This window comes from Malaya genurostris, chromosome 2, assembly GCF_030247185.1.
Source record: "Malaya genurostris strain Urasoe2022 chromosome 2, Malgen_1.1, whole genome shotgun sequence".
Lineage (NCBI taxonomy): Eukaryota > Metazoa > Arthropoda > Insecta > Diptera > Culicidae > Malaya > Malaya genurostris.
This window is the reverse complement of record NC_080571.1, coordinates 268,657,605-268,718,552: the sequence shown is the minus strand read 5'-3', so window position 1 is coordinate 268,718,552 and position 60,948 is coordinate 268,657,605. Positions and strand designations below refer to the sequence as shown.

At 37.4% G+C, this 60,948-nt stretch overlaps 2 protein-coding genes across 7 annotated transcripts; both read right to left on the bottom strand.

Annotated features, from left to right (window-relative positions):
* Positions 1–394: 394 nt before the first annotated feature.
* LOC131429939 (uncharacterized) lies at positions 395–32,822 on the bottom strand. Of its 4 annotated transcripts, XM_058594475.1 has the most exons (5): positions 32,122–32,822; positions 32,030–32,068; positions 14,680–15,048; positions 2,897–3,751; positions 395–2,830 (listed from the first exon to the last, which is right to left on the bottom strand). In XM_058594475.1, the coding sequence occupies exons 3-5, from the start codon at positions 14,745–14,747 to the stop codon at positions 1,249–1,251; spliced, it is 2,505 nt and encodes an 834-aa protein (XP_058450458.1). In that variant the 5' UTR covers positions 14,748–15,048; positions 32,030–32,068; positions 32,122–32,822; the 3' UTR covers positions 395–1,248. The 4 variants fall into 4 exon arrangements, with proteins under 4 accessions (XP_058450458.1, XP_058450459.1, XP_058450461.1 ...); XM_058594476.1 differs by lacking the exon at positions 32,030–32,068; XM_058594478.1 differs by lacking the exons at positions 32,030–32,068; positions 32,122–32,822 and adding an exon at positions 15,441–15,889.
* Positions 32,823–38,508: 5,686 nt separating this feature from the next.
* On the bottom strand, positions 38,509–47,044 carry LOC131429938 (class E basic helix-loop-helix protein 23). 3 transcript variants are annotated; one of them, XM_058594474.1, is made up of 5 exons: positions 46,717–47,044; positions 45,951–46,643; positions 39,374–39,595; positions 39,047–39,301; positions 38,509–38,987 (listed from the first exon to the last, which is right to left on the bottom strand). In XM_058594474.1, exons 3-5 carry the CDS (start codon positions 39,586–39,588, stop codon positions 38,753–38,755), a joined length of 705 nt encoding a protein of 234 aa, XP_058450457.1. In that variant the 5' UTR covers positions 39,589–39,595; positions 45,951–46,643; positions 46,717–47,044; the 3' UTR covers positions 38,509–38,752. The 3 variants fall into 3 exon arrangements, with proteins under 3 accessions (XP_058450457.1, XP_058450456.1, XP_058450455.1); XM_058594473.1 differs by having other exon boundaries at positions 39,047–39,310; positions 46,717–47,042; XM_058594472.1 differs by having other exon boundaries at positions 39,047–39,313; positions 46,717–47,035.
* Between the last annotated feature and the right edge of the window lie 13,904 nt (positions 47,045–60,948).

Here is a 60,948-nt window from a genome sequence, read left to right as displayed (position 1 = left end):
CTGTGAGCACCAATAGCCTTCCACCCCGAAGTAATACCTAGCGGTGGTGCCGGGGAGGTAGGGTTGGAGATCCAAGGTGTTTTAGTGGGTAGTTCCAATCAACAGTTGGGTAGTCCTGTGTAGAGTCCCACACTCCGTGCGTAAATGCATTTCACCTTGTAAAAAAAAAAAAAGCAGTTGATGATAAGATTACAACACAATTTACGTTTGCAATGAGATATGAGCTAATGAAAAACAATAGCATTGCTGACGAGTCGCTACTTGAACAAAATGGCGACAAGGAACGCGGATGAAGTGAGCTCACCACCAAAGCATCAGTGTGTTCATAATCAATATAAGTAAACACATAATGGACTGTGATATACCGTTCCGGCAACCCAATAAATCAATAGTGTTACGCGACTATATATGTTTTAATTATTATTTTCGTAAATGATACTATGATCTTGTCTCACATTTTACATATTCTTTGCTTGTGTTTAATTTAGTTTTATGATTTTCGTATTAGGATTGAATTCAATGAAACTTATATACAGAACACAGACAGCGTTAGAAACGCCTATCTTCATTCACAATTACAATTGCCTACATTATTTAATGGTTAATCCTAATTATTCTTAGCAGTTAAGGGTTTTCTTTTATATTCGCCTTGTCACGAATGTAGTTCCCACAAAAGTTTTCTAAAGGGGCATGAATATAAACTTTTTATTCAACCGGTTGCTTCCATGTCCATGTTGCTTCATTTTGTTCACACAAAACGACAGTACAATTCTATTTTTTTACTTTTTTTTACTGAATCTATCCCGTTATTTTTATCTCTACACAGTAGTGCCCAAAACAACATGTTCAGTTCCGCCGTGTCCCAATGAGCACAAGTGTTCGGTAATGATACTCGCAAATTGCAATTCATAATTCGGTTTAACTACTATTTTTAAGTTAATGAAATTACAATAATTACAACTTTTACATAGTTTTTTGATTTTAACTTTCGTGTGTCTATTGTTTCGAAAACGTAGTGTTTCTACTGAGATGTCGGGCTGATAGCACTAGTCAACGTAGGTCAAAGTAAATAACTAGAGAAACTAGACGACAGGGAATGAAACAGGGAATAAATTATGGAAAACATAACCTAAGAAAAAAAACAGTATTAAAACGCAGAAAGAAAAAAATAGAGCTAACCCCGATGAAAGAAACGAATGCATCGAAACAAAACTAGAGTATATATTTCAACGTAGATATTGTGGCTACTTAATTCGACGCGGTCTCAACAATACTATTCTTGATAATTTCACATAGGTTTTCGCTTGGTTCGATGGCCGAACAGACAGATTCGGATCTTTGTTCCAGTTGTAGCTGATCTGGCCCATCACTCTTTGTCCGCTCCGCTTGGTTCACATCCGGCTGAGCATCGGCGTTCTCCGCACTGTATGATTCGTTCCGACGCACCACACAAGTGCTAGGAAGTGGATCGACGGGAGGATCCCGGAAATCACTCAACTCGTCATCCTCCTCGGCAATGATAGACTGCTTGACGATACTGACGGTGTGTCGACTGCTTGCAAGCAGATCGTTTATGGCTTCCAAGCGTTCGCTGCCCGGTGCCAATGGGGTATTAAGGTCGATAAAATCTCCACTGGGATGATTCTGATGGTCAGCGGATTCGGTGCATTCCGAAGAATTATCCACTAGTTGGGGTAATTCACTGTCATGGCTAAGGCTTTCCGGTGCCTCGCTGACGGGGGGACAAGCTGCCTGATCGATTAGGTGCGAGTCGGAGATGGGCTGTGAGGCACTGGATTGGATAGGATCGACCAAAGTCGAATGTTCGTCGCAGCTGAAGTTGGGATTGATTGGAGTGTTCAATGTTACTTCTTCGTCTATCATTACCGCACTCGTGGCGGTAGATTCCATTTGACTGTGGTACGGGGAATGTTGGTCCGGTGATCTTTGGTCCATAACCAAATTGGTGTGGTGAGGCTGATGGTATTGGTCCATACTGGTCGGGTAGTTGGTATAATAGGAAGTCATAAGAGAATTCGGTATCGCCAGTTGATCATTGGTCGTCTGCTGGTGCGGTCCGTAGTAATCTCGGAAAGCGTAATGCAGATCCAATGATTCGTTGCTTGGTGGAAGTCCACCAGAAACCGGATGGGTGCTTAAAAAGCTGTGAGTTGCACCGTACTGATGTTGCTGGTGATGCAGATGATGATACCCATCTACGGTATCAGCACCATTAACACCTACGATACCGTATAAACCCGGTAATCGTACTGGACCGCTAGACCAATCCTTTCCATTGCTGTAACTAGTGGTCGAGTGCATACCCAGCCCGTTGTGTTCATCGGTACTTGCCTTATGATCTAAGTTCAACCTCATAATAGTGTGGATGAAGTGGGTGCGAACCCGCGCCGGATTGAATTCAACTCGACCGACCACATTCGCGCACCCGTCCTGTGTGCATCCACAGGGAAAACTAGGTCTGTCGACCTGGCATTTTATACCGGCCTGACTGCAAGCACAGGTATCCGGATCACAGTATCCCCGACAGGTGCATCCACACACCTCTCGGGAAGTCCTTATTACTCTACATTCGTCCTTCTCTGTTGAGTCTATCTTTCTTACACCAGCCGCCTTGAGCAATGCTCGCCTCTGTCTGGTGGTCACCGGTTGTAGGAAGCCGTACGATTCGCTCTCGGCTTCGGAACCGCTTTCACTCGGTTCATCGTCACTGTCCGTCTCCTCACTGGAACTGGTGCGAGGATTCAGTTCCTGCAACTGTGCCCGATGCATTTTGCGCTGCTCAGCGGCATGCTCTGCCAGTGTGAAGCGTCTGTAGTAAGAAAAAACAAAAGTAATGTCAATCCGATAGCACTATTAATATCAAAATACAACTTACTTTGAATGCATATGTTGGAACTCCATACCGAGTGTGCAACCGCCCTGGGACGGGACACACCCGAATCCTTGCATTCGAGTGAAGTAGAACACCGTGACCCCATCGAATGTAATGCCCTTCTTTGGTCGCTTTTCACTGCTCGCTTCGGTCGTTTCCTCAGCCGAGCGTCTTTTGAGATTACTTTTCACAAGTGGAAGCTCAGCAATGTCCTTCTCCAGTGTAGATAAATTTCTCGATGGTTCCGAACCTAGCCCGGAATCGGATCCATCGCTAGCTTCCTCCTCTTCGTGTGCCTGTCCATTAACGGTAGCCGCCGTTTCGGCTATGGCATCAACCGTCCCGTCTGTTTGCTCGACATCAACATCTTCCACGTCCGTAGTGCAAACGGTCGCATTCGGAGTTTCTCCACAGCAAGCCGTCACAAAACTGTCTTCACCCAGATTGGTAGATTTGGTCTCCTCCCCACACTCACTTTCTTCTCCCAGCAACGATTTACTATCATTGTGTCCATTAACACTAATACTAACGGGATCGATTCCGTTTACCACTTCTTCACTAATGTCAATATTATTTTCATGGTCAGCCCCGGCCGCGGGACTGTTCTTCAGGCTCGTAACGTCCACCAGCACTATCTGTCCGGCGTTGGAGCTATCCAAATCACTGCTAACCGTACCCGTGGTCGAAACGGTGCTGGCATTGCTTACATTAAGTGCATCCACCGCGTCACCGTCTCCGTCCAGTGCGAGCGGATCGTACAGCGGATCGTCGCAGCCCAGTTGCTCCGATGCCATTGTGTCCTCGTTTGCTATCAACGCTGCCGCCGGTTCCTCGATTGGACCCATGCCGTTAGATACTCTAGAAGTGGAAGAATGAATCGAAATTGTTAGTATCAAAGTTACAAGAAATTCGGAAATTTAAGATTCAAAAGTATAGAAGACACACCCTTGAAACTCACTCTTCAAGTTTTGAAGGGCTTCGTGGTCAATCATTGGTCTCTGATGGTTAGTAACCAACAGGAAGAGTTACCTAAGTAAAACTTAATGTTATAAATTGCTTGATTCTCAGTACAGATCTACACGAAGTCCGTAAGAACGTCGATAGACAAAAAAAACTAGAACTGTTCACCAGTTCCTATGTCATGCCTCACCGTACTTGTAATATTGCACCTTTTTTTTTTTTAAATAACTATTTATTGGAATATGAGTTAAAATTAAATTATTAAGATTTAAATTGGGTGTTCAGCCACAAGTGGTGACTTTTCAGCCCTGTTATATATATATATATATATATATATGATTTGGTTATTACCATGAAGACATCATTTGCTTCCGCAATTCTGAGATTTTTGTGTAGGGAAAATTCTAAACCTACTTGTATTGTGTAATGGGGAAAAGGAACTTATATACTAACTTACTAACTAATACAGAGAGCGAATCGATTCAATTGAAGATTGCATCGATTTTTGTCGGAATTTGCTTATAATATTATGTGACATTACATCTAATGGTTCTATATTTGTGAGTCTGTGTAACTCATTTGTACTAAACCAGGGAGGACGCTTCAGAATCATTTTCAGAATTTTATTCTGAATCCTTTGAAGCGTTTTCTTCCTGGTGGAACAACAGCTTGACCAAATTGGTACCGCATAAAGCATGGCTGGTCTGAAAATTTGTTTATAAATTAACAATTTGTTTTTTAGACAGAGCTTAGAATTTCTGTTTATAAGAGGATATAAACATTTAATATATTTATTACACTTTGCCTGGATTCCTTCAATGTGATCCTTGAAAGTGAGTTTTTTGTCATACGTTAAACCTAAGTATTTAGCTTGATCAGACCATGTCAATTCCAAGCCATTCAATTTGAGAATGTGATTATTGTTTGGTTTAAGAAAAGAAGCTCTTGGCTTGTGAGGAAAGATAATTAATTGCGTTTTTGCTGCATTTGGTTTAATTTTCCATTTTGACAGATAATCACTGAAAATATTTAAACTTCTTTGTAGGCGACTGCAGATCACTCTTAGATTTCTACCTGTGGCTAACAGACTTGTGTCGTCACAGAATAGCGATTTCTGACAACCAACGGGTAGATTTGGAAGATCAGAAGTGAAAATATTATACAAGATTGGAGCTACACTCGAACCCTGCGGAACACCGGCTCGTACGGGTAGCAATTCAGATTTACAATTCTGATAGCTAACCTGAAGAGTACGATCAGTTAAATAATTTTGAATCATTTTGATCAAATAAATAGGAAACTGGAAATCAGACATTTTTGCTATTAAACCTTTGTGCCAAACACTGTCGAATGCTTTTTCTATGTCTAGAAGAGCAACTCCAGTGGATAACCCAGAAGATTTATTTGATTTTATCATGTTCGTTACTCTGACAAGTTGATGAGTAGTTGAATGTTCATGACGAAATCCAAACTGCTCTGGTAAAAAAATTGAATTCTCATTTATATGAGTCATCATTCTTAACAAGATAATTTTTTCAAAAAGTTTACTGATAGAAGAAAGTAAGCTAATTGGGCGATAACTTGATGTTTCTGCTGGGTTTTTATCAGGTTTTAGGATAGGAATTACTTTAGCGTTTTTCCATCTTTTTGGGAAGTAAGCTAATGAAAAACACTTGTTGAAAATTTTAACCAGGAGTCTCAAGGCAACATCGGGAAGATTTTTAATAAGAATATTAAAAATCCCATCATTACCAGGAGCCTTCATGTTTTTAAGTTTTCTAATAATTGATTTAATTTCATCAAAATTCGTCTCAATAATGTCATCGTGTGATAACACTTGGGTTGAAATATGATCATATTTCAGTGAGACTTCATTTTCAATAGGACTCACAACGTTCAAATTAAAATTGTGGACACTCTCGAACTGCTGAGCAAGTTTTTGAGCTTTTTCGCCATTTGTAAGAAGTATTTGATTTCCTTCCTTGAGAGCAGGAATAGGTTTCTGAGGTTTCTTAAGAACCTTAGAAAGTTTCCAGAAAGGTTTAGAATATGGTTTAATTTGTTCAACTTCTTTAGCGAAATTTTCATTTCGCAAAAGAGTAAATCTATGTTTAATTTCTTTTTGTAAATCCTTAACTATGTTTTTCATAGCAGGATCACGAGAACGTTGATATTGTCGTCGACGAACATTCTTCAACCGAATGAGCAGTTGAAGATTGTCATCGATGATAGGAGAATTTAATTTAGTTTGAGCTTTGGGAACTGAAAGATTTCTAGCTTCGATAATATAATGATTCAAATTATCAATTGCTGTGTCGATATCCGCAGAATTTTCTAAAATAGTTTCATGATCCACATGATTTTCAATGTGAGATCTGTAATCCAACCAATTTGCTCTATGATAGTTGAAAATAGAACTAATTGGATTAATTATAGCTTCGTTGGAAAGTCTGAATGTTACAGGAAGATGATCTGAGTCAAAATCAGCATGAGTAATCGGTTCACTACAAATGTGACTTTGATCTGTTAGAACCAGATCAATTGTAGACGGGTTTTTCACGGAAGAGAAACAAGTAGGATTACTGGGATGAAGAACTGTAAAGTAACCAGCTGAGAGTTGATTATGAAGTATTTTACCATTACTGTTATTTTGCCTACAATTCCACTGGACATGCTTAGCATTTAAGTCCCCTATTACGAAAAATTTCGATCGATATCTTGTAAGTTTTTGCAAATCGCCTTTAAAGAAATTTAATTGTTCGCCGGTGCATTGGAATGGCAAATATGCTCCAGCGATGAAATAAATTCCATGAATGGTTTCAACTTCGATTCCCAAGCTTTCAATAACTTTAGTATTGAAAGAAGGTAAAATTCGATGTTTAATTTGCCGTTGGACAAAAATGGCAACTCCACCACCAATTCCAGTAAACCTGTCAAATCGATGAACCACATAATGTGGATTACTTTTCAATTTTACATTTGGTTTAAGAAAAGTTTCTGTCACAATGGCAATATGAATTTTGTGAACTTTGAGAAAATTATAAAATTCATCTTCACTCGATTTCAAAGATCGAGCATTCCAATTTAAAATATTCAAATAATTATTTAACATCACTGTTAAATTTTAAATTCATTATAATATTATTTGCAAATTTCCATCCGATTTGAAATGCTTCAAAAAGTGATGAAGTCGAATTCATTTGGATGATCATTTGAAAAAGTTGATCTTGTAGGTAGATCATTTTATTTTCAGTTATATCGCCTAAATCGACTTCATTTAAAGAAGCGAATGGCATTGAAGGAATATTTGTAGGTAGACTGCCATTAGAAGAAGATGATTTGGTCGGTCTACCTATTAATAAATTGTTTTCGTTAGAAGAAGAACTGCAAGGCGGTCCTGTGTTTTGATTATTTACATTAGAAGAAATAGGAGATAGATTTCTACCTAATATACCAGCATAACTGACATTAGAAGAAGATGATGACGAGGTCGATCTACCTGTCAATAAATTGTTTTCGTTAGAAGACGAATTGGCAGGTGCCTTAGAAGAATTTTCAGGTATGTTCTGTAAATTTAAGGTCGTTGATTTGACTTGTTGTCTAAGCGAACGAGCGTTTAAAATTTTTTCCCTGACAGGACATTTCAAATAATTGGATTTATGATTTCCATTGCAATTTGAACATGAAAATTTATCAGAGGTTTCATTCATTGGACAAGCGTCTTTCGAATGCGATTTACCACAATTCAAACACCGTATATCCATATGACAATTTTTGGTTCCATGACCGAAGCCTTGGCAACGACGACATTGCGTTAAGTTTGCAATACGATTATGCCGTTCATAATGTTCCCAATGAATTTTAATGTGGGAAATGAAACGTACTTTTTCTAAAGTTTTCAAATTGTTTACATCACTTCGATTGAAGTGTATTAGGTAAAGTTCATGGGAAATTCCAGAGCGTGGTTTAGAAGTACCATTCGCTCTTTTTTTCATAAGTATTACTTGGGAAGGGGCAAAACCAAGCAATTCTTTTAGTTCATTTTTAATTTCATCAATACTTTGATCATTTGATAATCCTTTCAAGACAGCCTTGAAAGGTCTGTCTGATTTTATATCATATGAATAAAATTTATGAAGTTTTTCGGACAAATATCGAATAAGACTTTCGTAATCTTCCAATCCATCCACCAAGACTCGACATTCTCCTCTTCGTCCGATTTGAAATGAGACTTTTACTTCCGGGAGAAAAGTAGAAAGCTCAGTACGGAATGCTTTGAAGTCGGAAATCATCACCGTCACTGGTGGCATAGATTGATGTTTCTTCCCAGAACGACAAGCGTCCATTTTGGGAATTTTTGAAGAATTTTCTTCTATGTCGCTACAATCGGATTCAGGAAGAATCTCGTAAATATTGTTAGACGGCATAGGATCAACGGAAGGGAAATCCGTCCGTTGTCTTTTATTTTTACATTCAGATTCTATAAGATCATGAATGTTATTAGAAAAATGTTGAATAACGGATTGTGATTTATTCCGTATTGAATTATTTTTAGCCTTAGGCTTGTTGCCTTTCCGGTTGGACGCAGGCATTTTTGAAATGAATGAAATTTTAAATTAAATTAACTAGGCTAAATTAGTCTTCGATTAGACTCCTAGCTAGCCTTAAAAAAGGCTGATTAATTTCTTAGTCACTCTAATATCACTCTTTGTATCACTTAGTCACTCTAATATCACTCTTTGTATCACTTAGTCACTTAGTGATTCAGGTAGCCTTGAAAAAGACTGAAGCCTTGAATCAATGAAACTCTAGGTAGCCAGAAAAAAAATTCCAGGAGCCAAGAGCTATACGCGTGCGGTGCGAACGACTGTTCAACACCGACTGAGATGTAATATTGCACCTAATTTTTATAAATAGAATGACACCGATTGAGTGCGTCGGTTGAAGAAAAAAAAAATTATTTTAATCCAGCTGATGGTGTAATGATATCTTTGAAAAGTTTAGAAACTTAAGAAATCTACAATTTGAGTAGTTGAACACATCTAAGACAATCAAGAAACTCGAGACATTATTGATTTATTTACATTTATTACTCGTAATAGTGAATCGTTTTAAGTTCTCACGGTCGGCTTCAATTCAGGGGATTCATTCTTGAAGCCATTGAAGACTCATGAGTTTCGAAAAAATTCGAGCAAACCAAAGCCATTTCATAACAACTTAAGATGTATAAATATATTCATGCCGTTATCTAACAGATGGCGTGACTTGATTTCTATTCCAGCGATTTATCCTTACAAAACTGCGTTGGAAAGCTACTGTCATACAGTTTCATAATCAGTTTGTGTCATTCAACTGAAGCGTTGAAAACAATACAATTATTTTACTATGAAAACATCGAATTTTGTGGTGAATAAAGTGTTTTTGCGAAGATTACTTCATCACAACTTCAATATGAAGAAAACTGCCGCCGATAGTCATCGTGTTTTGGCGAAAGTGTACGATAGGTATGCTCTAGCTGTCTTAGAAGTGGCAATTTGGATTTGGAAGATAAAGAGCCGGAGCGTCACCAAAGTTTGAAGATAAAGAATTGGAGTCGCAAGCGCAAGAAGACTTTGTAAAATCGCTCGTAGCTTCTCAGCCTGCCATTTGCCAATGTTTAAAAGCAATGGAAATGATCTGAAAGATAAGCAACCGGGTGCCATATGAATTAAAACCAAGGGACGTCGAACGCCGTTTCTTCGTGTGCGAACAACTGCTCCAACGGTACAAAAGAAAAGATTTATTTTTCCTTCGATTCTGAAAATGCTTTATATATTGAATTACTAACCCTTTTTTGTCAATAAAACTCCAAATTTCGTTTAAAAAACTACAAGGATTAGCCTTATCAGGTTTTTCGAGTTAATGATGCGGAAATAATAAAAATTTCAAATGATCTGTATTTTCAATCAAACAGTTCAATCTAGCATAAATTTGGGGGTAAAAACGTTTTATTTCAAGGTTACCCTAACTTTGAAAAAATTGGTTACGCCATCTCTGAGAAAAGTGAGAAAGCAATTTGAAATTAAAAGTTATATACTAATCGCCCTGTAACTCCGGAACCGGATCTATATGAAATTCAGAAATTTTCCATGGCTTCTTAGGAGCTTCCATTTGAATCTAAGGTTGTGCAAATCGGTTCAGTCATCTTCGAGAAAAGTGAGTGCACAAAAATGTTACATACAAACAAAGACGTTTTGAGTGCTCCAAGAACTGAGTCCAATGGTATGACAATCGGTCCTCCGAGCCTCGATTCAGAAGTCGGTTTTCACTATGATAGCATAAGCTTTCTTGATGAGAAAGCCAACAAATATTTTAAAGTATTACAAAATGCCATGAGATTCAATCAAAATAAGATTTCATAAAAATAAGAATCAAATGCTAATTTGAAATCTGTTTTAATCCACCTTGTGGTGGTGTAAAGATGCCTTTCTCATATTATTAATTCTCATTCTCTCTCGCTACCATTTCGCCATTCTGAATCTTATTATAAAAACGCCAGTCAGACATGGTAGACCGTACATCGAACATGGTCTACATCCTGGCCGTCACCCGACCGATACCATACATCCAAACATCTTCTCTGTCCATCAAACACTAGTCTTCTCGTTTTATACCTATTTTTCGCTCAAGCACTGAGTAGGAGAGTGTATTTATAATCGCTTGTCACTTTCTTTAATGGTGCCAGTCGCTGGCTGGACACCGGCTCGAGTCCTGTCTCTGAGCGTATCTTTTTCCAATAAATCATCTTTTCTGTTAGTTTTTCATTCATTTGGCTTCTCCAATATATGTTTCCGCTCAGTCATTGCAAAAATAATATATCATATGTGAGAAAGTGAAGTGAGCTCCATTTTATCACATTTGATTTCTATTGTACTTCCGGAATCGAAAGCTGGATATCGGCATAGTGACAATGACGGTTCGTTCAATCATAAACTTATACGACCTACAACATTTTTTATGATTATTTATGACTATGATCTGCAAAGTAGAGAAACTTAAAGCATTGGTAACTTATGAAGAAAGTATTCTTGAAACTGACATTTTTACACTAAGCACTCTACCTACGGAACCAGAGGTTCGATCCGAACGAAAATTGGGATATTCTTATGGCGTCCTTTCACCTTTGGCCCATCTCACAAACATTATGCATTCAATCGATGTTAAGTAACCCATGTTGCATCAATTTGAAGCTAACCACATTAAATTACCTATTGCGATCGAATATATTACAACATTTGATGGATATTTCTACAAAGTAGGCTAAAATAAAATCAATCCTAAAGTGGGCCAAAATACCTCTGTTACCCTAAAATGTAGCTCACTTCACTTTCTCACATATGATTGAATAGATTTTCACTAACTTAAATTCAAATGTAGTACAACAATTTAGCAGTATTTTGAAACAGAAATCTTCCAAATTCAATTTAGCAGAATTTTACAACAGAAATCTTCAAAACTATTTTCTAGACTTTTTTAAATTGTAGTATTTCGGGGAATTTCTGCTGTAATATACAGGAGAAAATGAGAAAGGAAACATTACACCACTAGGTGGATTAAAACAGGTTTTTATATTCAGTTTTCGGTGTGGCGATCAGAGCCATCTGCGATTTTTCCACATCCATCATCTCTCGGGTGCTGAAACGCGTTCCACGGAGCGGTTTCTTGAGTCGACTGAATAGAAAAAAGTTTGAGGGAGCCAAATTAGGTGGATTCGGTGGTTGCTGAATGGTATTCGTTTTGTTTTTTTAGCCAAAAGTTCACGGATAACGATGTCATTGTGTAACGGTGCGTTATCGTGGTGCAAGATGCACGAGTTGTTTGACCACGACTCTGATCTTTTTCGGTCAATTGCTTCACAAAAACGTCTCACAATGCCCAAATAATACTCCTAATAGTCGATTTGCGGTACGTTCATCCATTCATTGAATTTATTGATGTTTTCATTGGTTTTCGATGTCGATGGCCTACCACTTCTCTAATCATCATTCACAGACTCACAGCCACTTCTGAAACGTTCGTGCCACTGATAAACGACGGGTTTCTTCAGAGTATCGTTACCTAAACACGCTTCTAACATTTGCAATGTCGTCGCATCATTGAAACCGTTTTTAACGCAAGATTTAATGTAAACTCGTTGTTGTAAATTCAATTCCATTTTTTAAACTGTACAAAATCGAGGACACGCACAATCGCAGATGTACTCAATACAGCAATACAAATATCCAGATATCAAGCTGAAAATTTGATAGAATAAACGGTGGTGATTCCGGGAACTTTTTGATCATGGTAGCATTCAAGGGATTCAAAGCGTAAAATCAAATAAAAAATTAAGAAATTTCAAGCAATCGATGAAAATTACAATGCTTACTTGACGAGTTCAAGACATTAAAACCATTAAGAAAATTCACGAGATTCAAGGAAAAAAGCGCTTAGCGGTTTAAGTTGGACTGCTAGGAAAAAATAGCTACTAGAAATTCCTTACATATAAACCAACAAGGTACTTATAGAAATAAAGAGCAGCTTAAGAAATGCGACTTCAAAAAATTTTTAAGCAATTCAAAATATTAAAAAACCTGACTGATCGGTTTAGTCAGCAATTGAGTTACCTGTCTATCCTATGGTGGGTAATGACATGCGAGATTTGTCTATTTTACTACTTGAATGTAACACAATTGTTTTCGTCTACATGATGAACACAAATGATGTGTGACAAGATGGATACCTGCGTCTCAGATAATCGAAAAACAATTGTCGGCTTTTTACTACTTTCTTGTGGTATTCCGTTTCGGTTGTGGAATCTTTCTTCTATCTATGAAACTTCTCCTCCTATTGAGTCTTCATCTCAGAAGCATCCCAGTTTAACAAAGTGCCGTTCTATTTTCAGCCTGGTTGCTTTATATTATAAGTGATAGTATTATAAGTGATAGTGAAGTCACTAAATTATCCTTGTTTCAAATAGTTATAAGAAATGTCCTTCGCATCCCAGCTTTCGATCCACTCTCTTTTCAGTTCGATCTTCCAAATTACGCATTTGAACAGCTTAGTAGAATCTAGCTTATCTCATCTATTACGCTACTGGAGTCGAATTTTTCAACTCCGAACGAAAAGTTTTCTATATGTGCAAACCAAAGCCTTGGTATTACATTCCTTTTGTGAAAGTTGACCTTTCTGTTCAAACAGACTTCGCAGCCGATTCATAGCGTACATAATATCATTGCATGGCTGGTGCTACGATCCTACTGACCCTAAGAATCCTTCCAGGTCGAAATTTGAAAATACGACAACTGGTTTGTAAGACCAGTGCCCTATGCATTGAACCGCAAACCCGGTTGTGGTGTGGTTTCTATATGTGCACTTCAAGGATGGCACAATTAGTAGAGCAGTTCCACGATTAAGGACAAGGTGGCAGGTTACTGTCTATTCATCTTCCTTGCGTTGTGGTTTGATCTCTATTGACTTCGAAGAGAATGGAACAAAATCTGTCCAATGATTTTGAAATACACCCTCACTTTTGTTTCCGACCGTATGCGATACGTGCGAAAGTATGTCAAATTCGTATTACCGTTTACGTTCGAGTTAATCACACTTACAAACATCGTCCATGCATAAGAACAACGCCAATCCAACTTTCAATCATCAGTTCTGGTACAGACTTAAGTTGTAATGAAAAATATTTTATATCATTTGTTATATGACTTGTTTTTTCGCTGATTTTGTATCATCATGCTTGCTTACGTCCGTTTCAACTATTCGACAAACACATACTTTCAAACTAATGCGAACAAGCCATTCTTGTTTTCACTCGAATGTGTACGAACGCGATTCCTGTGCAAAAGAAGGATCGGCAGCAAAGGTAGTTTTTTCAGGAAGATTCCAAGCATCAAGGAAGTGACGAATGCTACATTATAAATAAATATCGTACTCAGGACCAATTTTATTCAAGACGGTAAATGAAATTTTTAAATAAAACTTCGTGCAAAGTAAAAAAAACCATTGAAAACAGTAGTCCAATCAGTAGTATCTGCGACAAATATGTTGCATTTTTCTTGAAATTTTGGCATGTTTTTGATAGTCTACATATTTATTATATTGGTAAAATCATGAATGTAATATAAAATAAAGCATGTTTTTTCATGGCTTATTTTCCATAAAGTACCTAATAAATATGATTGAATTTGATCCGTAAAAACTTGGAACTGCGCATATATTTGAAGGCTCGCCAGAAAAAAACAAGCATTTTATTATAACTGCTATGTCTTCTAAATGTTTCATTAAAATAAATTTATCATTTGATTGCAAATCACCTTTACATTCGATAAGAAATTTGTTGGAAATCGGTTAAACTGCTGTTTCCAATGTATTCGAACGGTTGATTCGCATCATTGAACTGACGAATCCAAACCACGGCATTTCGTCTATTCGTTTGTAAACTTGGGGAATGGGACTTTTCGTTTGTTCTAATGATGTTCAAACACACGCATCGTTCGAAACAAAACTGGCATACATTCTAGCGTTTCGCATATGGCTAATCACAAGAATTGGAGTAATTTCATCATGGGTTAACATTGATTTGAAGAAGTTTACTGATATTTCAATATCATACAACTTTTGGCAAACGAGTCGCGTTCGAATTCATTCCAGATGAAAACAAGAATGGTTTATTCGTATTCGTTCGGAAGTATCCGTTCGTCGTATGATCGATACGGACATAAACAAGAATGAGGGTGATAATCCTGACGAAAATTCTTCCTCTAATCAAACATTACTAATTTCACTCATTTACTTACCCGAAAATCGGCGAACTATTGGCATTCCTCTGCAAATAGGTTAGCAAGTTTTTCAACGGTTTCAACATAGTTCGGATGGTGAACTGGTCGCAATCTTTGATTAGCACTGGGTTTACCAGATACACAAATTGATTTTTGTCCTATCGCGCACTCTTCTTTCTTCCGAAGCACTGCGGTTTCTGTCGATGATGACGAATGTCGGTGGACATGCAAGCTTTTCCAAACAGAGAGATGGTTCCTGCAGTGGCGTAGTGACATTTTTCTACGCTGTTGGCCCAGGGCCACGGTCAGTCACGAGGACCTTTCAGGTACTTCTGCTGTCCATCGTTCTGCCCGAGCACAGAGCCCGGCTGCAACGGTAGTAGAAACCTTCGGAAAGAAACAAACAAATTATATCGTTAGATCTACCAACTAAGTTTTAATGATTTCCGAATAACCGGTGAAAAATATGAAAAAATAGTGAATCCATACAAGCTGAAAATGTTTTTTGTTTGGCTTATGCTGTGCTTATCACCTTACCGAGTCGTCGGTAAAAATTTTTTTCGCCTCTACTCAGCGAACACCGATTTACGTGTGATGTGTCGAGCTACCAGACATATTCCAAAACATAGCAAGCGGAGAGTCGGGCGGTCAAACCGGAGATTATCGCGAAAGACTGTTATCAGAGTCTCCTGCGATTGACGCCGTACAGTGCGAAACGAACCTTCAGCGACGCGCGCGAGTTTTTTTTTCGGCTGAGGCTGAGATTGCAGGAGTCCTACCTTGCTTGCTGGTTATGATGGCTGTATTATGTGACGAAAGTGTATTTTTTTCGACTGACTATCGAATAACAACTACAATACTGCAGAGATCAAAGTTTTTTCCTTTGCTTTTGAATTTTTCAGGCAACTTGAGTAAGTATTGTACTCTCGAACGAAGCATCTCACGTCACAATAACACCCCGACTGAAATCCCACCATTCCATCTTTCAAAAAGCGCTCTCCGATGGTGAGTGTGAGTTAAGCAAGAACTCAAAAAAAAACGGTCTCCATCGAAATGCTCCAACAGTTTTCTTCGCCAGTATTTCTCCGACTGCAACAGCAGCAGTATCTACAACTCTACACTGTTGTCAACCTAGTTGAATTCACCGATGGTCTGCGTTTCGGGTCTACGAAATAAATATATGGTGGCGCTGCAGCAGTGTAACAGCACCACCTTGTCTACACTCTACAGCTGCACTCGGGGAGCCACGGAATCTGCCTTGTAACACCCCCCCTCCCACCCACCTTGAAAACGATATTTTCATTCTTTCTCACTGTCACTCTCTCGTTGGACAAGGCAGCGAAGTGGGGAGCTCGATTTTATAGGTTACAATTATTCTCTCGCTCTTTTAGGCGTAGGTTTTCTCTCCGGGAGCTCTCGATACTGTGCGGGAAAATGACACAGGGACGAAGTTAGGAAGGTTTTTGGAAAACAGAGAAAAATTAAACCTCCAGCCCGACAATGTCATCAAGCTCTGTTTGTTCAGTGTTTTTACCTTTCTCTATAGAGCAGTGGCTCCCGAACTTTTTTTGTTGGAATCTCCATTTTAAATATATTGATATTTTCTGCATAAAATGTTCAAAACGACGAATGTTACAATGACAGATTCTCTTTGTTTACTTTCTATTTCGATTATTACGGTACTCTTAGCAATCCTTCTCTCCAATTATTTACCGATAATAATAACTAAGGCTATCATCTTTTAATCTGTACTGAAGAAATTACCGAAAAAAGCGGGAATATTTCGCAATAATCGAAAGAGAAAGTAAACAAAGAGAGTCTCTCATTGTTACATTCGTCGTTTTGAACATTTCATACAGATTTTTTCTACTACCCACCAAATTGAAGAGTTTTAAATTTTGAACTTATGGAATGACATTTGGCTGTTTTGCATCTAACCTGACTTTCGAATGTAAAATAGAGAAAAATGATATAAAAACTGTTTTTTTTTTTTAAAAGAAAAATTTCTAACCCTATGTGCGGGGTTGGGAATCGAACCCAGGTGGGCTGCGTGAAAGGCATCGACTAACCCATCACGCTATACCCGTCCCAAACAAATTCTCTTTGTTCATTTTCTCTTTCGACTATATCTGCGTTATTATCTTCGTTACATATCCGATACTGTTACAAGGCTAGAAATATTTTCTTTTATTCTACATGAATATTTTGTAGGTAAACATGAGAATTAAGGAGTTATCAACAGAAAAGAAAGTAAACAAAGAGAATCTCTCAGTTCGCTTTCACACTTCATCCAAGTCAGTCGATAAAACAAAACCGCTTACGTTCGGGACAGAAAAAAAAACAAGTACAGTATTGTGTAGTGAACAATACAACGACCTCGAAAATGAGTGAACCAAACGAACAAAAGCTACCGCCGACACGAAAGAATACATTTATTGTTGACTTCAAGCAGTGCAAAATTCGACATTCGATACGAGAACTTGAAGGTTTGCTTAAGGAGCAAATGCATCTTGACATTAAACGTGTGCATTTACTCCAATAAGACAAATAATGTTGTTTACATCCAGTTTTATAAAGAGTTGGATGCAATTTAATTCGCAAAAGACAATAACAATGTGCACTATGTGGAGCACGAAAACATTAAGTACAACATTCCAGTATATAACAGATCGGCTGAAAAGTTCGTATTGTTTCTATGAGAGGGCGCCACTAGAATTAAATCCATACCATTTTCAGTTAGTACCAACCTTCAAAAGATACGTGTATAAATTTGACAGCTGTCTGATTATTAGTTTGTGAGATATTGCATTTTGAGTGAAGCTACTTTTGTTATTGTGAAAAAAATGGAAAAAAAGGAATTTCGTGTGTTGATGAAATACTACTTTTTGATGAAAAAAGTGCCGCCGATACCAAAAAAAGGCTTGATGAGTGTTATCCAGACTCTGCACCGGGCGAAGCAACAATTCGTAAGTGGTTTGCAAAATTTCGTACTGGTCATATGAGCACCGAAGACGATGAACGCAGTGGACGTCCAAAAGAGGCTGTTGCTGATGAAAACGTGAAAAAATCCTCAAAATGATTTTCAATGACCGTAAAGTGAAGTTGATCGAGATAGCTGACACCCTAAAGATATCAAAGGAACGTGTTGGACATATTATTCACGAATATTTGGATATGAGAAAGCTTTGTGCAAAATGGGTGCCGCGTGAGCTCACAATCGATCAAAAACAACAACGAATTGATGATTCTGAGCAGTGTTTGGAGCTGTTATATCGCAATAAAACCGATTTTTTTCGTCGATATATAACAATGGACGAAACATGGCTCCATCACTTCACTCCGGAGTCCAATCGACAGTCAGCTGAGTGGACTGCACGCGATGAACCGAACCCAAAGCGTGGAAAGACTCAACAATTGGCCGGTAAGGTTATGGCGTCTGTATTTTGGGATTCGCATGGTATAATTTTCATCGACTACCTTGAGAAGGGAAAAACCATCAACAGTGACTATTATATAGCGTTATTAGAGCGTTTGAAGGACGAAATTTCAAAAAGACGGCCTCATTTGAAGTTTTGTTTCATTAAGACAATGCACCGTGTCACAAGTCGATAAAACCATGCTGAAATTGAACGAATTGGGCTTCGAATTGCTCCCTCATCCACCGTATTCTCCAGATTTGGCCCCCAGTGACTTTTTCCTGTTCTCAGACCTCAAGAGAATGCTCGCTGGTAAAAAATTTAGAAGCAATGAAGAGGTAATCGCTGAAACTGAGGCCTATTTTGAGGCAAAGGGCAAATCGTACTACAAAAATGGTATCGAAAAGTTGGAAGATCGCTATAATCGCTGTATCGCCTCTGATGGCAATTATGTTGAATAATAAAAACGAATTTTGGCAAAAAAATGTGTGTTTCTATGAAACGATACGAACTTTTCAGCCGAACTGTTATGGATGATAGTGCTATAGAAGTGCGTGTGCATGATCTTCCCTCAAGCGTCACCAATTCATATATTCGCAAAACTATGTCCCAATCCGGAGAGATTCTCTCTATCGAAAAAAAAAATGGAAGAATTTTTTCCCCGGCGTACATTTGTTACGCATACGCTTGAAGAGGCCTATACCTTCTTATGTGTCTTTCGGTCAAGATACAAGAATTCCGTGCAAATCACTTGTTACCTATGACAATCAGATGGCCACATGTCAATATTGACATGTGATAAACTTGACATAGAAACAACCACACCAAAGGACAACGGTGCTTCCTTCACACCAACCCCAAGCAACCCCAGTACACCTGTGACAGCCACCAACAACCCTTTAACGAAACCATCCACAAACAAAGAACAAAGTACACCAGCTAGAGTTAACAACTTACCCTTCAACCAACCAGCAACTGCAACCAATGTACATTAAGGTGCATCTACAGCAACTAGCAACGAAAAGAAGACGGAAATCGACAGCAATACCATCGATGCGGCAATGGATGACGAGACGAACCACGAACGAAGTGCCCCTCAATCCTCGCAGGAGGGATATGGAAGCTCCTCTTCTACTAGAAAAAGGGTGACAACGAGATCCAACTAAAAAAAAATTATTTAAAAATCGGCTCAATCGACCACGTAAAGCTTGTACGCAAATAGGCCTTATGAAATGTTCACATCGAATTAATGATCCTATCGAAATAACATTGGGAGATAAAAATAGACAACAGAGACACAACAAAACAAAATTTCTCAGTCGGATAATTAAAGAGATTCGATTGGTATGAATAGTAAGTATTTGCATTCGGTATTATTTCACCGGCTTGAGATTAATATTTGAACCACTCCGGCCGTGCACTGTCGATCATATGCCAAGTTTTTTTTTTTACCAGGGACTCTTTTACGTTGTGTTTCATCACATCCAGAATAGTTAAATTGGCAGAACGATTTCTCCGGATCGGAGGAGAGATTCAACGTCCGATTCCGGAATTATAGGGTAAAGTGTGTAAAAAGTTTTATACTATCCCCTAAAGGGGCGAAACAAAATGAAGAAAAAAAACCTATTTTAATCCACCAAGTGTTGTAATGATGCCTTTCTCATATCAATCATACTTTCATAAATAATACTGTGGTATTCTTCAAAATATTTTTCTTCGATTCTTGAGGGAATAACCGGAATCGCTTTTTTTGGCCGTTTACTGATAATGACTACCTATTGGAAAAGTTTTGATGTCGATTTATAATTTTATTACGTTTCTTTGTTTCGCCACTTTAAGTTATGGTATACAATTTTGAACCCATTGCACTCTATAATTCCGGAACGGGAAGCCGGATCCGGATAAAATTCAGGAATTCCGTATGGGACCAAGAGATTTTTCATTCGAATCTATGATTATGAAAACCGGTTCAGCTATTTCTAAGAAATTGGATTCATTTCCGGAATCTGGTACGAAGATCTGATATACCCAAAATCAATGTATGTGGTCATCAACTGATCAAATCTGTCCAACTCAAGAATATACGGCAATTTGAATGTATTTGATTGAATTTTCCGTGTCATGTCTGAAAATTAAATTTTTTACCTATTAGTTTGTAATACTGGAAGTCGTATCCGGATGAAATTTGGTAGGATTATATGGGGTTGTAAGACCTTTCATTTGAACCTACGTTTGTGAAAATTGGATGAGCGGTCTCTAAGAAAATCGAAGGCACGTTCTTATTTCATTTTGCACATTTTACCCCGTAACTCCCGAACCGGAAGTCAGATCTAGATGAAATTCAATAGCACCTTATGGGACTACAAGGCCTTCAATTTAAATCTTAGTTAAAGAAACTCGGTTGAGCGGTCTCTCAGAAAATCGAGTGCACTTTTTATTCATTTTTTTGCACATTTCACCCCGTTACTCCCGAACCGGAAGTCCGATCCGGAACATGAACCTTTCCAAGACGCCAGAGCTACGCCTAATGGAGCAATATTGGGACATTGTAAGCACAAATGCAAGAAGAAGCGACAGGCTGTTATCAGCGAGATGCAGTTTAAGACAAACAGACAAGATGCAATTCTTTTGGTTAAGAAAGTTATCAAGGAGGCAGTATATTTGCCATATTTGGAGCAAAGATAATTCACACGCCGTTCAAGAATCACCAATGCATCCCGATAAATGTACTGTTTGGTGCGGTCTATGGACTGACGGATTCATCGGTCCTTATTTCTTAGAAAATTAGGAAGGACGACGCGTTACCGTAAATGGAAATCGATACAGAACCATGATCAATGAATTTTTGTTGCCAAATCTTCAAGATATGGATATGGACGACATGTGGTTCCCACAGGATGGTGCCACTTGTCATGCTGCGGCCGAAACAATAGATTCATTTAACGACCACATTACTTCGAGAAATCCACCGGCGAATTGGGGTTCGCGTTCGTATGATTGGACGCCACTCGATTATTTTTTGTGGGGATTGTTGAAGCCATTGGTTTATGTGGTTAGAAACCAGCAACGATTGATACTTTGGACAGCAATATTCAACGTGTCATTGCTGAAATACACCCTGAAATGCTTGCAATGTGGTCGAAAATTGGACCTCCAGAATGATCTTTGTGAAAAATTGTCTTGGCGGCCAAATCATATTTAAATGTTAATTGCCAAGAAATTATCTACCAGAAACAAAAATTGGCCATTTCATTATTTGGCATGTGTTTTGTTCAGATTTCAAATCAGCAAGCTCTTAAAATAACACCCTTTACATCTCTTGCATGGAGTGGCTTACGGTGCAGTGACCCTGACCCTGTGCACGGTGTGTAAGATCCAATTTTCAAAATCTGCTTCGTATTACAAGTAACATTTTCAATTATACACATCCATCGACCCATTTCTTCTTCATCGTTCGTTGGGATATTTGAATCTCGGTTTTGAAACTGAAGAAGGTTTCCCAGTTTTTATCACAACAGGAATCAAACTTCAAAACAAGTTAGTTCAAATGGTAAGTGGTCAGTTTGAGGGTTAGGACAAACAAAGTTTATTCTACCATGGCTTGAGCCCTGCCATAGAATCGATTCACCAAACAGAGCCAATCCGCAAGCATCGGCGTCGTCATTGTTGCTTCATCTCGTGTCTACCCATGTGGGAACTGTGCTGCTGCTCGCCATACGGTTGGAACCATAGTTTAGAAAACAAATAAGATTAATAGCCAATTTTTCATTCAAGTAGATGCCCACTACTCAGCAGCTAAAAAAAAAGTTATCAAGAGACTAGAGCACAACAACGGTTGGTTCTCTGAGCCGAATGAAACCTCCGTCACTGCTCGTGGGTGAGAACGAATAGCAACTCGTCGAAAAACGCGTGATGAGTACGGGACCCCTGCTTACGACATTCGACTCAGCATCTGTATGTGAATGTTGATGCTTCGCCGTAACTCGGAAAGCCAGATAACAAAAGAGTAGTACACTGCAGACGTAGCTTGAGCTACAGAGTGTGATTGTAGGAGAATGATGATGAAAATGATCATCATCGTTATTACCGTCATCGTCATCATTCTCATCATGAGCATCAAACGAACGGCTGATAGATTTTTACCCCGGCGTAGCAAAGTTTCAACGTGTGTGAGTCGTCGGTTGCAATTGGTAATGGTCGGAACTCACAGGACTTTACAAACCCAACTGGAACTGAACCGTCTGTTGAAGGGAAATACTACGAGTACAATTCTCAAAAGTTGGATAAAATAAACTTTTCTCCGAATCTTGTCATACGAACCGATTCATTTCCTAATGATAGGGAATTCATTTCGGAACCACCGAAGCCCTCGTTTGGTTCGTTGCCGTGGTGTTACTTGAATAACGTTTTCCGTACGCTGGTGCCGTTTTGTCGAACGGCAAACGTGACCACTACGCTTAGTGTTTATATGTTATGCTTCGGCTGTTCAATGGCAAACGCAAATCATAATGAAAAATGAAGGAAGAAAATTTGTTTCCAATAAATGCCGAGCTCTTTCGGAAGATGACAGCGTCATTGGATAGCACAAAATCTCAGATTGCTCACGGATGAGCGAATAATCTCTATATGGATCATGCTCATAATTATAAATCTTTCGTATTCAACAGTGACGAACATTCTAACCGAGCATTTTGATTATCAGAATCGCATCTAAGACAATCAAATGAACACGCCATGCAACGATGACAAAGCCGCATGGTGATTCAACCTATTTCTACTGAACGCATGTGATGAATCGATGGTTGCATGTTACGAAGTTGATGGGACGAGACAAGATTTCGCAGACAAGATGTTGTTCGCCGACAGTAGGCTGGCAGCAAAACGATGTTGACGGGAGAAACAATCATGTTTTAAGGATCAAATGTAAACCAAGTATACTGATATTAGTAATTATTGTATTACAAACGAGTTTACTTGAAATTTTGTGTTTCAAATGAATTTTCGGCTATGGAATCATAACAAATGTTGCAGACTTGTTTTGGGGAGTCTACTCTATCGAGAACGCAAGTATTTGAGTGGCATAAAGCATTCAGTGAGGGTCGTGAGCTCGTAGCAAATTTGCCTCATGCTGCTCGCCCGTCCACCTCTGCACGGAAAGAAATCCGTTACTGCTGTCATGATTAGAAAATCCTGAAACCAATCATTTTAACTTCTCATCAAACCATGAGCAATAACTCTTCTCCCATGAGAATTAATCATGGTTCAAAAATGCGTTAAAAATGTATTTCTTACAAAGCTCGTAACTCCAATTTTCTACCCGGATATCACTCTGAACTCTTTGCCTCAAGTGATGTGATAGATTGTTTTAAATAGATTAATGGTAAGGCGAAAAGCAGACATTGAAAAGCTGGAACTACTGAAAATGTTTACTTGATTCTGAAGCATATTATAATGGTGACATCATAAGAGCCTAAGCACGGCTACGCTTTTCATTTTACAAACATCATTGTTATATTTTGTTTGAATGTATTCTCACATATTCGATGTGACCGCTGTTGCTAGATTAATATTTCGAGAGTTTGCGTTAGCCAAAAAATAAATTCGATTGTGAATTTGGAACACCATCTAACGAAAAAAAAATTGTTCAACAACTTTGATTAATTTTTTTTTTTTTTATATCGTTTATTTATACCCGGCTTTGATTAATTTGTTTCATAGATATAACAACACAAGCTGTATTGGCTTACCTAAATATTGCAAATAAGACCATTCTGCAAACGATGTGTTGAAAACATAAAAGGAAAAATCAATCCGCGGTATTTGCAAGAATTCGACATAGAGTTTCTTTTTAAGAGGTTTGATTCCCACGTGTTTTTTCATGCAGTTCGTTTAAGTGTTTAAATTCCGAAACATCAGTCAAAGTTATTTTAGGCGTCGTCGTTTCTCAAACACATAATATTTTAATTGTTAATGATTCTGATTAAAAGAAGTTCGTCGTTCGTTCACTGTTTTGCTATTCAAATGTAAAGACTGTCCCAGAAAGTATGGAAGTAACCAAAAACCATTTCCTGTTGTTTACACTCATCTCTAACCACTTGTGCAGTTGTTTATTCGTTTTCATTATTTTGTTTCGAAATGGATTTCAGCAGAACAACGTCGAAAAATTGTGTACAAATGGTGCACAGAACGCGGACTGTCACTGAGAAAGGTAGCAAAAATTGAAGGAGTAAGTGAAAAAGCCGTGCGAAATGCAATCAGGAAGTTCGGTAAGGATAACACCTTTGAGGATAAACCGAAAACGGGTCCTGCTAACCCTAAGTTGGATAAACGTATACTGAAGGCGTTCGAGCAAAAGAAGGAGGTTTCAGTTCGGGATGTGGCCAAAAAAGTGGGCACTTCGAAGTCAATTGTTCTTCGTGCTAAAGAACGTTTGAATCTTCGAACCTATAAGAAGCAGAAACAACCAAAACGTAGTCCGAAACAAGAAGCATCGATCAGGCCGAGGGTTCGAAAGCTGTACAATACAATTCTTGCTGGAAATTAGAACTGCATAATCATGGACGACGAAACCTACGTAAAACTCGATTTCAAATCCCTGCCGGGACCACAATATTACGGTGCGAGAAGGGCAAGTGGTAAACCAGTCCGAGACATCGATTGAAGTCGAAAAATTTGGTAAGAAAGTTATGGTCTGGCAAGCAATTTGTAGCTGCGGTAAGATTTCGAAACCCTTCATCACCACTGCTTCAATGAACATCGAAATATACATCAAGGAATGTTAACAAAAACGACTTCTACCCATGATTCGAAGCCACGAGGATCCTGTTGTCTTCTGGCCAGATCTTGCTTCTTGCCACTACTCGAAATCAACGGTAGAATGGTATACTACCAAAAATGTCACTTTCGTCCCAAAAGACATGAATCTACAAAATTGCCCACCAATTTCGACCAATTGAGGAATTTTGGGCATTAACGTAGGCACATCGTAGGAAACATGTCTAGGCAGCCGAAACCATTCAACAGTTCGAAAAAGATTGGAAAAAAGTGTCAAAACTTGTCGCCAAGAAGTCTGTACGGAATTTAATGAGGAATGTTCGCATGAATGTGCGCCAGCTAGTCTACAATGGCTAAGTAGCAAATGTTGAGAATAATATTCTGTTGTTGTAGTCTAAAATTATCAGTATATCGGATAAAATTTTAATATCTAACACTTGTGAATTATTTACAGAGAAATCAAAGTGCGTCCATACTTTCTGGTACTGTCTTTACATCATTTCAGACATTAGTTAAAATAGCGTAAAAATATGTTGATCACCATTCCATTTAATTCATATTTGAACTCTTAATATTTAAAAACATAATGCCTGAATTTATTTTTCAAAAATTACCATCGTAGCAGAAACACGCCTGAAGTTATACCCAACAACATCAAGTGCGTTACGTATAAATTTCAGCGGATATTCCGAGTCTTATCAAAAATAGCTCTGAAAAATGAGTGTTTTTGTGATCTTTCACAATTATCTGGAAAAATAATGCGATGACATATTTTTTTTCAAATAAACCTTATGATGGATACAAAGATTACATTCGGACACATTTTTGGAAAACCTTTTCACGCTTTCATAGAAAATCCACGAATTTCAAAAATTTCCACGAAATCGGTTATATGAAATTCGTTGATTTTCCATGAAAAGCGTGAAAAGGTTTTCCTAAAATGTGTCCGAATGTGATCCTTGTTGCCAGTATAAGTTTTTTTTTGAAAAAAAAGAATTTCATTCCATCGAATTATTTTTTTCAAATATTTGTGAAAGATTACAAAAAAAGCTCATTTTTTCAGTGCTATTTTTGATAAGACTCGGAAAATCCTCCGAATTTTCCAACCATTTTCACCCTGTAGATAGATAACAGTATTTCGAAGGTCTGTATGTTTTTGGTTTTGTCAAATTTTTCAAAATTTCCATCGAAAAATTCCTAAAACCACCCGCGCGCATGGTACTTGGACGATGGCCTTAATCATGGTGTATTATCATAACATGAAAAAATATTATTTTTCCAAAATCATGACTCGTTTTGTTCATTTCTAGATTCGGAATTTTGCCCTTGTGTTAACGACAATAATATCGAAAAAGTGAAGGAAATTGTGCTTGAAATTGACATCGTCAGGTGAGCATTCGAGAGATAGCAGAGGATCTTGGTATCTCTTATGGATCGGCTCAGCACATTTTGGTTAATGTTGGGTATGAAACGCGTCAATGCCAAGCTCGTACCGAAAGAACTGATGTTTTGCATTATTGTGATTGAATTTTCAGCAAAACACGAAACAAGTCATCGCTTAGCCACCGTATTCACCAGATGACTATGACTTTTTCTTATTTCCAAAACTAAAATATCCAGCCTCCTTGTATCGATTATATGATTTTGAGTACTGTTTTGTTAATTACGCTCCCAGCATTCAATATAGCATTATCAATGAAACGCTTAGCCACAAGACTTTCAAAACGTTTTTGTTTAAGTATGAGGATTTGCTTAATACAGGGTGGCAAGTGAATTGCCGATTTTAATTTCCCGGTTTTCCCGTTTTTTTGAAATAGAAATTCCCGGTTTTTGGAATAGGCTCAAATCGCTCCTGTTTAGTTTTTTTTTAAATATTTTTTCATTCAAACTTTAAACAGATATCCCATGTCCAAAAAGGATCATTGTAATAGGCCCGCTAATTGAGGTTTCTCATACTTTCCAGGCATTTCGATGTATAAATAGAAAAAATTCATTATAACATGTGCATATAAGAAAAGTATAAAGCCTTTTTCAAGTCGAGAAGCGAATTTCTCTCGATGACCTGTCTGAGCATCACCGGTTAGCACGCTACAGTGGGGATTCTATCTGAAGCAACAAACGGTCGCTTATTCTCGTTTTGTAATCCGATTCTATACGGGCAGTGGATAAATGAGATAGAATCATTTTACTATTGCCGCTTATTCTAACTATGTGCATATAACCTTTGTATAAGTTGTATCTATGAAAATAGCTGTGAATGCTCCAGACCAGGGTTTTGAAATATTGTATATTGTAACCTATGATGAGAATCATCAAGTCGAATTATCTGCGATAATTATCAACTTGCGATTCTCTCTTGGTGAATCCCGCCGATCATTGCCGGACTGTATATATTTTGTTAAGGGCTGTGAGATACTCAGAGTATGAAGTGGAGCGAAGAAATGTAGAAAAATTCTCTCACGGTTCATGCATTGAGAGACAGCGAGTTCTTGTAGCATCTTCTACCATATTGAAAATGTTGTATACAATGTAGAGAAATATCGAACCGCTTTCTGCCAAATTACCGGCAATCATCAACACTGTTGATGGCACAGCGAATCTAACATAAGGAGTGTATCGATAAGTAGTCATTCAAACAGTTATTACTCTGAAATGGCTTAATTTTTTGCAGCGTGTTTTGCGGTGACATGTTTGTTTACATGTCAATAACAGCTACGCAATCGATTGGTTTCGGTACGGTTTATCGCAATTTGTATCTGTGGTTTGCGATCGTCGATTTTCTTCACGAAGGGCACAATTAACGCCAAGGTGTACGAGGAAGAATGTTTGAAGAAGAGAATGCTGCCACTGTACAGAAAGCATAAGGCTCCTCCTCTCTCCTGGCCGGATTTGGTCAGCCCACTACGCCAACTCCATTCTACAGTCAATAAACAATGTTTACGATTTAAATGAGTTGATGGGCAAATAAATTAAATGATAGCTGGTAAAATGCACAATATATCGATCTGTTTTTTTCTCTTAATAGAATTCTAAATGCTCGTAAACTCTCCGCTGGTTTTAAACTAGTTTTATCTCCAATAGCTTATCTAATTTATCTTCTATGAGAAATCTTTCTACAATTGATCTGATTCTAGCAGATCGTTCTTGTGACCCTACTATGGAATAGTTGAGTACCTTTGAAAGAAAATTAAACATAGATTCACTGAACAAATCAATCCATTTTCTAAATCTTTCTAACATTCTATACTGGTCCTCAGAAACCAGTTTCAATAATTTTAATAAAAATTTTCCTTAGGTATTCAAATATTTAATAAAAATCCAACAGAAGCATCCAAATTTTTCTTATTTTTCAAAATAAGCTTTCATTGTGCTGTTATTGATAACAACTAAAAAAAATCTGATGCTTCATGTTTCATTAAAAACAGCCTACAAGCTTCTAAAAATCGGTGGACTAGACATGGGGTGTTGGTCCAATTTCCAATGGACAATAAGTTGTTTCAAACCTTGTACCTTGTAAATCATTATGCTAGCAACTTTTACTCATAGGTAAGCTAGTAATATTTTTCCCAGTTTTTCTCTAAAATTCCTGAATTTTTTCCGGGTTTTCCCGCTGAAATCAAATTCCCGACTTTTTTCCGGATTTCCCGGTCACTTGCCACCCTGCTCAGGTAGCAAAAAATATATTGATACGATAGATTCAACAATAAACATTCACGATCGAAAACTTGAAACGACACCCCATAGTAGAGTAAGACGTATTCACGTCAAAAACATCTGAAAACTTCCGGGTTACATACATTTCATTTCAGATGATCTAGTCTATATTGCCCACATGAACACTGGCTGCGCAGATCGTTGGTACCTTTATATGAAAAACTACGGAAACTATTTGCCTGGTGTCCAGATAAAAAGATCGTTACCTACTTTGCACCACTGGAGTTTCTGAAATAAATGTCAATCTACGAGTTAACACTACAACTATCTGGCATCACTGATGATTGCATCATCCAGCTTCTAGTCGTTTGCATTTGAGGAAACGAAAACGAAAAGTGGACAACGATGGGAAACATTATACAAAATCAGAGCTTCTAATGGCTATAAATGTTATCTAAAGAACTATTAATATTACTTGCAAGGAAAGTCATCAGTTTAGTGCAAATCTAGAATGATTTGATAGGTTGTGCACCTTTCGCTGTGCGTCGCACCAAACGAATGCAAATAAAGCCAGCATGTGGCATATCAATATCGTAGAAAATACCACCTTCTGAAGGCCTGAAACGAATCCCGCAATTACACCATTCAGCGGCTGGTCGTATAAATACATTTAATCCGAAATGAAGTAATCAACCTTCAAATTCTATAAGTTGGTATTTTTGTAGCCGTTAGAACCGCTCTTTCAAACTTTTGATCTATTATATTCATTGTTTGCTCCGTTCCCAGTGCGGCTTTCGCTTCAAACAAGTGCGGAAAATTCATCAAAGTATGAACACAACGGAGAGAATACATATACAAATCGACCGTTCTAAGGGCCATAAATGATACAAGTATTTTAATCCACAATTATGGTCAAATTATTTAGTTCCAAACCATTTAGAGTTCCTCATACACATTAATTTGATTTAAAAAAAATCGATTTTCAATCAGAATAAGTGTCGTCACTAATCCATACGACGTCCAACTTCATGGGTGCCACAACTCGGTGCGGAACGTTAGCGCTGTAGGGAAGGGCACACAAGCATGTGGCAGATTTACTTTGTGCGCCGTTCGCCAAACGAGAGGCAGCCGATTTGTTCGGAATTTTGCTCGTGGAAATAATTGTCAACTATGTTGAAAGTTGGAGAAATGGTAAACTGCGGTTCTTTTCAGAATCCAAAGCATTTTACGAAGATCTAATGAAATTTTACTTAAAATGGATAATTTATTATTAGAGCGATGCACCAAAAGATATGTGCATTTTTGAAGCAATCTGCCCATTGTCGACAGCATGCCTACGCTAATCTCGTGGTTATGTCTCTAATATTTTTATTACTGCTATTTCATTTATCAGTCTTTTGGCAGTCTCTTTTTCGTTGGATACTGATTAACAAAGCGGAGCAACATTTAAAAAATAATAACCTACTCTTCCATGCCCGAAAATAATTTTTTTTATTAGACTTTCTAGTTCAAATAAATATTCTCAAAATTCCGATTACTGACATAAAGCTTGAATTACTGATATAAAGCTGTAGAAAGAGTTCTTTCACTCAATTCCGGAAGAAACTGCTTACTGCTATGCGTATAAGAAATGCAATACATTGAATGCTAATTGACTGCAACGTGGGTGGCAAGCAGGTGACTTTGATGTCACAGTTCATCGAAATAAGAACGTTGGTGCGTTGGTGAAGAAATACTAGAGCTCAGGAAAATTCCATTGCTAAAGCCAATGGTTTTAATTACACACATTAAACAACTTTCAAGCCTGCCTTCAAGAATTTTTTTCACATTTTGTTCGTTGAGATGTACTTGTAAAAAAAAAACACAAAGACAAGATTCTACATTGCGATGCAGAACTTGACCTTCTGTTTCAACAGATTTCGCAGCCGACTTCGTAGAAGTACAAGACAATTGTATGGTCAGTGCAACGATTCTACGGATACTAAGAATCGTTTCAGGTCAGGCCTCAAACATACGACATCTAGCTTGTTAGACCAGCGCCTTATACTCTGAATCTTTGATTCGCACGTGTTTTGAATATGATTTTGAAACACGTTTCAAGATAGTGGTAGTCATCGGCATGGAATAGCGAGATTAATTATTCGCAATTTATTATCGAGATTTTCGTTTTGAAGTATTGCACTTGTAAATGACCTTGTTAAAACTTTTAAACTAATATTGACGGACGGTGGCTTCCCGTTAATGTTGATGTATCGTCTAAATCGATCCATAAAATTTTGTGGAACGAATGTTTAGGAATCTGTTGAAAGCATCGGGTGAGAAGTGTAAGGAATCTAGAAATATTTCATTAACATCTATAAAAACCTTGTAAATCTATGCTCTTATGGAACTATTTACTTTTTTTATACTGCTATGCTACGCATAAATGTCCTTTAGGAAATCCTATATAAAATGTGACAATTATGCTTATAATGGTGACCGATTTTCTGGAAAACCGATTTTCGGACGGATTCTCGGAGACCCATAGTGTTATATACCATTTGACTTAGTTCGACGAGATCGAATAATGTCTGTGCGTGAGAAGCCTTCAAAGATTTCCCACAGATTGCTAAACTAATTTCAACAAGTATAGGCTCGTTTGGATGCTACTATTGAGCCATTGATCAAGTTCGAAAGGTAAATGGCTGTCACCTCCGGTTCCGGAGATATAATGGTAGAAACGACGTAACCAAAAAACACACATTTTTTTCTTCTCCGCTCAAATTTTCCGAAGATGAATTCAAAGCAATCGACAAATCTCAATGTTTTTTCATACGCAAAAATTACTCGGAGATGCCTGAATCGATCTCGAAGAACCTAGACTCATTTGAAAGCTACTATTACTGTTAATTTGATATGCTCACAATTTCAATGGCCGATGATAGAATCTTATAAGTGTTCTAATAACTAGAATTAAGAAGAGTTTTATTGTATTACTGTTAGCACGATAGTTTCAAGGTTTTAAGTACAATTTGAAAGACCTATTAGTCATTCACATTTAAAGCAGTAGATAAAACGTATTTATGATTTTGCTATATTAAATTTTCAGATAGTGCTAGAAAATTTGAACTAAATACGAGCGATCTTTTCGAATGGACTAGCGAGCTCTGTTCGCATTCAGACACAAATCGTCTAACAGTTTGAGTAACACGAAATTACTGGCAGTCGTTGTTAGAGATGTAAAAGTATCGTTCTGTAGCGCTATAATTTGGATCATCTTGACTGTAGTCAATATTATGAATCATATTTATATATCACGGGTCAGATCAATTCCACATTTGACCAGATACAGTAAATTTATATTTAGAAAATGCCGATACTGCAGTGATAACACACGACGATATGAAACTCAAGTTACAACAGGAAATGTAACATTATGAGTTGCTCTCATTAAGAAATTCATGTTCACTCTAAGAACATTTGTGGATATTGATTAAAACTGTTACAGACATGAATGGCAAACGTGACAATTTGAAAGTAGGTACCTGTATTTGATCCAATCGACAGTAGGAACTAGTCGGTTACTGAAACAAAATCCACATTGATTAGGTCATATTCCAATCTATGATAATCTCACCTGTCGATAACGCCTGCCGAGAGATGAAAAACAGCCAGAATACTTCAAATGAATGGGAAAAGTGTTATCCAGGGCGATAATTACGAAAATGGTTTTATAAAAGCACACTGAAAAATGTTTTTTCCCTTCAACGTGAATCATGGAAAATTGTTTAAATTGGGAAGGCTGCTAGTTTGCACTTTTTGGCTTTTTTTTAAATTCACTAGTTGTCAGGACGATCACTGATGATGGATTATCCTTGTCAATACCCTTTGCATCGTCATACGCGATATACCAACCACTTTAGTTTCAAAGCACAGTAACAAATCGCAGATTTTCACTTCAGCATACATGTCACAATTCATTGGCGTACATATTGAAAAAGGTGATGATATACTGCAGTCTGCAGCAGTGAAATTATTGAACTGAATATCCGAAGCTGTAACCAGCTTCGCCCACAATCATTCCAAATGCTGTCGAAATCCTTAGTCGATAGATTTTCCGATATTCGCAGTTCCGCAAACGTTTACGTCGTTTTGCCAAAGTACATTAATTTCCACTTCAATTTTTAGCAGTGACATATAACACTTCGCACTATACTATAAAACCGAAAGACCCCGCGAGGTAGATTTCGTATAAAAATTGTGCGATGGTTGTATTGGATCAATTTTGTACTGCATCCATACTTTAGCAGACACTATAAAATGAGTACGGGGCCGAGCGCGACGTCAAAAACCGTCTTTCTCGGGTGCTTCGCTACATCGCACGTACACAGAAACAGTGTGAGGGAAACGAAAAGGCCTTTTTTGCCATCGCACACTAGTGAACATTTTAAATGTAGAGTGACTGCATCATTTTAAACCATTATGCAGTTTTTGTTGGAACGAGTTCACGTTTCATATATCAACGCGATCTCAAGTAAAAAATCATATGGTTTATCTGGCTTCATAAATCGATATACTCACAACGTCACAAGTTTAGTACACGCAGAAAAATCCTGGTTGTTTAAAATAACAAATGGATTAGTTGCCCATCAAACCAAAAAATAATTGTTTGAAACTGAGATATCGAAGATTAAAAAATATATGATTGCTTTAAACTAGAATATGATTGTTTTCTAAAAAAAACATCGGTTGATTCAAACCAGAATTGTTATTGTCACTATATCAACCAACGAAATAGTTAAAATTAGTTAAAACTTACCTCTATTATAATGTTCATAAGTTCTCAACATCGATCACTACTATAGATTTTACACGAGCACAAATTCAAAACATGTGAGAATTTTTTTGTTTTCATATTAATTTCGGGCATTGTACATCACATCAGACGTTACTGTTCAATATTTATAGCAGTCAGAGCCATCTTTTGAAAACGAACCAAACTTATATGTACTACTAATACAATATAACAAGACGACCTTCTTGTTCAAACTTGATATTCTTGCAGGCCTAAAACTGCACGGTATTTTAAAGAAATTTTCTATTTTTTATGTGTATTGGTCATGTACAGGATAAAAATGCGATTCTCAAATGCAACATAATTTAGATATACTAAAGTTTATTCACCGTTTCATAGTTTTTACATTTCATTACATGATAAAAATCCCAAATTATCTTAATTTAAGGTGCAACTAGAGAAGTACATATTCACCATTAATAGTAATAATAATTCTGAAAACTAAACTGCACTTGTAACCAGAGATGCCAGGTAAAAATTTCAAATATCTACAGACAGGGTCTGTAAATCTGAAAAAAAATCTGCAGTCAGCAAGTATGTCTTGCTGGCAGCAATTTCTCTATAAAGTATGACACGCAAAACTGATTTGGCGAGCAAAAAAAAAAAAGGTCGCGGAAATTTCAAAAGTCTGTAAACATAGACGAAAGTCTGCGAGAATTTCCAAAGTCTGTAAAAGTCTGCGAGAATTTCAAGTCTGCAAAAGTCTGCACAACAAAAAATGTCTGCAGCACCGGAGATTTACAGCAAATCTGCAGATTTACAGACAAATCTGCAGACCTGGCATCTCTGCTTGTAACTGAAATGTTTTACTACTCTGATACATATTCACTTTTGTACACCTTTGCTGTGACGTTATGTTTGCACACATAGAGCCAGAGATGCCATTTATACAGATTTATCTGTATTATACAGATTCTAACATGCGGATACAGATTTCATACAGAATACAGATTTTCTCAACTTAACACAGATTTATACAGATTCCACAGTAAAATAGGAAAGAAAAATTTTTTTTTTCATTTGAGCTCTCTTCGGTTGCTCGAGACGAGAAAAAAGTTTCGTTTTCAATGGGCAAATCACAAACTGATCTGAAAATGTTGGTATTTGAAGTTGAGCGCTAAGATCCAACATCAACTTATCAAAACAAAATTATGAAAGTATGTGAAATCGAAATTATTTTTAGTTGAATCTGATTGTTGATGAAAATTTAATTTTGTCGTATATTATTGAATTTCTTATTATTAAACCAAGAAATGTTGGAATAATATTACCTCACCTAACTTTCATTATACAAAATTCGGTTTTTTGATGAATACGGATATACACAGATTTTTCATTCAACGTAATACAAATTTTCTATGAAAATATCTGGCATCTCTGCATAGAGCCTTTAGGATGACAGTTGTACGATGCTATAAAAATTTGAAAATAGAAAAGTTGCCAGTCATTTGCGAACACTGATTGTACACTCTTAACGGAAAGTTTTTTTTTTCAACTTCGAATATATCAAGATATGAGCACAATTTGTTTGGAAAACTAGGCAGAAATTAATGATTGTTCAATTTTTTAAATGTATATTATGTAATTCATTTTGATTGCAACCAAAAACTATGAGCCGCGGATCAAAATATAATATATATATATATATATATATATATATATATATATATATATATATATATATATATATATATATATATATATATATATATATATATATATATATATATATATATATATATATATATATATATATATATATATATATATATATATATATATATATATATATATATATATATATTTCCGGATGCAGAGAGTTTCATATTGAAAAACGACTTTTAAGGCGAAGATACAAAAAAACATGAAAAAGCTACATGAATTCAGTGGACTTCTGCAAAGGGTTTTCACATATACCAGAATAGCTTTCTGGGTAGACTATCCATCTAGAACAGGGGTTCCCAAAGTGGTCGATATAGACCTCTTGGGGTCGATATCGTTTTCGCGGGGGTCGACGTAAACGAAAACTGACTATGAGGGTAGACGAAATCGACCCCCTATTGTTTGATATTAGTTGTTATTTGAAATATTTACGCTAAAAAAGGTGTGTTTAATTGACCATCCGCAGAAATTTATAAGTATTTTTCATCAATATTAAAAAAGAAAGAAATTGAATTTTCAAAGGAATTTGTTGATGTGAGTCTGAGGCCTAAGTTAATTTTAGTAAAGGGGTCCATGACCCAAGATAGTTTGGGAACCACTGATCTAGAAGGTTGCAGGTTCGAATCCTTCTGATGGTGTTTCTTTTTTAGTAAATTTTAACATCTTTGCATTTTTATTCCTCTATCTTCTCTCGCAGTCAATTTATCATTGGCAGATATGAAAAGTAAAACATCTAAATTTGCTTAAAAACTATATCAATGATGTGATTTTCAGCTTGGCATAGAATGCGACGGAATCACCGCGAAATAGCGAAATGATAAACGTCAGAATCACAGGTGCCAGGCTTTAGAATTGCCTGTAAATTTACCGATTTCTTTTGTAAGCAGACTCTGTGTTTTTACAGGTTTTTGAAACTTTTATATACAGTCGTCAAATTTACAGACTTTTAAAATTGCGTCAGGCTTCCTGTTTGGTTTTTCTCGTACACTTGCATTGGAGTGCAAACGTGAAAAATTCACCTGGCATCTCTGCCCAGGAGTTGGGCAGCTGTTTTAACCCCTTCGCTGCCTGTTGTACTGAAGTCTACAGAATTTGTATATCAAGAATTAGAGCGAATAGAGAATGATGGATGGATTAAAGGCAATTGCAGATTTGAAAGGTAATATTCTCTAGCAACAAGAATCATTTGTTTGTTCAATAAATCATCATGTATATGTATGTATATGTCTAAGACGACAGAATTTTTAGAGTAGACGATTTATAATTTTTTCATAGTAGTAGATGAATACAAAGTATTATTATATAATTATGCTGGTTATAAAAACGATTGTCAATTAACGGTCAACTTAAATATATATATTTCTGGTTTGTGGTTTCGAAGGAGTTGAATCGATGCTAATGACAGTTTCGCTATCTTTGCGGCATTTTGTCGCTATCTTGTCGCATCGCAATCTTTGTTAACCACCAGTGAAAATTACTATATGTAGATAATGTTAGCTGTTCAAGAGAGAGGGTTTAAGGGGTGGTTACAAGAGAGGGGGGGGGGGGGGGGGGAGGGTGGTTGTTTTCACCCTCAAAATCGTCCACTGCGCACGGGCCTGACTTCGGCTACTACCCGGTTTTCGGCTTTCTGAGATCCAATAATTCACAGATTGTTATGAGTAATCCATAAATGAATGCTCTGACGCTTTCGTCATTTGTTCGTTAACATTTGCGAAATGGAAAGTATCAGCATTAGTACAATGTAGTACTTTCAAACTTTTTTTATGTGAAAAATACCAAGCATCCAGGCTAAAACGGAGTGATTTGGCTTAGGCAGACTACCAAGTTCATGAATAGCATTTTAAGCAGCCCGTTTTCAAGTAGTTATGCACACTTGATAGTTGACGCATCGTAATTGGACGAAGTTCCTCGAATACACTGTACACTCGGAGACCGTTCTGCATTTTCAAGTCGTGTACTTTTGAGCAGCAAAAAAGTTAATTTTTTCAGTTAATGTGGAGCTTTCGGTTGCTTGGGTAGTGTGGTCGGCTACGTCATTTATTCGATTATTTATTAAAAAATGAATGAGCTCCGAAAAATCTACTTGAACGCGATATGTGACTAGAATGGCGGCCTATCCATAAATCCATATTACCAAATTTTCCAGCTCTCACATTTCCCGAACAAATCAATGGCAACATCTTTTTTTGCGAGCATGGCGAGTCCGCATCGAATATTCTACATAAAAGTAGTTGAGAGAATTGACATGATATGTTGAATGTGAAGCCGTGCGATGGCGTTGCTGAACTGATGCTTGATTTCGCTCCAAGCTGACAGGATCTGGTAATATGCAGTGTCAGTAATTTGAGCTTGATCAATGACTCAATAGTACATGTAATCGGATACCTACTCAATTATTAGTATTTCCTATTTAATTTCGGGGTTTCGTTCATCAATCTAATATTAGGTAATGTGACGTTAAATGTTTTCCATTCCTGAATTTGATCGCGATCTAACTTCCGGTTCCGGGATTACCGGATGTTCAAATTGAGTGTTTAATATTTTCAACCACTGTTTATGGTGGTAATGCGAAAAACGTAGAAAATCTTCGAAACTATACTCGAAACGATTCCAGTTAATAGGTTTGGTAGTCCATAGTCGAACAAACCGAAGTACCGGAAATAGTGGTCGATGTCTTGAAAATGAAACTCATTTCGTTTTCTCAGAATTGGCAATATCAATTTTCAGGAACTTAAATTTAAATAAATGATTTGTAGTCTTATAGTAATTCAATAACTCTATCCGGATTTTACTTCCGGTTCCGAAATTGCTGGGTGAATAGTGTTTAAAATGTGAATTCGTCATTTAAGTCGATGGTGTGAAAAACATAATCGATCTTCAAAACTGGGCTCAATAGTCGTGTTATTGATGATCAGTTCAACCTGATGGCGGAAGGGAATCGATCATTTCATTGGTGTTTAAAACCAAAGAGCAAAATTATCTAGCAAAGAGTTCCGTTCAATACGATATATATATATATATATATATATATATATATATATATATATATATATATATATATATATATATATATATATATATATATATATATATATATATATATATAAGAAACCGCATCAAAAACCAAATGAATAAAACTCAACGGTTGAGTAAAAGTCCATTGAGTAGACATAATTGTTCTTTCACAAAACATTATTTTTACCAAAAAAAAGGTTATTGAAAGAAATGACGAAATTCGATGGAAAGTACTCTAAAATAGTGCGAGATCACGGAATAATCAGCCCATTTTTATTAGGTATTTCCATCTTATCATCTTAATGATAAGTACCATTATATGTTTTTTGTGTTTGTCTTCTATGCCGAAAACGGCTCGGTGTATCGACTGCATCGAACGAGAAAAGGAAGCAAACTGAGGTATAAAACTTTTATAGTTAGTTACTTTGACGATAATGTTATTTAAAAATATTTCTCATTTAATTTAGAACGCATTTCTTTTCAATGCACTACTTTATTGAAAATACGAAGTATGAAATATCAATACTATCTTTGTTTCATCACAAATCTGACTAGTCCAATAATTTGCTTGTATTGCTAACAGGATCCTATATAAAGTTGTTTCCATCACTACAAAATTGTTTAAATGTTGCAGTCGTTGACTAGTATGCATGTTTTCAATGGGTCACAAACACTCGCTTGTTAAAGTAATTGAACTTTTGGCATGTATATGTACTTTTCATAGTAGCTACATTCAAGAATTCGAATTAGGTGGAGGTGGCGCTCCACTTTGCTGTGAGAGTTGCTGCTGTTGTTGTTGTTGCTGCTGTTGTAGCTGCTGCTGTTGTTGTAGATGTTGCTGGGCTTGTTGTTGCAGTTCTTGTTGTGGAGTTTGAAGCAGTTGCTGTAATTTCAGCGCAGAAGGCATTGTTCTTAAGTCGACGGTAGGTGCGCCAGCACCAGCTGCACTTTGGATGTACGCCAATAATCTACGTAAGGCAAGTATTAAAAAAAATGCCATTTGAAGTGTATGCAAATTTTCAGTTACCTTCGTAATTCATCCAAAGCGTTGGCTTGCATCAAAATGTAGTTTTTGGCCAACAGTAGCGTGGCAATTTTGGACAATTTTCGAACCGATGGAGAGTGAGCGTACGGGATGACACTTCTCAATTCATCAAGAGCATCGTTCAAATCGTGCATTCGACGTCTCTCCCTGGCATTTATGTTCAACCGAACAGTTTTTCCCTGACGATTCTTTTGCTTACCACCGGCAACCGGTGCCGACTGGTGGTGCGGGGGAGGACTGAAATGGCTTCTGATTGATGAAATTTAATTTCCACAAAGCTTGTACAACGTTAATGGGTTAGGTTGTTACCTTTCAGCACTTCCGGATGGACGGTTTTCGTCTGTTAGCGAAACAGCAGCTGACGCATGTGGTTGGGCGTAGAATCCACCTAGACCTACCGTGCCCAAAGGGGTACGTCTTCCCGGAACACTCTGTGGAGGGCTTGGCGTTGGTTCCGGGTGGTGAGAATGGGCTGAACTGCTCGGTGGACCCAGATGAAAGTTGAACGGATTATGGGGATCCATCGTCAGGCTGAAAGTATTATGGCATATATAATTGTGTTGTGGGATAATACTATAGCAAATAACGAAATTATAAACATATTTCACAGAATTCTCTAGCATAGTATAGAAGCTTCGATTCGATCTTCCGCAAATAAGGTGTAAATTTATACCAGAATGGCTATGCTAGTGTTATAATACATGGATCAGTCCCGAGACTAAAGCAGAGATGGCGCTCGTAGTAAACCAGTAACCACGTCTTTCTAGAGTACTAACCTTTGATTGAAACGGGTCAAAATTTTAGGTCGATCCGACCAGAAACAGCTGAGTTATCGAGGTTGGAGTGAAGTCGTTTTGTAGTTTGTTTAAAAAATGGAAAAAACCGAGTTTCGTGTTTTGATACAACATTGTTTTTTAATGGGTAAAAAAACCGTGCAAGCGAAACAATGGAATGAAAAATGTTATCCGGACTCTTGTCCATCAAAAGCAACGATTTGTCGGTGGTTCGCCGAGTTTAAACGTGGTCGTACCGACACAAATGACGCGGAACGCTTGGGTAGACCTATGGAAGCGGTTACACCGGAAAATGTGAGTGAAGTGACAAAAATTATAATGAAAGATCGTAAAGTGAAGCTCCGTGAGATTGTTGAGATGACACAGATATCATATGGAAGTGTACTCATGAAAAATTGAGCATGAAAAAGGTTTTTTCCAAGTGGGTGCCGCGATTGCTTTCGATGGAACAAAAGCAGTAACGAGTCGATGATTCAGAAAGCAGTTTATCGCTGTTTACTCGCAACAAAAAAGATTTCTTGCGTCGTTACGTGACCATGGACGAAACATGGATACATTACTACACTCCAGAGTCGAAGCAGCAGTCATCTGAGTGGCGCACAGCTGGCGGAAGCCGTCCGAAGCGTCCGAAAACGCAGCAAAGTCATGGCGTCAGTTTTTTGGGATACGCATGGCGTGATTTTCATTGACTACCTCGAAAAAGGTAAATCGATCAACAGTGATTATTATATTGACTTACTGGTGCGTTTGAAGGAGGAAATCGCAAAAAAACAACCGCACATGCAGAGAAAAAAAAACCTTTTTCATCAAGACAATGCACCCTGCCACAAGTCGATGAAAACAATGGCGAAATTGAACGAATTGCGCTTTGATCTGCTTCCCCACCCCCCATACTCGCCAGGTTTAGCCCCCAGTGACTACTGGCTCTTTGCTGATGTTAAAAAAAATGCTCCAGGGAAAAAGAAAGGCCATCGCTGAAACTGAAGCTTATTTTGAAGCGAAAGATAATTTTTTTTATAAACATGGTATTGAAAAATTGGAAAAACGTTGGAACCATTGTATCACCCTAAAAAGTGATTATGTTGATGAATAAAAAAAAATTTGCAAAAAAAATGTTGTTTCCATTGTTAGTCTCGGGACTTATTGATCCATGTGTTATATCAGACATTTATGTATGTGTAATCAATGGACGACGAATTATCTGGAAATAAAGAGCTAGTTAAATGGAAGAAACGTCTATGAGATAGAAGACTAGACCAAATAGATTCCGTTTTGTATGAAAATCATATTTCACAGAATTCTCTAGCATAGTATAGAAGCTGATCGATCTTCCGCAAATTAGGTGTAAATTTATACCAGAATGGCGGCTATGCTAGTGTTATATATCAGACATTTATGTATGTGAAATCAATGGACGACGAATTATCTGGAAATGAAAAGCAATTTCGTTTTGACATTATCAGTTACTGAGGGGGAGTTTTGATAGTCGAGCGGCAGGTCGTGTCGTCGATAAAACTTTACTCATGAATGTTATGAATAGTGCTGATAAGACGAAACCTACAGGCTGCGAAGGCAATGTTTGGTAGCTCACTTTTGCTATATAGAACAAACATAAAATGAAATGAACGGTGTATTACATGTTACTTTGATTGCGATATTTCTTCCATTGCGTTCATGACATTAAATTTCAATTAGCTGAACATAATCTTTTCTCGCAGGGAAAGTTAGAACGTAAAATAAAATTGTCATTTTCATAAATTGTCTATGAATTAAAAGTGCATATACTAGGCGATCTGCCCATTGCTGTGAGCAGTTTTGCGAATAGTTTAAACTTTGAGTCAAAATTTGAAGTTTCGATTTATTTTCTAAAAAGTAATTGAATTTCATTCAAAATACGACAATTCACATTCCATTCAAGATACCTATAGGGATTTTTATAAAAACAAAATGTTCTCATCCGAGATAGTATCAGATTGCGATTCTAAACCTTATTTACAGCTTATTTTTTCGTGCAGTGTATATCGAAAAATATTCCATATATTTGGAGTTTTTCGGTTCAGTGCACTGATTGAGAAAACTATCATATGTGCATTAAAAAATTTGTAGCGTATTAGTAACCTTTTTTGCCGCTGCACTTTACTGTGATGTCCAACGTGAATCGTAAGAGTGATCCATGTTGATATGTAGTATATTTTATTTTCTATTGCCCTTCAACTCCGAACAAAACTTCACTGGGTTTGAAAATAGTAAAAATGGAAACAAGTAGGTTGAACCTAGGACTGAATTTGAAAGAGATTAATGCACTTCGAAAGACAGTTTTTACCGGCTCATGTAGGGTCTAACGGATGAAAAATAACACCATTTTTGCGAATTTTTTTAGAGCTTTAGCTTGCTCACAATACTAATGACCCATCATTTAAAAAAATAGATTCAAAAGCATCATTCAATCAACATTTAGTATCTTTTTCGTGAAAAAATATTGAGAAATAAGGCGGTGAACGAATATTTTTGAGGACGCATCTTAGAAATGGTACACGCAGAGAAATAGAACACATTAGATTCTAATATATTGTGTCTTTAAGTCAACTTCAAACAATTGTTTGAATCAAATAAAATTATTTTTGAATTAAAATTTGTATCAAATATAATCTGTTTTTGAATCAAATTCAGTATGGCAATGTATATTAGATTCGAATATTTTGAGATATGGATTCAAATTTCAAGATTTTATTGAAACAAATCGAAAGTTTATTTGTTTCGATGGATTCAAGTAAAAAAATGTGTTGACTCTTGAATTAAACTGAATTAAATATACTGAGTCTTAGTTTCAAATTCATGGGCGTTGATTAAAAATTTTCGTCCCTGAATCAAATGCCAGAGATTATCGATTCTAAAACATTTTCATTGAATCAAACATTTGTATTAGTTGATTTAGCGAGACTGAACACAAGTTTTGCTGAGATTTCATTTTGTTACATCATTTAAATGGAAAATGTACGGAAATAACTTTCGAAACAGTTGACGAATTTTAACTATATGCATTATTGAAATCGTTTGAGTTGTGCGATTCATAAGATAGGTAGGTCATGAATTATGTATGTAAATCGAAATTACATTTGTATTCATTCCAGAGAACGGTTTCACAGTAGAGTTTTTGGAAATTATTGAACGAAAGGAAGTAGAGGAGTCAAAAACGCAACCGTACTCAGCTGAATTTACAATAATTAGTCAAAAATTCTTTTCAAATAACAATTCATAGAATTTAAAAAAAAATCCATCATTGAATCTACAATCGCACGAAACCCTGATTTTAGAAACAAAACTGATTTGCTTTGAATCAAATAAAAATTGTATTTGATTCCAAGTGAAATGAAATTCAGATGGAAATGAAATATATTTCAATTCAAAGCACAATATATTTGATATATATTAGCACAAATCATGAACGACTACGGATTCCCGGACAAACTGATACGATTGGTCAAGGCTACGATGGATCGAGTGATGTGCGTTGTTCGAGTATCGGGGATAAACTCGAGTCCCTTCGAAACTCGCAGAGGGCTACGGCAAGGTGATGGCCTTTCGTGTCTGCTATTCAACATTGCTTTGGAGGGTGTGATAAGAAGAGCGAGGATAGACACGAGTGGCACGATTTTCAGAAAGTCCGTCCAGCTACTTGGTTTCGCTGATGATATTGATATTATAGCACGCAACTTTGAGAAGATGGAAGATACGTACATCGGACTAAAAGCTGAGGCCAAGCGGATCGGACTAGACATCAATGTGTCAAAGACAAAGTACATGAAATGCAGGGGCTCGAGAGAAGATAACGTCAGCCACCCATTGCGAGTTCTGATTGGCGGTGATGAAATCGAAATGGTCGACGAGTTCGTGTACTTGGGCTCACTGGTCACTGCCGATAATGACACCAGCAGAGAAATTCAGAGACGCATATTGTCAGGAAATCGTGCTTACTTTGGACTGCGCAAGACGCTTCGATCGAGCAAAATTCGCCGTCGTACGAAGTTAACTATCTACAAAACGCTGATTAGACCGGTTATCCTCTACGGGCATGAGTCCTGGACAATGCTTGCGGAGGACCAACGCGCACTAGCTGTTTTTGAACGGAAGGTGTTGCGAACCATCTTCGGTGTAGTGCGGATAGAAGACGGTACGTGGAGAAGGCGAATGAACCATGAACTGCACCAGTTGCTGGGAGGACCAACCCTCGTCCAAACGGCCAAGGTCGGGCGGTTACGGGGGGCCGGGCATGTTGTTAGAATGTCGGAGAACAACCCGGTTAAAATGATTCTCGATAATGATCCGACCGGTATAAGAAGAAGAGGCGCGCAGCGGGCAAGATGGATCGATCAAATTGAGGACGACCTGCGGACCCTTCGCAGCTACCGAGGCTGGCGGCGAACAGCCATGAACCGAGTTGAATGGAGACGCCTCCTGTATACAGCAGAGACCCGCGTGGTCTACGACTGATAGAGTAAGAGTAAGTAAGTATATATTTGCATTAAATGTTTCTTTTATTTATTTCCAATAATAATTTGCAATATTAAAATTTAAAATAAATTTTTCTGCGTGTACATCAAATTTCCGAAATCGAAAAAATTGGTTAAATGCCAAAAGTCTTAGAATTGTGAAACGTCGAGATTTACTGTCATCCTGAAATTTTTTTTTTCGAAAAATCGACCTTCTGGGAATTTTTTTTAGATGACACTAAATCTCGACGTTTTATGCAATTCTAAGACGTTTGCCATAAAAAAAGTTCAATTTCGGAAATCTCATGTACTCCCCCATATGGTAATTTTTCAAGATCGAACATTTTCAAACCTTAACCGCCGGGTAGCACCCGTTAGCTATGTCCGATTTAGCTCAAATTTTGCATGGGGACTTTTTTTCGAGGTGCTTTAACTTTGCGAACAATGGTGCTCAACGAAATTAGAGGTGATCCCAAAATATTGGCACCCTTATATACATTAGAGCGATAAAAAACAACGTGTTTGGTCGGTTACGTCACTTATACCATTATATCTCCGGAACCAAAAGTCAAACTAATGGTATATAACACTATGGGTCTCCGAGGCTCCGTTCGAAAGTCGGGGTTTCCAGCAATTCTAATACCTTTCTATAGAGAAAGGCAAAAAAAGATTTTTCAAGTGTTTTGCGTAATGTACAAGTAGCTATAAAATGTACCTAACACAATGAAATGTAGATGGCTGAGATACAGGGTCCGGCACTCGAAGTGTAACAAACTTCAGACCTTCGAGTCTGGCGTCAAGGTAAATGCGACATATTATCGGGAAAGTATTCTGGAGGTTGCTTTGAAGCCGTGGGCAGACAAACATTTCGGTGGCAGACCATGGACGTTTCAGCAGGACTCGGCACCGTTTCACAAAGCTCGAGTGAACCAAAAATGGCTGAAAAACAACGTTCCGAACTTCATCACGTCCACACAATGGCTCTCGAATTCACCAGATGCGAATCCAATGGATTATTCTCTTTGGGCCATTTTGGAAAGCAAAGTCCGAACTAAAAGATACACCAGTCTCGAGGCGCTGAAAAAAGTTATTGTCCGCGAGTGGGCCAAAATACACTTGCAAGTCACATTCGGGCAGCTTGCGATTCGTTTTTTGACCGTCTCAAGGCCATAGTCAAGGCAAAAGGTGGTCATATCGAGTAAAAGTGAATTGATTCTGAATTTTGTATTATTTTTACACATTTTGTACTTTGAATTAAGTAAAAGTAATTTTCCAAACTGAATTTATGGCCTTTTTAATTGGTTACACTTCGAGTGCCGGACCCTGTACTAATCAGTTTTAATGTTGATAATTTTCATATACTAAATAGAGATGGCTGCTTGAAATGAGCAGGTTCACATACTTCACTTACAGAGGCGCTGCTAACGAAACTTCTTACTCAGTTATTTTCGAGAGAGCTAACTCAGCGAGAGAGAGAGAAAATGGGCGAATGAGGTGGTAATCAGACAACAGAAACCTTTAATAGGATGGAAAACCATGCACATCATATAGAAACATAAAAACAAAAGCCCATGTGTCCAAAACTGAATAGATAATACTCACGGTTCGCTTACACGTTTGACCTTTTACTGATTTATCGGCAAGAATGAAACAAAATGACAGCTTCCACCGCACGATTAAATTTCACACCCCGACTCCCACCGGATCCGATCAGCTCTCAACGTTTGGATGCTGGGTGGTTTGGGATGTTTTGGTCGAAGAGGGGTACCGCTGGTTCGCGTCACAAAACACTTCAAAAGTTGTCTGCTGCTCGCGATAGCACTTTTCCAGGAAAATTCAATTTGTGCTGTCAGTCCCAAACTCCAGCCAAGTGTATGTGAGTGGTACTTTTCAACGAATCACTTATGAATAAATGCTTTCTCTCCGCTGCAACTTCCTACAAGCTGTACGCTACCCGATTCGCGTTCGCAAGGACCTCCACCATTGATGGTGATTCTGCGGTTTGTGTGTGCACCCTGACTGGTACTCTGGTTTGTAATTGTTGATCGTAATTTCAGTTGATTCCTGATGATGGCGCTATTGTCAGCTGCTACGTTATTTTAGGGTATTTAAACGAAAGCTCCTGGGAGAGTACACACTTTAACACTCACACACAAATACACGCTCAAGTGCGAACAGAGAACAAACCAAGTAATAAGGGTTGTTTGCTCTTGTTGGAATAATGTTGTTTGGTTTTCATCCACATTTCCTATCCATCAGACTTTAGTCGAGACGAAGAACACCGTTCTTGTTTTGCTGGAGAGGAGAGAAATGAAATTAATTAGTTTGCTATTTGTTTTAATTAATTAATCCCCGATCAAATACTTACCGGTTCGGTTCCAATTCCATCAACAAATCATTTGTTTCGAATTTTACCGGATAATCTGAATGCTAAGGTAGTGAAAATCCTATCAGAAAATTCATCACCCCCTGATGAAGAATGCACCGAAGAAGCGAGCCAGACTCAAATGAAAATAACTTTCATAACAACGATAACAACAACCGAAACGTAAAAACTAGCATCACCACGTTTCAGGCGAAGCTGAGATTTTTGGAAGGGTGTCCTTCTACTGTTCCTTCGGTTCGATCTGTGCGATTGTATGTGGAACTCTGGTATTGGTAAACCACGACAAGGCGAGTGTAGTTGTCGATCTTGTTATGTGGAATCTGCACAGTTGGTTGATGATGTATAGAAAGAGAGAACAAAAAAAAGTTTAATTTATAAGCTCACTTTGTCACTACAGGTACAGTCGAGTCCCATGATAGCGAGAAATATATTATTTATTATAGTGGCTTAATTTTTAATGGTAATGACATCAATTACTTCATTACAGGACATGCTTATTATTATCTAATCTTTCTTAGTGAAACAAAAAGTAACACAATAGTTTGAATTATTTCGCTTCAAGTTCTAGTCAAAGTCAAAAAATAGAGGTTAAACTGTAGCTCAATCTGTTCAATGCTGATAAAAAGTTAGGGGAAGGATGAACCAGACTAAACGAACGCAGCACTATTCTCTGTAGACAAGGTTCGCTTTATGGTTTGGCAATCATCTGTTTTCTGCATTATTTTTAAACAAAATGTCCTCTTGTTAATTTTCTAGCTTCTCGAAGGGATGAAAGTTTTTCAGTAAACCCCATTTGATTAGGTAGGAAAAGTTTGGAAACCATTGTGAATCGATAGTTACAAGCTTGATTGAAATTGATCTGAACGCAAAATTAAATAACAAATACTGAGTTTTTTCGTAATGGAAGGATGCAACCTTCTCAAATTTTATTCAGCAGAAACTAATAGTTCATGTGTGCACAAGACTTCCATGCGGCGATAAGTTCTTTTAAGAACACGGAATCTAGTTTCTTTTCTTGCTTTATTTCAATTCACGAATGTGAACACGAGCCAGTAAAAAGCTCGAAAAATACTTGAAAAATTATTGTTTTAATATTCATACTTGTCGGTGGAAAGATATCTATCTCATTAAGGATATCATTACGAAATACTAAAAACAAGATGATGTATTTTTGTTGCTTCAATTTTTTTTTCAAAAAATAGAGTATAAACATTTAAAATATAACTAACTTGCTTAAAAATCTGTGTAAAGAAGTGAATCCATTCAAATTGTCCTTGCGTATAATTATGTATGCTTGAATTACCATTGAATGTAAGGTCGAACGCTAGAGCCCCTAAGCGAGTGCTGGGCTGCTCGAAGCGCCTCTACAGGTGAATTTTTCAACTGTTCAATACGGCTCGCATTGGAAGTTTTACATGAATGTCTTTTCTCTGTGATTACTAATCAAAATTTTCGAACCGCACTGAAAAGGTATTTTGGTAAAGCGTTCAGCATCGATAGACATACTTTATGATCAAAAAAGAACCGGAATTTTCATTTTAAAATTCCCGCGCTTGTCCAATCGGTAAACTTTTTTGTAAAGAAAAAAGAAGTTGAAAAATTTTCGTGTGGCGATTTTTATAATGGATGAAAATTTAGAACAACGGCTCGCCTTCGAAGCGCCATTCGGTCGATTGTTGTGCGGTTTCGACGTCATATTCATAGATCCACACCTCATCACCAGTTATGATGCATTCGATGAATGTGGGGTCACCATCTGTGTTGGAAATCATATCTTTGGCCACATCAACACGACGCTGTTTTTGAATGAAATTTAGCTTTTTTGGCACCAGCCGAGAAGCGACGCGTTTCAAACCAAAAACATCAGTTATAATGAGTTCGGCTGATCCATAAGAGATACCAAACAACACAGCAATCTCTCTAATCGGTACAGAACGATTTTGCAACACGATTTGCTTCGTCGATTCAATGTTTTCTTCAGTAACAGATGTTGTTGGGCGCCAGGGATCTCATTATCATCCAAGCTTGTACGACCACCTTTGAAGCGTTTATACCACTCGTATGCCTGTGTTTTCCCTAGACACGATTCACCAAAGGCTCTTTCTAACATTTTCAACGTTTCGGAACACACAATTTCTTTGTATAGACGCCAAACAAAAACTAATCGTACGATATGCGTCAAAATTTGACAAAATGTGTATAAAAGTGTTGCCAACGTTGAGAGAATAGAAGTTTACCGATTGGACAAGCGCGGGAATTTTAAAATGAAAATTCTGGTTCTTTTTTTGATCATAAGGTAAGTGGTAGTTGGATGCTACGAAGACTGGATTATAAGGCTAGTTAGATAACATTTTCTTTCATTACTATTGATGCAAGTTGGAGTAACCTAAAATAAAAAATAAATACGCGTAGAGACCGAAAGTGTTTTCAATTCTCAAATTCATTCGATGCAAACATTCCATTCGAGCGGTGCTGGTTTATGGAACGACCTTGAAACACGATTTGCTCTGTATACGAAACGGATCTTCGGAATTTTATTGAGCTAACAACTACCCGATTCCTGTATAAATTGTATGTATAGGTTGAGATTGGGATAGGCTCCGCTACGGTGATTGTTTTACCAGGAAAACCGTTTCCCGAAGTAAGTGGTTTTTAAAATATGTTAACACGTCCGTCAAAGAAGTGTTTGACAAATAAAACAACTTATTTTTTCAACGATTTGTGTTTTAGTCTTTGCTGAAACGTCTTGAGCTACTTTAAAATGTGATCTGTATCTAACGAAAAAGATAGATTGGAAAATTGACATGTGAATGCAGTTATGTTATGAAAACCTTGAAAGTGCAACCGCAGAAACGTGACTCGAACCCGTAGCCAACTTCTAACCGGAGAAATTTTATCGTGTGTATCCTGTAGAGAGCAAAAACAGGCAAAACAGAATTTCGAATCAGTGTCGGCGGGAAAGTAGAAGAGCAAAAAAAGACTTATAATCGATGTATTCGTTTCTGTTGAATTTATTGCCGTAGATATAGGACTGTAAAGTAAATGCCGTAGTGACCAAGTACAGCGAAGCATGCTTGGTTCCTTCTATCCTATTGGAATTTTTCTTCATGCGTTTTTGTATGCAGGGTACCCGGGTAGATGTAAATGGCAAACAAAGATCCAAATAATTACAAATTTTACTATCATATCTTGTCTTGACGTTTCTGTGCTATCATAGCGATATTTGATATTTTCTTGATATTTCATCTAGAGAATCAAGAAATTGTACAATATCTGTTAAACATCTGAATTAGTTATTATATTTTATTTCGTTATTGATGAGTTATTCCAATTTTATTAAGTACAATTGATCCAGTAGTTCCATCTTCAAATAAAATACAATTGAATAAACTGCCTCAGAATAAGATAAGAGAAATTCTTATTATATTATTTAACTAGCTGACCCATCGAATTTCGTCTCGCCTAAAATTTGTTTGTTCGAATTTATGTTTTCGGACAGCAGAATTGTCAAACGACTAAGTGCTCCACGTATGTCTCCACTGTTTTTTCTGATTACCTAACCTACAATTAACGTTTAGCTTTAGCTCAAAAAAGGAGTATCAGAATGTGAAAATGTGAAATACTTATATTAAAATTGAGCAAAGGCACTGGTTTTCATCTCATCCTTTGAGTCAATGAACTGAACAGAGATCTTTTTCTAACGGCTTCGACGAAATGGATATAAGGTGCCACGTTTTCCGTCCCAGATGTGCCTCTTACTATCGGTAATCGATAAAAAAGCTCACTAACCATAATGTTGGATTGATAAACTTAACACAATGTTGCAGAGTTTTTCTTCTAAAGTTGTTCATTCGGTAGAGTAAGATATATTTACAATTTGTTTTTAGCCTAAGTAACCAAAAGTTCGTAAAAAAGGATTTGGCTTAAGTAGCATACAAAACATTCCCAACAGTCCGTTTTTAAGGAATTACTCAAACTTGAATGTTCACTCGACACAACAGAACTAACTTTGCAGAAGTTCCTTGTACAGCTTTAAAGAAGCGAGAAATTTTTCTGGGAACATTTTCTGTACATTCTAGTTGCTAAAAAGTACCACGCGTACATCAAAGCTCTAATAAAGTCGATACTTTTCAGGTACTGTGGAACTTTTGATTGCTTGGAGAGACGACGCCTAAATTTTTAATTTGATATTTATCTTACCAATTTTAACATTCTTCACAGAATATGAAATAGAAAATGGCAGTCTCAATCCATTATGGTAATCATCTTGAACATTGATCAAATTGCCACTTATTATGTGTGATCTTAGCTTCTACAGCACAATCTCTTCATTGATTCATTCAAAAATTTTCAGATTTGTTAAACTCGCGCTCACAATTATTATTCATCTGATTTCATTACACACAGTTCTTTAACTGGATATCAGAATTTTCTTCTACCTGCAGCGGTCATACAGTCATATGCATTCTGTCATTAATTTATTTACCAAGCAATAATTTTGATACCCAATTAATCACGCATGCATGCGAATTCTCCACACAAAACATCTCGTTGGGCGCCAAAAATTTTTTTCAACGATCTAGTATTCTTTCCTTCGACGGCCAAGCACTTATGCAACAAGTTGCGCGCCAAACATCAATCGTAAATCTAGCAAGCATTGGCGAATTTTTCAGTGGAAAATTCCATTGTCCATACAAAACAACTTCATGGATTTTTCCCACTTTTCCGGCAAGTTTTCCAAATTTTGTTGATGTACGAACCCGGTGGGGGTTATCGCAGAGACGGGACTTGAACCCGTAGCTAACTTCTATTCGGGGAAATTGTTTTATCAATTAAACTACCCTGCATATGAAAACACATGAAGAAACAAATTCGAAAATCGATACGGGACTGTAAATGAATACCGTGGTGGCTAAGTACAGCGAAGCATGCTCAATTTTCGTCCAATCCAATTGGACTTTCTCTTCATGTGTTTTCATATGCAGGGTAGTTTAATTGATAAAACAATTTCCCCGGTTAGGAGTTAGCTACGGGTTCGAGGCCCGTCTCTGCGGTTACATTTTCCCGGTTTTAATCACATAATTGCATTCACATGTTCATTTTACAATCTGTTTTCTCCGTTAGATACTGATCATATTTAACTCTTTTTTCCAGATTTCGAATTTATTGATCAACTTATTCTCCTCGAGGAACAATACAAGTGTTGCAACGGCGCTCCAACATTTTTACACCATCAATCCATTTTTGCGCTTGCCCCGTATTTTTTTTAATAAACAGTGTTTTATAAACACACGATATTTTTTCTGCATTCACGATAGCTAAACAACTAAAATATCAATTGCTTTTCTGAATTTGATTCCGTTTCCAAGAATGTTGCTGGAAGAACATTTTTGATTCCGTTTCCAAGAATGTTGCTGATAAGCCTAATTCCACATATGCACTTTCAAGAAAATACAAATACTATCACTTTACTTTAGCAGTAATTTTTAAGCGGTAAGCGCTTTTAATTACATTGTCATGAACATGAAAATACCTTATGATCAAAAACGAATCGGAATTTTCATTTTAAAATTCCCGCGCTTGTTCAATCGGTAAACTTTTATTCTCTCAACGTTGGCAACACTTTTGTACACATTCTGTCAAATTTTGTCGAATATCGTACGATTAGTTTTTGTTTGGCGTCTATACAAAGAAGTTGAAAAAAATTCGTGTGCCGATTTTCATAATGGATGAAATTTTAGAACAACGTGCGTGCATCAAATTTTGTGTTGCAAATGGATTTAAGTGTTCCGAAACGTTAAAAATGTTAGAAAAGGCCTTTGGTGAATCGTGTCTAGGAAAAACACAGGCATACGCTTCAAAGGTGGTCGTACAAGCTGAAAAAAAAAACAATGAATCGGCGAAGCAAATCGTGTTGCAAAATCGTTCTGTACCGATTAGAGAGATTGCTGTGTTGTTGGGCATCTCTTATGGATCATCCGAACACATTTTTATTCATGTTTTGGGTTTGAAACGCGTCGCTTCTCGAATGGTGCCAAAAAAGCTGAATTTCATTAAAAAACAGCGTCGTGTTGATGTGGCCAAAGAGATGATTTCCAACGCAGATAGTGACACCATATTCATCGAATGCATCATAACTAGTGATGAGGTGTGGATCTATGAATATGACGTCGAAACCGCACAACAATCAACCGAATGGCGCTTCGAAGGCGAGCCGTTGTTCTAAATTTTCATCCACTATAAAAATCGCCACACGAAAATTTTTTAACTTCTTTGTATAGACGCCAAACAAAAACTAATCGTACGATATGCGTCAAAATTTGACAAAATGTGTATAAAAGTGTTGCCAACGTTGAGAGAATAAAAGTTTACCGATTGGACAAGCGCGGGAATTTTAAAATGAAAATTCCGGTTCTTTTTTTATCATAAGGTATATTACTTCATTCACACATTGCACAACACTGTGAATATGTATAATAAACATCGCAATACAGATACGTATTTCGGCACGAAGATGAGGCTGTTAGATTGTATTTTTCAATTGAAAATATGTAACAATTTTATGCTCAGTTGATTACATCTAGCACTATCGATGGGCTTCCTGAAGTTTCATGAGGGTTAAGAGTCGGATGTGACATTCTGCCATTATGTCTGACCAGCCCTGACCGGGTCAGTACTTCAGAGTGTGAGACGATAGTCTCGCATCCCGATTGTCGTATGTTGCGGACTCGACCTAGCAGGATTTCTAGTGTAAGTAGGATCACGCATCGTTTGTGAAGTTTGTTGAAACAGAAAGTCAAGTTCCGCAGCGGATCTGACAGATCAGATACGTCGCTTGTTCATTAATCTAATGAGCAATAGTATAGGCAAATGCGAGTATTTTGAAATGGCACTAAAAGTTCAACAAAGTAATTATTTTGAAACATAACCTTAATGTTGTACACCTAAACCTCAGTTTAGGTAACCTATTTTTCCCGTTACCTCCATTTCCATAACTCTTTTGTCGAAGTAAATTCCAAATAACGTGAGCCCCTTTTTACGAACCGACTTATTTCTGCTTCGGCTATGGCTGAGCTGCAGCAGCAGAGAAAAATTCGGTGCCGGAGAGCTCGTATCGGTCTAGTGCGGATAGACCTTTAGTTCACTACGTGTCGAATGCATGTCCCTAAGGGTAACCCGGAACTGTGGCAAAGGTCAGATCTGTTTTTGCTTGCTTGTTCACACTAAAACTAACATCGTAAACCATTTGCAATCCCTAACCAAATTGACTCAAATAATTCTAGCAAGTTCGCTACTATGTTTTGTAATTTCTGACGAATGACTGCAAACAATCGACGTTTCAAAAGTCTGTAAAAAGTCTTTAGACGAAAAAAAGGTTTACATGTTAACTACGAAATTTGATAATTTACAGTTTCCGAGTGCTCAAAGTTTTCAGTGAGAGAGTCGATTTCGCGAAGTCGAATGAAGCAGCGATTTAGGAGAAAAATTTTCAAAAAGAAGTTTATGTTTCCCCGGGGACGGGTATAGCGTGATGGGATAGTCGATGCCTTTCACGCAGCCCGCCTGGGTTCGATTCCCAACCCCGCACATAGGGTCAGAAAGATTTTCTGGTCCGAAGAGGCGAATGACCTAAGATGTTAAAGCCTCTATAATTGAAACAAAAAAAAAAAAAAAAGTTTATGTTTCGCTTATGTCTTTTTCTCGTATTTATACCTGCCAATATAGAAAAGGCTACCGCGACTGAAATATTTTTCGGTAGTAGTGTGCCATCTAGTGGCTAGTAGTCATAACGGTGTTAACGTTTTTTCGGTGACAGAGCGCCATATAGTTGCGAATTGCAGTAACCAATTCAACCATTTATGTTGGTTGAAAACAACGTTTTATTTCTCTAATTCAACTAAAAAATTAGTTGAATGGAAATGAAGTGTGCCGTACACTCAAGCAAATTGAGTAGTAAAAATCATAAGGCAAATCTTATGATGCATCAAAAATCACCAAAATCATAATTTCATAAGATTAATATGAACAATATACCTCTGCAACATACATCTCATCTATCACTATAATAGTTTTCATACGAACAACATATGAACTCCACAATATATGAGAGAAGTTATGTTTGTTATAGAAATTTCGCACAATATTCCTAAAAAGTTCGTATGAATTTCATAAGGCGTTTTATTGGAATTCCAATTTTCGTGATTTCATAAGGCGGCCTTATGATTCGCTTACGATATTCTTGTGGCTAAAAACCATACGAAATCATTATGAAATTCCATATATTTTTTGCCTGAGTGTAGCTAAGAAATGACAGCACGTTGAATTGGTGAATTCAACTAAAAAAATAGCCATTTCAACAAATATTTTATTATTATTAAGGGAATCAGAAATAAAAAATCTAAATTAGCAAAAGTAAGATTTTTTTAGTTGTCTCAAAAAATAACTAACTAAAATCAGAAAATCAACTAATTTTTTCGTCAAAATGCTGATTTCGGTCTTTCCGTGTAAGAAAAAACTTTTTTGTTGATTTTCACGAAATTAAAATTTGTTTTGAGCTCAGCAAAAAGTACAAGCGTTTGTTTGCTTTGGTATTCGACACAAAAAGAACGTGCTGCTATTACACATACAGGGTCCGCCATCTAACATTTTTTATTTGAACTAGCGGTTATTTCGACATTGGTAACCTTAATGTCACTTTTAATTTGTTGTGTTGTGTACGAGACCATGCGATGCGTTATCGCTTCGCCAACTGGGGATTCGATCAGCTTGAAGAAGACGCCGATTTTTGCCACAAAATCATCTTCTTGGATGAGGCACATTTTCATCTCGGCGGGTATGTTAATTAGCAAAATTGTCGCATCTGGGGGACGGAAAACCCGCACGTTATCATGGAGAAGCCGATGCATCCTCAGAGAGTGACGGTTTGGTGCGGATTTTGGTCTGGCGGCATCGTTGGGCCATTTTTCTTCGAAAATTAGGCAGGAGCCGCCGCCACGGTCAATTGCGAGCGCTACCGCGCCATGATTAGTTATTGGTTCTTCTCGTTACTTGAAGAGGAAGACTTGGACACCATTTGGTTCCAACAAGACGGCGCTTCGTGCCACACAGCTAACGCTACGATCGATCTTCTGCGCACAGTCTTCGAAGATCGAATTATCATTCGAAATTCGGATGTCGTTTGGCTGCCTCGGAGCTGTGATTTGACGCCGTTAGACTATTATCTTTGGGGGGCTGTCAAAGATAAGTGTTATGTGGACAAGCCAGAGACAATTCAAGCCTTGAAGGACAACATTCGTGCAGCCAAAGCTGAAACCGTTTGTGTTTTATTGCATGTTTAAAATAACATTACATGGCGGACCCTGTAGATGACATTTGTCGGAATGACGCTATCTGCTTTCTGTCAAAAGTTACGGTGAGGTGCCGGCAACCGAACACCTTTCCCTGCTTCATCAACACGTAAAACGTTTCGCGGCCTGATGAACGTATGTCTGTTCATTGTGCAAAATCAAGATCTGGTGCTACTAAAAACTTTTAGATGAAAGATGGTGTCGGAAAAAGAGCAAGTTCGAAAGTCGTTACACTTTTGACAACAGCCAGGAACAAAACCGGATCTCAGGAGCAACCAGAAGGACGCGTAGGAGAAACAAATATTGCAGAATAGACCAGATCTATACGCACTGTGGCCAGAAAGATAAAAATGTCTTCAACTGTCAAGCACAGACAAGGTATGAAGTCATTCAAGGTGAAAACTAATCGAACCTTAATGATACAAAGAAACTTAATGATATGCGAATATTTGACGAAATTTTTCTACGTGATAATGGACGATGAAACTTATATGCTAAAAGCTTTCAAGCAGCTGCACAGAATCTCTTTATATACGAAGAAAAAGGCCACAACATATTTGGTTTGGCAGGCAATACACAACTGTGGTCGAACAAGACAAAGTTTCATCACTACCGGAATGGTAAACAAGGAAATATACCGTGAAGAACGGCCAACGAAACGATTTTTACCATTCTTACGCAGCCATGGCACTTCCAAAACATGGCATAGTGACAAGATACCAATTCATACCAGAATAGCAAGTGGTATGAATTGGTATCTTGTCACTATGCCATGTTTTGGAATGTGAATCCACTGGACTGCCCAGAGCTGCGACGTACCGAGCGGTATTGGGCTCTCGTGAAGAGACCATAAAGGCTGGATTAAGATCAAAAGTTCCTAGTTTTTTCATGCAGTCTAATTCAGCAACTGTAATTAGTTTTAATATGGCTAATAACCCATAATGAAATGTTAATAATGCATAATAAAATTCGTCAAAATGACTTTTGGCGAAATGACATTCGGGAAAACGATTTTCGGCGAGAAGACTTTCGGTGAAATGACAACGATTTTTGAAAATTTGTTTGCATGTCTTTTTTGTTTAGTACTAAATTATTCCCAATGCATCATTCTTAAGTATGGGTTAGTGTTCTAGCTAAATAGAGAATAGTTACACACATTGCAGGATCATAGAAAATGAATCTGCGGTACAAGAAAGTAATTAAATTGAAGCAAGCGAATCGCCGGTCTCTTGTCAAACGAATAGATTACCATCACTAATCACATTTGACGTTTTAGATGTTATTCTTGGTAATCCAATTCGCCTAACCAAAGAAAGTTTATTCTACTTCTTTCCTCGTTCAACACGAGTGGCACTTCCTTAACGAGTATGGAAAGTTGTGCTATTCAAATGGTTAGATTTTACTGTCAGGACGTGGTTCCTTGTCCATTTGCAGCATGGGGAAAACCGCAGCAATGGACTCCACTTACCAATCAAAGTTTGCTTTATTCAGCCGCAAAGCATTATGGTTGCATTCGGAATGAAGTGAAGCTTAGTTTTACTCAACCATCTCACTTAAAATCGAAAGAATATTGAAATCGGTCGATAGTCTGTTGAAACATAAAGTCAAATTCCACAAAAGGGATGTACCAAGGCTTTACTTTTCGGCTACACAAGGCTGAAATCTATTCAATATTAAGTGTTAAGTTTCTTTGACCCTATTTTAGGTTAATTAACCGCTAATTTTAGTTTATTAACTTTCAATTTTGGCATATTTCAGAAAGATTTTATGATAATGTTACGCCTTTGATTACAACTATCTTTGCTGCACGTCTGGATTTGACTGTAAAGTAGATATTAATGTTATTCAGGCTTCCGTTTACAGACCGAATCCGGTTGATTTTGGAGAGTATTTACTTGAACAGTTAAGCCAACATTCCTCCACAGTGCGTTCCGAATGTTACAGGCGATGGAAGCTATATTTACCGATATAGGGAATAGGTATGCGGTATTGACGTGAAGATCAAAAGCAAAAGACGGGAAAAATAAATTAAAATTCCTTCACTGATAAATTTTCTTTCGTCTACTAGGTATACTGAGTTCAAATTATCAGCCCCTTTTTCCGGTTGCACAGCGGGCCAATGTCTGTCAAAATGATACTCACCCTTGTTCATCCAAATTTTAATTGTGCTCCATTAAATTGTTTGGTACGATGTCAGATGGAAGAGCTGTTTACTTAAAGTATCTACTCTCGTAGATAAAGAGATCGTAAATTGGTTTCGCATACGCGTTGACCATTTCCGCCACCCCGAGCTTTGGTAGACACAGTTCTCCAACGGCACCGAGTTGGTAAGCGTGTATCGAACATGGTCTAAATCCTAGCCGCCTCACGACCGGTATCCTATATCCAAACATCTTCTCCGTTCATCAAATAACAAACATTAGTTTTCTCACTCTATACCTGTTTTTCGCTCAAGCACTGGGTGGATACTGAAAAAACGGTCAAAAATTGAGAACAAATATCATCACGACAACGGTCATATGTTCCTACTTTGGCCAAAAACTATTTGGATAATATTGAATGAGAAATTCTTCGTACCCGTCATATAGCTCAGACTGGGTTCCATTCGGATACCACTTGCCACGATCGATACAGAACATTCTTACCGGAATTCTCCTTACTTCAGTAGAGAGGATGGGCTCAAAAGGCTAAATTTTTCATTTAGGTACGAAATTCACAAGTTTGACTTTAAACCCTGACCGGGAGCTGCCGCCGGAGAATGTAGATTATACTGCGTAGATCAAATTTCGTGCGCAAGGTGCGCGAGTTCAAAGTGTCGTTCTGCTGTCAATAGATGGCACATTGAATCAACTTATGTCGCTTAATTTCAAACCTAACCCAGTTTCCAATCTAACTGCTACCAAACCGTTTGTTTGAAGCTAGTTTCGAACATAGTTTCAACGTTGTTGAACTGAAATTCCAGTCAGTTTCGAACCTTGTTTTTATATCAGGTTTTGCTCGAATCCCCGTTGCTAAGAGTAAAACCAACACAGTTTTGTGGAAAGTGTTTGTTTGATGAAACTACCCTGGATCAGTTTCAGCCTTTTCAATCAAAAACGACATTAGTATATTTCGAACCCAAAGCGGCAAATGATGGCGTTGCAGTTAGATATCATACGGCAAGCTATTCGCCTCAGAGTAATGGAAAAAAGTCAGAAGATTGGTAAATGGGTTTCACACAAACGATAGATAGAAATGCGAGAAATTCAGTGAGAAACGTTCCTTCTACAAAACGTTCTGCGTATAGTTTGCATATAGTAGTACTTTCCTTCAAATGAAAACAAAAATTTGATGTTTTCCACATTTTTAACACGATGAAAAAAAATGATGTTTGTTTATTGGCTTGATGTGTATTAAATTTTTTTTTACTTTTCGCCTTTCTCTATAGAAAGGTATAAGAATTGCTGAAAAACCGACTGTCGTACGGAACCTCGGAGACCCATAGTATTATATACCAATCGACTCAGCTCGACGAGATCGGAAAATGTCTGTGTGTATGTATGTATGTGCACCTTTTAACGATTTTTTTAACGCGCGATTTTCTCAGAGACGCTTAGGCGACTTCTGGTTCGGGAGATATGATGGTATAAGTGACGTAACCTACAAAACGTGTTGTTTTTTACCGCTCTAATGTATATAAGTGAGCCAATATTTTGAGATCACCTCTAATTTAGTGAAGCGGTACAGCTCAAAAGTTTAAGCACATCAAAAAAGTCCCCATGCAAAATTTGATCTAAATCGGATATGGGAAAGAGGTGCTATCCGGCAACTAAAGGCTTGAAAATTTTCGATTTTGAAAAATCACCATAGGGATGAGTACATGAGATTTCCGAAATAGAAAAAAAATTTTGATGTCAAACGTCTTAGAATTGCATGAAACGTCGAGATTTAGTGTCATCCCGCAAAAACAATTATTTTTGCAAAAATTGACTTTCTGGAGATTCCCAGAAAGTCAACTTTTTCAAAAAAAAAATTTCCATGATGATACTAAATCTCGACGTTTCATGTAATTCTAAGACTTTTGGCATCAAACAAATTTTTTCGATTTCGGAAATTTTATTTACCGTCCATTTTTAACGGAGATATCGATATTTTTGTGTAAGATTTATTCCAGTAGTAGGAGTTTTGAACACTGTATGAAAGAGCAATGCTTGAGAGCAACGAAAAACGCGATTATTTATACTGTTGCGTACAATTGCTTCTAAATACCAAAAGGCTGTGTACAGCATTCTTTTTCATAACATTTTGCCTCGGATCGATTTTAGCACGGTTCGTTTTTTGCAACATAATCGTTCAAATACGACATATGTAAACCAGATGATGGAAGCATTTTCAAGTTGAAAGTAATTCCATAATTATATTTATTTAAACAATAAATTCTGGGAGATCATAACACCCATCTACCATTCGAATCAGTTCGTCGCGAGATCAGCATTTACGCTAGCTGAATTAGCTTTGGATCCGACTTCTGGTTCCGCAACTACAGGATGATATGTGAAACGGAATTAAAATTTTGTAACTAATTTTTCTCGTAGATGGCTGAACCGATCTAAAATTCAAATGAAATCTAAGAATCATCTCAAATTCAAATCAAAAGTTTTAAGATCCTATAAAACATCTAGCCTTTCAGTCAGATCCAACTTCCGGTTTAGGGGATACATGGTGATTAGTATAAAAATGTCCATTTCACATAAATTAATCAGGTTTATCGGGTCTGCTGCTTTGAACAGTCGACAACCAAATTAACTTATTTCAGTTTTAGTGGTATTCAGTTTTCAATTAGGAAGGTAAAGCTTGCTTCATTTAGAATTGGAACAAACTTTTCCTT

Bases quoted from the DNA above. Each gene is read 5' to 3' on its own strand.
- LOC131429939 (XM_058594475.1), bottom strand. From the start codon at position 14,747: ATGTTGAAACCGTTGAAAAACTTGCTAACCTATTTGCAGAGGAATGCC. The intron at 3,752-14,679 runs GTAAGTAAATGA...TTCCACTTCTAG, and splicing joins AATAGTTCGCCGATTTTCGG to AGTATCTAACGGCATGGGTC. The intron at 2,831-2,896 runs GTAAGTTGTATT...TTCTTACTACAG, and splicing joins TTCCAACATATGCATTCAAA to ACGCTTCACACTGGCAGAGC.
- LOC131429938 (XM_058594472.1), bottom strand. From the start codon at position 39,588: ATGGATCCCCATAATCCGTTCAACTTTCATCTGGGTCCACCGAGCAGT. The intron at 39,314-39,373 runs GTAACAACCTAA...TTCATCAATCAG, and splicing joins CCATCCGGAAGTGCTGAAAG to AAGCCATTTCAGTCCTCCCC. The intron at 38,988-39,046 runs GTAACTGAAAAT...TGCCTTACGTAG, and splicing joins GCTTTGGATGAATTACGAAG to ATTATTGGCGTACATCCAAA.